Here is a 51,065-nt window from a genome sequence, read left to right as displayed (position 1 = left end):
AGGGTCTTTACCAGATGGGCAATGCTTTGAAATGAAGCATGAGGTAGACACAGAATTTCTACCTCCCTCGTCAGCTGAGAAGCTGAGCCCCATCTGTCAGCACGGGCTCAGCTCTGAAGCCCCGCATTGTTTGAAAACCACATTATCAGTTTAGCATGGGGAAGATGATCGCTGCCTCAGTGGGGTGTGGAGTGCCTGCCTTATGCACGTCCCAAATGCGACTGTCGCACTCTATCACAGCACTGCTGCAAACACTTTACTGGCTTTCTGTCAGACAACAAATTTATTTTAAACTGTGTGGGCCTTATACTGCCTGGAATGGCTTTACTTGTACTTTAAATACTGCAGAGACCACATTTAGAGATGTATTTCTCACTTCCCTCTGTTCTCCGCATTTTTATTTTTTTTTTGCTTCTGACTGTCCAATTGGTTGCAGTAATTCACTGCAAAGGAAGACGTTTCTTAGATTTCCAAGAACGCCAATTCCTTTATGAAACTAGGGAGAATGAATCACTTGTGACATTTACATCTTTCTAGAACACAAGTATTAGATGCTGCCAGCACAGGGTGGTGCTTTGCCTCAGTTTAACTTAGTTGTAAATGTTTGTAAATTTGCAAGTAATGTCTCAGCACAATGGAGACTACATGCACACACATGGATTTATTGAGAGGGACACTAAACATATTACAGCGGGAGGGATGGAAGATGAGGTACTTATCTGTTTTATTGTCCTATACAGTATATATTGGCATCTCATATTTTGTGAACATAAATGCCAGGTTGACTCAAGAGATCTATGGATCAAGTGTTGTTTGTAACCTGAGCTGAACGCTTCAAATTGTGTTAAAGTTTCATCTTGGCAGCAAGGCCTTTGCCATCTTTGGCGCACCAGGCGCTCCTTCTTTGGAGCACAGGATGATTACACAATGGCTAAGTAAGAGGGAGTAGGATGTGAAGGTTGCATCTGGCAACTGTTCTTTTTTAAGGGTAAAATTAGTGTTTTAGCTTATTAGTGAGTTTATCCTTGTTTTGGCAGTGTGAGGGAACAGGTCCTGTCCTTATCCCAGCTCCATCTGCTGCAACCCAAGAAAAGGAGCAACGGTGCCCTGTCCAGCTGTGTCTCTTGCTGTCATCCCTCTCCTGCATCCAGATGTTTTTGATGCTTTCACACATGATGGGAAAAGGCACTGTGGAATGTGTCCAGCCCCCACCTTGCTGGGCGTGGGGACAAGCTGCCCTTGGGGCAGGACAGGGCCTAGGGCACCTCTCTCTGCCTGCTTCCTCCGCTAAGATAAGCAAGGAGGATGCTCGCCTGCTGCCTGGGAGCATCCAACACCTACATGTCTCTTAACAAGGTGCAGTTTGCATTTGGTTTTGTTTTACTTCCGTGCTCGCCTCCGTGGCTGTTGTTTCTTTCCTCAGAGCTGCTTCCCTTCATGGGAGAAGGCCTGCTGATCCCCACCACTGGGTACAACAGGCCGTTAGCAAAGGGGACACTGCTTAGTGATATTAACACAGCAGGGGGTTTCCTGAGCGCTAGAAAACAACAGGCTATTACAGAGATATGACTGTACTTTTCACAGCTGGATCCGAGAGCACAGATGCTGCTACTGCGCTGTCGATGACAACAAACAGCCCTCCTCTCCACGCCGATGAAAATGAGATGTGCGTGGATGGGGATGTCTATATCCATGCCTCTTCCTCCAGGCTCTGGAGGGAGATTCTGCAAGGAAATTCTTGTCCTCTGATTCTGCAAGCACAGTGTCACCTGCAAAGGACAGGCTGTTGGTTGATCCTTCACACAGCTCCACAGTTTATCATAGATAAGCACTGGAGTGATGAAGAATGCAGAGAATGCCAAGATGGCATTTGCTGAGGTCAAGCAGGTTAAGAGATATGACAGCATTGACTTAACAAAGGCTGAATATGCCACCATCCAAGTTACATGATAGTGTTTTACCCTGTGACATGATGGCTTGCCCCAGGTGACAGTAGCAAATTTTCCTACATCAACAGAGCACAATTCCCCATCCTGTGCAGTGCTGACCTCCTTGCACCTCTGGCTAATACTAGTAGCAAAGTATTTAACTTTCCATAAAGAAAAGAAAAAATCCCCATTTAAACCATGTCCAGTGTTGAGGGCTATCTGGGGAAACAACTGTCAAAGCAGAAGAGTGTGAAACCTGAAAACTGAAGAATCTCCTTGGAAGACATGGATAACTTGTTAATAAATGTTTTCAGCCCCTATTTAACACCATCTAAGTAGAAGTCCTTCTCTCTAGATGAGGTAAGAGCTGTGGAAAATGTCCCTGTTGTCACCAGTGGTCGAATTAATCCCTCTTGTTCAGGATGCCATGGCAGCATCTTGCTGCTTTCACTTTGCCTGGTGAGCAGGGACAAGATGAAACCACCCACCAACAGGAAGCAAACGGATGGATAGGCGGGATGAGAAAACATTTCAGACGGGAGGCTGGGACTTGCTCTGATGGCTGCTTTCTGCTACTGCTGCCAACCAAACTGCAGCTCCACACTGCCACGTCCTTTTATGATGAAGTTCCCTCAAAGAATAACTCGCTCGCTTTAATCATGTTTACTCTGAGATTTATGGCTTGATGCTTATTCACTTCTTGACATGAAATGTCAGTAAGCCTGTTATAAATCGCTCCTGGCATTCGTGCTCTATCTTTTATTTGGCTAGGAGTACTTCTACCTGAAAGTGATAAATCCCTGCTATAACTGCTTTATGTACTTCAGTAATTACACTGTGCAGGGATGGCAGGGCTGTGTCTGTGGAGTTACCACCTCAGAAACAGCAACCTGTAAAGAGTTGGAGATTGTGCTGAACCCTGAGGTGCTAATTGGCTGAGGGAAGAAACACTCTCAAAACTCAAAGGAATGGTGATGGGTGAAGAACCTCTGTCAGGCTGAAGGTGGTAAATGGGTGAAAGGAAGAAAATTAGGTGTTTAAAGTTAGGGTGGACCAGCACTGGTGTGGGGCAGGCAGCCCGGCTGAGGACAGAAGACCCTCAGCACCGTAACACTGGGCCCACCTGCCCTTTCTGGGACACATTTGGGCCGGAGATGTTTGTGCTGCATCTGTTCGTTATAGATAACAGGTATTGGAAGGATGTATATAGATGCAACGGGCTGGGGTGCTTGCTTGGTGTGGACGCTATTGAATACTTCAAGCTGGCTGGCACCCAACCGGCCATTTACCTCAGCCCGCCATTTACCTCGGCCCTCCCTTCGCCAGTGACCCCGCCCCGCTCCCGAAGCGCGGTCAAGCGCGGCTTCTCGGGACGAGCATGCGTGTTGGCGGGCATGCGGCCGTCCGCGCTTGCGCAGTGGTGGCAGGCGGGGAATTCGGAGCTGTGGCGGCGGCTGCAGGAGATGCGGGAAGCGTTGCGTGGCCGTTCGGGCAACCGGCCGTTTCTGGGTGCCGCCGTTTCCCCCATGGCGCTGCCTGGCCCCGCCTGGGCCTGCACCCGCGCCGCACTGGGGCGGCTGGAGAGAGCGCTGAGCTGCTCTCGCTGGTAATGGTTGCCCTCCTTCTCCTTTCTCCCGCAGCCGGCGAGCTTTGCCGCCGCTGGCGCAGTGCCCTGGAGGCCGCGTGTGTTAAAAGTGCCGTGTTTCTCCTTCCTCTGCCTACAGCGCCGGCGTCCTGCGGGAGCCCGTGTCCCTGGGGCAGTGCGAGCACGTTTTCTGCCTGTAAGTAGAGCGGTGCGCCGGGCTCGGCCGCCCGCCTCCCTCCCTCTCCGGCCGCCGGCGCTTCGAAGGGTTTTTCAGGTGCTGGTTTGGGCTTCAGGATGTTGGTCAGGTTGAAGGGAACCCTCACTGTGATAGAGGTGTGTGGGGAGCTTGTCCAGTCCTGGTGGGGTAGGAGGCAAAATTTCCATTTCTTGTAATCTCCCAACTTCCTCTTGCTCCCTTCAAAACGAACAAAAAAGAACAGTCTGTAAAAGGGGGTTTTGGTGTGCTTGAGAGGATTGGTTGTTGCTTGTCATTGCATTGGCATTCTGCTATGTTAATGGATTCACTCATTCATGTCTGCCACTGTAACTGTTCTTGTATTCATGTCCGTCCGAACATGAGAGCAGTTAAAAATTGCTAAATTAGAAACATCCTGCTAGTGGGGCAGTTCTGAGGAGGCAGTAGTCACTTGGCCTCTCTTAAAACAGCTCACTGCAACATTGGTACAGTCAGAATCTGAAACGTTCATGCTCCAGCACCTCATATGGGGAAGCCACTGGATGGAACCTTCTGGCTGTCGTGTATGCCACTGCTGTTCATGGCATGCAAATGCAAACATGGGGAATTAAAAGTTCAGTCATGTATCTTGAACAGTTTCTTTGGACAGTACAGATGGGATGGAGAGGATAGGCCCTTTCAAACTTCTGCTTGTAAGCCAGTCTAGATACTCACCTTTTTCTCTTGTTACTACTGTAGTCACTGTGTCAGTAAAAGCAGAATGAAGTCCTGCCTTCCTCCCAGCATTGTATTCACTCCCTGTCTTTGGCTGCATCTTACTTAGAGGAGCTTTAAGTGTTGAAGGTTGAAGTGTTGAAGGCCCGAAGAGTAAAATACTTGCTTTTTATGGAGTAACTGATAGTGGGACAGATGCCCTCAGCATCCCTTTCTCTGGTATAGATATATTAAAAGATGGACAAATTTATTTTAATACAGACATGTGAGTTCTTTCCCAGCCTTGGCCATCAATTGCTGTAGAAGATTGTGCCACCTGAAGCAAATTTTGTTATTTGTACTTGGTGAAATAGCCCCCAGAAGCTTGTACAAGTTATTTATAAGTATATTCTTATCTACGTTATAAAATACCTTATAATTATTCCCCCCCCCCCCCCCCCCCGGTATAGTGTGGATTGAGGGAGGGTAATGCAAGAGTGACTTAATAAACACGACTGTTTAGTTGTTGGGCATCTAAGGCCTTGTGGTTTTATTTTCAATATACACACCTCCAGTGTGTTCTAAGTGATAGACTTAAAACACCTACTGTTTGTTGAAGGATTTTTAGTTATGCTTTTGTGAGTTTGGGGTTTTTTATTTTTATTTTCTAAGAAAAAAAATTGATGCAGTTTGCAGTGATGAGACTGGAAAGAGTAGCTAATATGAATGTTAAGCACTCATTAACAGCTATTTCTTACTCCTGGAAGAGAGTTTATTTGCTCTTACCAAGTTGCTGTTATGCCTTCTCTCTTCTCATTTGCATTCCTGAGCTTTTAGTCATTAACATAATGTGTCCTTTGATGATTGAGTCTTGGATAGGGGCTATTTTTTTAAATAAACCTAAGGAAATTTAGATTAATTTGTTTACAAGCAAGTTCGGTACAACCTGGATTAAATCTGCAGTATTCTGACCTGCACTGATTTGATTTCAGTGCTGAAGACAGGCATTTATTAATATGCCCAGGAAGGAGTGGGGTGAGTGGCTGAAGCTGGCTTCTGATATATGCAATAAAATATGTGAAGCTAATGAACTTCAATAATCAGGTCACACATAATGTAACTGGTTCTCCCTCAGCATGGGTTGTATTATGGACAGGGATATTTATTAAGATCAGTTTCTGCAGTTTTGTCTGAGTAACTCTACTAAGTTAGTTACGGTCATTATCCATTAACTATAAAAACCCAGCAGCTAGATGTAATTAGGAAATGTCATGGTATAAAAGTCGTTCTGCATTTCCTTTGCACTACCTTTTACAGATGGAAATCTGAGGCCAGCTTTCCTAGAGAATGAGCCCTGGTTGGTTCTTTGCTCCAAGTGATTTATCAATGTCATGTAGAGTATATCAAAGCCAAGAATGGTACTTCAGTCTCCTGATCATAGCAGTGTCTCAACCCCAAGGTCCTTTGCTGGTTAAGAGCAGGCTGGTAAAAGCACAAAACACACCTAGCAGCAGTTTTTACATAGCAAATTTCCTGTCTTGAATTTAACTGAAGACATCATGCTTTTGTGGTGCTTGAGGGAGAGATGCCAGCGTAGAGAACAGATCTGAAAAAAACGCTTCACTTAAGAAAAGTGATGGTAGTTATAACTCTGGTATTGTTCACTCATACAGTACTAGTTTTGGGGTGAAAGACTGTCAGCTTTCAAGCTGACTATGTGTTAAGAGTCTAGGTGTACAGACTTTGATCTTCCTCTCCAAATAGCGGTGCCTTGATATTACTTGCATTCTGTTCCTCTGAATGTTTAATATGTTCTGCTTGCATTTAACTTTATGCCTTTGGCTAGAATTGTGTGTGCTACATGATAGTAAGGTAACAGATTTTTGAAATTAATTCAGTCTTGGGTATTTGAAATCATAAGCTGTGTTTAATAGGATAGATTGGAGTTGAGAAGTAACAATGTCCCTTGAATGTTGCCGTTTGGGTGACAAATCATATGGTATTCTCACTAGACTAATCAAACAAATAAAAGATTTTAGGCTCACATGGGAAGACAAGTGTTACTAAGAAGCAACAAGTGTTAAATGACCTTTACTGAGTAAATGCTTGCCCACCCACCTCACCTTGATCATTTCCTGATACAAATGCTCTGAAAAAGTGATGGAATATTCTGCTCACCTGCAGATCCTGTGGGACTACTTGCAGAAAAGATTTCAGAAACGTGAAACTTCACAGTATCAAGAAAATTTTAAGTAAAAAAAATGCAAATGATAGTTTACTGTGGGTTGTCTTTCTGTTACTTGCTTAAAAATGAGGCTGCAAAATAGCCCTACCGTTAGCTGAGGTTAGAATGATGCACAGTTTTGATACTTCAAGCCTAATTGTAATCTGGAGACAAAACAGCAATGGAGCTTTAGCATACCTTGAAAATTTGGATCAATTAGTTAGTGGGAGTTACAAGATATGTCTTCACGCATTCAAAATAACTTTCATTCAGTGTCCTGATGAGGCTCTGGGCTTAGCTTGCTTGATTACGAATTTTCACTTGCTGTAATAAATATGTCCTCTCCTCTATTTGTGATTAACTCATGTGGGCTTTACAGTAGTGATTTGTCAATGCGTAAATAAGAGATTCTTGTTGAGCATTTGGGTATGAAAAGGTTGATAGTGAGTACAGTAGATAACTTATGCTGAATAATGGATTGTCACATTTGACTTTCAGATCTTGTGTGGGTGACTGTGTTGGCATAGAATGCCCAGTGTGCCACATGCCAGCGTGGGTGCAAGATGCACAGATAAACCGTCAACTTGATAACGTGATTCAGCTTTGCAGCAGGCTGCGGCATCTCCTGGGTGTGGACACCTCAGGTAAGAGCAAATCTGGGTCTCTGACTGCTAGTGGATCCAGACCACTCTGTTTCATTTCACAGGCTTGCTAGAGAATGAGTAGTGCAGCCCTGTTTAACATTCTGAAAGGATGTTCTGAATCATGTTTGGAAAACTTGATTTGAAAAGAACTGTCTGTATGGATTGCTTGTTCTTTGAATCTATTTTACTAAAAACTCCGCCTGAGTGACTCTAGTCCATAATTCATTAGAATCTGTCTTCCAAAATTAGACAAAAGTGGGATAGATTCACAAGTCACGTAGCAGTTAGTTGCACAAACCAGGGGCACAAGTTGTCATGTCTTGTGCTTCAGGGGAGCACAAATGTGTAATGTTCTGCAGTGTAAATATCTCGGGGGTTGGGGCATGTATTTTCTCGCCTTTCCTCCTTTTGTGTATTTGTGCACTGAGTCGTGTGTCCTGTCCCAGTAGTTTTCAGTTTAGGGTTTTTGCACATGGAACAATTATCTGTGTGTCTTGCCTAAAGGAGAAGAAAGCAAGTCTTAACTCATTTATTTGCTCGTCCCTACCAATCAGCTAGTGTGCTACAACAGAATTTTGTCATTGCTGACTGTGCTAGAAGATTGCGGAGATTGTACTCTGGGAATTCGTCTCTCTATGAAATTTTAAGCTGATTGTCAAAGTAGGAAAAAGCTAAGTGAAATAAGCATAGGTGAAAGTATGTCTCTTCTGCAAGCTCAGAGAGCATTTTATATGATACTAACTTTTAGAAAACATTAATTTAGCTATCAGATACAGAAAGTTATTTTTCCTTCATTGTTGCTTCCTAATATATTTGTCTAAATTAAAGATTCTTTTTCTAAATCTAACCCCATCAGCACCTTCATGTTCATTTATGGGGTAGCTTTTTATTGACATGAAGATGTATTTAAGTGAAGAGGCTGGAAGCCTATCTCCAACTCTAAAGGAATACATTCTCTATAGATAGAAAATCCTATGGTGATTAAATCTTCTGGAGGATAGAAATACAGATGATGGCTTAAACAGGATTTCAGGGAAGCATTTTAAGTGGTGAAGGCTTTTAAAAACATATTTGGAAGAGAATCTCGGAGAGGAGCTTGTTGTGATGCTATAGAAGTATTTGAAATGTAACATGGTCATATTATTGATACTAATTAGATGCTTTGGAAGACTTATAGGTGGACTATCTCTTAAAAATTGGTCTGATGTTTTACTGCACTAGAAGTTGAATAATACACTTAATCCCATGGTTCCTCTAAAATAAAGTTTGCATGATGTGGCTAAACCACAGAACAAATGAGGCGATTCTTCTCATTCCTTCTTCTGACTTAAAAGGAGCTTAAGTTATGAAACAATGTGGAAATTACTTTCCATAACTTATAGTCTTTACAGTGTCTTAAGGATTAATGGCCTTTTGGGTATTTCAGACTGTGGTTGAAGGAAAAACCTCCTGAGTTGATGATTGGTCACTGTAAGGAATGATTTGGATACCCAAGGATATGGGCATGCCCCTTAGAACAGCCAGTTATGTGCTGTACTATGGCAAATCACAGAATGCTGTAGCTTTAGAGATTTTGAGAGCAAATCTGTTTGATATTTTGTCGCTCGTCTCTGGCAAATCTGTCACCTCCCATAGATGTATGTCTTGAACTTAATGTATACAAAGTGAAATATGTTTGAGTTGGGAGAATCGGGGCCTCTCTTTCTAAGGAATTGCTTTCATATTCTATAAGCACTGTATTTTTGCCACAATCCTGTCAACAGTAATTTCTTTTTTGTTAGAAGGTCAGAAATTGTATTTTCTATTCCAGTAAAGAGACTGAAAAATCAATGTCTGTGGAAGAAAGGAAGAGAAGCAGTTGAAAAAGGAATATTTCCATATATTGTTTTATATCCCTTTTGCATATTTATATGTCTTGTTTTGAGACAATTGTGGCTTGTCTCAAGGGTTCTGTTTGAGATCCTTGTTGACACTGAGGTTTCTAATACAAATGCATTGTACTGTCTACAATAGCCCTAGTGAACACAGCAAGTGTGTGTGTTGTCTTTAAAAACCCACAGAACTGCAGTGACTGAAGAGGATAGGGTTAAAGTCACCTGTTGAATATTTCAAGTATAAAAATCCCTGTACCCTGAAATCCCACAGTAGATCTGAGAGGGATCTTGCTTTGTACTCCATTGGGATAAGCATAGCTTTTTATAGGCTGTGTGTGCGCTCTAAAAAGCAGCAGCAAGTAACTCGGAAAAGACTGCATAAACCAGCTAATACTTTCCCTTTAAATTAAAGGGAAGTGCAGCAAATGACAGTACAGAATAGCACTGGGGTGACTGATAGGGAATTGGCAAGTAATTTCCTACCTGAAACTGGCTAGAAAATGCAAGCTATTGGTAGCAAATGCTGAGTCTCAAAATTAATTCACTTGTTTATACCCTTAGTCTGTGGGAAGGGCTGCCTGACCTTTTCATTGCCTAGCTAGTACCTTTGTGAGGGTAATAGCAAGCTAACTGCCTAGCAGGCTTCATAGATGGGATGTCTGCACCTCAAAACCCTTAGCTCTAATTTTGTAGAATCCAAGCCATCTTGAGAATTGAAGTTGTTGGGATGATAGGCTTAATAGGTGGGTAATTGGTTGAATCATTGACATAGCATATAAGTATAGTTGAGGTGAAGAAGGTTGATTTACAGTTGTGATTTTGCAAGTGAATTTCTGAATACTTCAGTAGATTTTTCTATGCGATGTTCTTTAAAAAAAAGACATTGTTTTAAATATTCACAACAACCATTTATAGATTATTTTTACCTTATTAATAACATAATCTGCTTCAGTCAAGTGTTTCCTCTCCTCATACAGAGGAATACATACATCTTGCAGGTGTTGGTCAAAGCTTCCTAAGGTCATGCTGATGCAGGTGGACAGTGGGAGAGGTTAACTTTTGAATAGCCTTTATAATATCATAACTTAGTTTCACATTTACTGATGTGGAAGGAAAGATGTTGAACTCTTGTTGTAACAGATTACATTGTATTTCCATCTATGTTATGACATTTTTCATAATAGCTCAAGATGAGGTTTTGAATGGCTGGAATTTCTCTCCTTTTTCCCTGTGTTGAATACTTAACGTGCAAAATAATAATTCTTTAGTGAAGGCACTAATGTTGCACAGATGGTACCAAAGCACTTCCTTTGATTTTTAATAAGGGACTAGTTTGTCAAAGAGATTTCTCAACTTCTGTTCTGAAACCCATAATAGAGCATAATTTGGAAGGCACACAATATGCATCATTATATTCTTTTGATGCAGATTAATGATAGCTAAACCACATTTTCTAATTGCTCCTTTTTTCCCCCTGCTCTAGCCTGTTACTGCACTACAGCAGAACTTAAGAGATGTAACTCTCTAGTTGCAGGGCACTGTGTTATCTCCTAGTATTTTTGTCTACTCTCAAGCCTTTTAACACTTCAGAAGTTCAACTCTGTTAAACGTCAGCATTAAAAAACTTGCGCTTATTGTGTGCAAATCAGTAATTTATAAAGAATTTGGTTATTAGTTTATGTATATGAATGTTATATTTAGTAGCTAATGGAGAGTAAATTTACTGCATGTATTATAGGCTGATTCCAATACTGTTGTTGTGAATACTCTTTACACTATTGCAAATGGTTAAAATCTAGAATTAGCAAGGCATGTTTTACTGATTTAACTTGTCTTAATGCATCTCTAAAAATTTTGAGAGGATGCTTCTTAGGTATTAAAAAGAACAAATCTTAATCATATATAGTCATTTTTTTTCATTCCAGTTGAGACAATCTCTGGCTTCCAACTTGGAGACAACAAAGAATTCCTTTGGATTGATTTTTTCAAAGAGCAGTTTTTCCTGGAGGTAGTTTAACTGAATGCACTTAGCTACCAGATAATACCCTCTTCATATAAATTAGCATTTACATGATAAGCCATAAGAACTTCCTTTCAGCTTCTTAGCCCTGTGTCTCCTCTCTCTTTTTCACAGCGCTGGGTGCATCGAAGGATTAAATTTTCAGGTAGTGTAGATTGGCCATTTGTCCTTATTACTTCTACACCTTACCTTGTGCATTTTGGAAATGGAGGAAAAGAGCAGCAGAGGCTTAAGAATAATGTTTTTCTGTGGTGCTAGGCAGAACTGTTCAGGTGAAGTTTATGTTAGCTACAGAGTATTCCAACAGATGGAGTCATTGAAGAATAGCTGAGACATTTTCTGCCACTCCCTGGCAGAAACTGCAGTTTGTCCCCCAGTTGGTCATGAAGATGCTCTGCGTGGCCTCTTGATATGACATCTCTTCTGCAGTGTGCGTGGCCTTTTAATCACATTCATGGCCTCCCTGTGCTAAGACATCCAACATATTCTTACACCTGAAGTAGTTGCATGTGAGGAAGAATAATCCTGGGGAAGTATTTATTTCAGCAGGTTTTTAATAACCTGACTAGTAAGTCCTTGCTGAGCGACCAGTAATGAACAATCAGTTTAAGAACCCTTGTGGTTAAATTCTCACAAGCTTCCTTGCTACCAGAAGTGGCATATACATAGCTTCCAGTGTAAATACTTCATTGTGTTATGCTGCTTTAAATCACACTTCTGAAAGATAGTGTTTTTAATTGAATTTGTCACTTGGACTTTAAAGTCTTACTGTGCTATGCACATCGAAAAGAATTCCAGCCATTGCAAAATTGTTGCTCAAATTACTTTTGTAAGCTGATTTTATTCTACTCTTTACTTGGATATGACTGATGGTTCTAGCAAGGTAAATATTTTAGAAGGAAATCTGTTAGTTCTGTAAACAGTGAAGGCAAGACAAGTAAATAGTAACTGTGGTTTATGTTTTGCATCTGTTTGCAATCAAGCTCTTCCTTTTTTTAGATGTGATTGTCAGAATGAAATTGGATAGGATGTCTTTCTGAAGGCTAGCTAGTTATGAGATTTCGGTCTCAATTTCAGTGCTTTTTTTATCTCTGCACCAAGCCCAGCTCTACAGAAAAAACAAATACCTGCAGTTCTGTACTACTTTATCTTTAGATACCTGATTAGCTAGCCTCAAGCTATATTCTTATAGATACTTTTGGTCTGATGCCTTACTTACAGTCTTCTAGTTATATCTCCTAATATGCGGGGTATTTTAATTCAAGCGGGAAGTAGGGTAATTTAAATCAAGACTGAGGAAACATTTAACCTTGAAATACTGCTTTAAAAGAAAATCACATTTATTTTGGTGTTATTAGCTACACAGTTCTAAGTGAGATTTCAAGCATTTTTTTTTTTTTTGTGACTAAGGGATTGGGACTACTCTGTTATCTGTGAGTTTGTCACAGCTTACTGTGAAAACAGGCTATAGTTACTAACACCACAAATGGAAGAGAAGGTGTGGAGAAAACAAATTATCTGTAGAAAGTTAATGTACTGAAGTGAAAGTAATCTATTGTTGCAGTCAGTGTCTGTCACTTTTAATAATGGAGACTTTGTATAGTTTATTTCAAGAATGTTTGAATCGTGGTCTTAGTTCTATTTAAAAAAAAAGAAATCACCCTACTTGCCTCACTAGGCAATATTAATATTGGTTTTGTGTTTGATTACTATAAATTACCAAGACTTTTGTGAATGGTGGTCCCTGATGCTGGAGGCAACAGGAAGAATGAGTTTTGTGTTGACTTTGGAGGACTCGTCCAAGTAACCTAAAATAACTTTTTGAGGAGGAGTCTGTAAAAAATCTGTTAGTTCTTTTGCACTGAAAGAGTTGTCAAATTAAATTAATGTCTAACTTAGATCACTTGATGTTCCTTAATTTATTCTTAAACCATTGAGAACACCATTTATAGCCCTTGGTCTCAACTGTTATTTCATGCACTGGGAGTAGAGGATATTCCTCTCTCATCTTGGTTATTGATTTGTAATTTGCTGGATGATGTGACTTATAAAATTGCTTCACCACATATTTAAAGAAAATGTTTGAGATGATCAAAAGGTTTAGCTTTGTTGGAATTATTTACTACCAAAGGGTAAAGGATCCAATGACAGGACACAATTTCTTAGAGTTTTTTTTCTATATATCATCTGCTGTATCTGTGGAATCAGTCAGAATTTCTCAGGAATGTTCAACATTCTTATAAGGATGTTATATTTGCTTGCTTGCTTGCAGTTATTCTGTCCTGTTCATCTTCAGATCAACTGTTAATATATTTTTTGGAACATTCTTTCCACTTTTTTGTGTGTGCACAGGCCACTTTGATAAACCTATTTCTGAGGAAACCTCAGTAGGAGAACCAGCTTCTCTCCTTTCTCTAACCTGGGCAGAAATCTGTGTGCATGCGGTGTTGTGAACCTGGACTATTGAAGGAATTTCTCTATCAGTGCTCGCTTGCCTAGTGGGTAGCTTTAGCTGCACTGGGATCTCTGAGCTCCAGAGTGGCATGTGACCTTGCCAGCTGTTTTAAAGCCATTGCATGTGTTCTTTTCAGAAGAAATGAAGGCACTCATAGGTTGCAGTTAGTAACACTTCATCAGTTATTACAGTTATTCTGATTTTTTTTAATCTTTGCAATGTTCTACTGAAGAGTACTCTAAATTTTTCCTCTTCCCTGCTGCACTTAGATTCGACAGAAGGTATGTCCACACCAACTAACTCAAATGTTGGACAAAAGAATAAGAAGGAAAAGATAAAAATGTGGTTCAGCCCAAGAAGTAGGAAGATTCGATGCATTGTGAATAAGAGTCACTCTAAGACTAAAAGCGATGACCTTTTTCAAGATGAGTCTTCAGTTTACGATTTCATTTCTTCCCCTCCCCATGAAAAGCCCTCCAACCTGATAAAAAAGCCAACACAGAAACAGAGTCAGAAGATGAAGAAGAAGCGTCTAGCAGACATAAACAAAGTGTGGAGCTTAGAGAAGCCTGAGCAGAAAGGAAGAGTTGAGGAGAAGACTCCTAAGGAGAAATGTGTGACCATCTGCAGTCAGCCAGTAGTCCTGTACACTTCAGAATCAAATAGCCCTGAAGAGACAGTCCATCAGGAGTCTGTAAAGGAAGCTGACTCCAGCAGAAATACAGAAAATGTGGAAATACTGCCACATGTAAAATCCTCAGGAAACAGAGATAACGGTGAGGTTGTGTGCCTTCCACAAGTCAACAAGGAAAAAAAATGTAGTGCAGAGACATCACTGTCAATAGAAAATGAAGCTATGCCTTTAAAACGCGAAAGGGAGCAATCCAGACTTCCAGTTGCTTCTCAGTGTAAAAGACCAAGAAGAACTGAGAGGAGCATTATTGGGAAGTCAGTCAATCAGGCAGATTGCTTAGAGGAGTTGCCTCGGGATAGCCCCATCTCCCCAGTGACTGAACACAAGACACCAGTTCAGGTTTCTTCCCCTGTATCCAAACTCACTGACACCGTCATGAAGACAAGTAGTTCTGCAGTCTCTCAAACAATAATTAGTCCTTCAGAATCTCCCTCTACTCCATCTACTTCTAAGACTTGTAATCAAGTAGGAATACCACACAGTCCTGTGTTGAAGTCGCCTGGTGGTAACGCAATTGCCAGAAGAAATTACAAAGGAGAGACTTTACTCCATGTTGCTTCCATCAAGGTAGGATCATTATCTTCTAGTTCAACTTTAAATAGAGGTTTGAAAAGACAATGTTGTGTTAAAAATATCCTGGAAACTAGTTACTTGAGTACATCCTATTTTTGTGGGCAAGGAGGGGAGGAAATATCATTTTCTGGTCTTCTAGATTTACTGGGGAGTTTTCAAACTGATTCTCTGATTTTTATTTTTTTTTTTTTAATTTTTTTTTTTAAAGAAATGACTATTGGAATGATCGAAGATGGCTATACTTGAGAAACTCTGTGTACTACAGTGCCAATTATCCCTATGAGTTCTAGAAAGAGATAAGCATTCAGATGTTTTGGCCAGAAAGCTGTTTCTGTGAATAGTCATAAGGAGTTTAGCTAAGTATTTCAGATCTTACTGAGTGATCTTGATCAGTTTAACTTGACCTGGTAACTCAGCCAGGACTTGAGCTGAATTATCTACATCAAGATAACTCTATTCAACCTTCTTTGACATTAACCACTATATAATCTTTGAGATCCTCCCCCTGATGCAAGTGTTGGCTCAAGAAGAAGGAAATGCTGTGCCCTGTGGTTCCCATGCTCTGAGCATGCTTTCCTCAGAGATAGCAGAGTTGGGAGATTTGGGACAGAGTTGGGATGTTCTCAGTGGACTTCACTTTTATGTTGGATCAATATTATTCTTGCAATAACAGCTGTCACTCATTTTGCTGTTAAGTTGTTCTCTTGGCCGGTTTCTGCTGTGGTAGAACATCATGGCTTTGCTCTTTGCAAGGGCTGTCCTTCCCTGTTGCTATGTAAAAGCAGGCAGGGCAAGTTGAGTGCTCATAGCTAAACTCATCAGATGCACTAATGCGACAGCTCTCTTCTGAGAGGTCATTTCAAAGAGTTTGTAGTCTGGCAGTTTAATTGTACTTTGGGTTTAATCGTAATACAGAAATACTGTGTGGTTAATAACCTACCTATACTGGAAGAATTGATTCACCTGTAAGCATCCTGACACTTATATAGCACTTCTGTTTGTGGAGACAAAGGCTGTGCTTGATAACTGTGTCCTCTTTCAAACACAGTCTATTAAGCCACTCCTGCTGCACAAGACCTTTTTAAATGGATGTGGCAGCTGAACTAAGCTGAGTTCAAATCTCATACTTTGTCATTAATACAGAATTAGGAAGTGAAAATGAAACATTGTCCACACAGGACTCAAGAGCTTTAAAGGATAGATCTCTTCCTACCTTTCATCATAAGTCTTGCATATTTCACTTTATTAAAGCACTGTTTACAAATTATCCCTCCATGATTTTCTGGGAATTTGTAAGGAATGCTATCATGACTGACTGGTTCCAAAAAAGCAAAAAATATCTACCTTGACAGGTTTTCGCACAGGTATGGTTCCCAGCAGTATGTATAATATTTGTGTTCCAAAAAAGTATTTAACCTAAGAAAATAGAGCATTTCTGCAGTGACACACCAGTAAGGTGTTTTTTCAAAGCAGAGCATTTTGAAGATAAATGAGTAAAAATGAAACTGTTCGTTCTATAGAGAAAAAGGATAAAGAAGTTTTCACTATCCAAGTGGAGTGGTGTAGCTGGCACTGCTTGTTGGCAGTGGTACAGCCCTCTGAGGAAGGGATAGGGCCATTCCAGTGGGTTGAAACGCTGACCTCCAGCTGCAGAGTAGGCAGTGGGGTGGGCATACACACGAATGCTTCTTTTCAGTCCTGTCTGTGCATTAATTTTGGTGTTGTCAATTAATGTTTATAATTACTGAGCTAAAATGTGAAGTCAGTTCTGTTCCTTGTTAATTCTGCAGCAGTTTTCTATTTGCATTGAGGTGCTCATTAGTGAAAGCTTTTAACTAGGTAGGGTTTCAGGGTAATGCCAAAGTTAACGCTCTCTTTTAAATGCAAGTAAAATAAAGCAAAGAGAGTGATTCTTTGGTTATAGCTGTAGTTTTTGTTTCCAGCTACTAAACTTCCATTGCATCTCTGCAATGGAAAGTTGTTTTTATGTCTCTGAACCTCAGTTCCTCATATGTAGAAGGTTATACAGATCCTTTCATTTGTGGTGTTCTTAGTTCTGGTTATGTAGCTTAATCATGGGTATTCCTAAGAAGTTGGTCCATCCCCTGATAGCTAGTAGATGTAGGCACAGTTACTAATTCATGTTGAAGTGGATTAAGTTGCTCAAGCCAGCATGATGTGAGGACTTCACCTTGAGGTTGTGACGTTTGGTAACCCTTTACTTTGTGAATTGATGAGCAAGAAATACTAGTGTTTAATTGCCATGAATCTGCTGGGGATATGTGGCAGTTGCAAGAAAACAGGTTTTTTGCATGCGGTTGTCTTTTGTGTAAGCTGTATATTTCTAGATCACTCTTCTAAACCTAGCCCTGCTATGGAACTGACAGATGTGTATTCTCAAAGAAACTGCTCTGGAAAATACTAGGCTTTATACTGTATGTATATTCTAATTGTGGTTGGGGGGGGGTTGGATTTTTTTCCAATATAGCCCTGTCATTTTTTTTTTTTCTGTTTCTGGAAGAATTATTTCTCATCCAGTTTGGTTTTATGGGTGATATTTTTATCTTGTTTTTTCCACAGCCAGTAATGTTTTTCCATGTGTGTAATGGGAAACAGACTTGTAGCTGCTGCCCTCCCCCCAAAGTGAAATAAAGTCTTAATTCTCTGGGTTTTCATTAATTATGCAAATAAATCTGTATTATTTTCATTAGCTGTTAGGATCTAATGCCCTGAATTTAATTAAAGCTAATTGAGTTCTCCTTTTTTTTCCTTGTTTAAAAGAGATAATAAACAACATTATCAGGCATTAAAATTAAGTGTACTGTGCTGTTTCAGATGATTCAGAGGGATTGTTCCTGTTTAGTACTACTAGTTATTAACTTACTGAAATCAAAATGGCTCTCAAGAAAGGTTCTAGTGTACGTGAACTTAAAGCTGAGTTAAATAAATGTGGCTCTTCCCATAGCAAACAGCAGTCATGTTTATTTTCCTCCATAGTCATCAAAGGTAAAACTTGCAATTAGTTAAAATACAAAACATGACCTGTTGGTCTCCTAATATTCTAAATTGGTGGGAAGATGCCCAATCAACAGCCCTTTATATAGGAAATATTTTACAGTAAAATAACAAGTTTTTCACAGGACTGGCTCTTATGTGGCAATTAAAAATGCAGTGCTACTTAACTAGTTAGCAGAGGGTTTTAAATCTACAAAATGCTGTAGCACCAAACTATGATTTCAGGTCTTGATTGTGCCTGCATTTTTTCTGCATTGACAAGGGAGATGATGAGTAGTTCACAGTGTGGAATTGCTGCCACTATGGATTCCAGGAAGAGGAATAGTGAACTGCAGTGCATCAGGATAACAGCCATGGGTAGGTAGCTGCGAGAAGGCTTTGATTTTTATGGTTCAAGTTAGAAGCATTTAGAGAGTTGTGCCTGTTCTGAGGAAACAAAAAGCTTCACCTATGCAGAGCATCTACCGAGTCTGAAGAAAGGGAGAAGGAACCTTGGAACCAGTTTTGATTATCTCCTGTTCCAGGGACCTTTTAGTTTTGACAGATGACCAAGGGGGCCTTCATAAAAGCTTCTCCTGTGTCTAGCCTGCTGTGCTGGATTTCATATTCATAGAATCATAGAATGATTTGGGTTGGAAGGGACCTTAAGATCATCTAGTTCTGACCCCCTGCCACGTTCAGAGACATCTTCCACTAGACCAGGTTGCTCCAAGCCCCGTCCAACCTGGCCTTGAAACCTGGTCTTCATTATACTTAACACTGTAGTAACTATTAGATAATTCCTCCCAAGCCTGTGAGACTGTTCTTCTTATTTATTGCTTTGTTACCAGTTAATAGCGCACTGGAAAGGAGAGTGAAAGAACATTTTGTGGCTTTGTGAGCATGGGAAGGCAACATCAGAAAACTTTATAGATCTTTTCTCAGTTGTCTGACCTGCTCAGCCGTGCATTTCCTCTCTTTTGGCACCAGATGGGTATGTGTTTTGGTCTCTCATTGGATGACACATGTCCATGGGAGGGAAGGTCTCTCCTCCTGCTTTTCCACTTGAGCATTGAGGGGAGTTGTGCTCCTGTGCAGATGGACACCTCCAGCCTCCCCCGAGTGGTAGGCAGTGGATTGATGGACAGCATAATTTGTGCCAACTGCTTCTCAGTGAATGAATACATCCATTGATCCAAGGTCTTATTTATCCAGACCTTGTGATTTTGTGTGGTTGGTGACTTAGCTGTTTCTATGCTATCCTTTTCATTGGAGATGTGAGGTGTGCTGACAGAAACTTGGTCTCTAAAGTTGACTCTCTAATGTTAAAGCCAAGTGCTATAGGATTGATAAGCAGCCCTGTAGTAGTATCCAGCAGTAGCGTATCCAGTAGCATTATGGTAGTATCCCCCCGCTAGCATGACATATGAAGCAGTGTGATGGTTTCAATATGAAATTTGGCTGTAAGTCAAGGCAATCCATCTTCCCAAGTGCTGATTTGGAAGCTTAGAAGCAAATTGCCATTTCTTTTTCAATAATACTTGGTGTTACTTCTGTTTCTGAGGTGGGTTAAACTTCTTGAATCTTTTGTTTTTGTTAAAGGTTAACCATAGCTACTTATATGCTTGTTAGTTAATAAATGGCCTGCTGGCTGGTGAATAAATACAGAGAAATTTGAGGTGAGAAACTTTTGGGTTCCTGGAAGTAGTTGGTTCCAGCATTCACAATTACTGCAAGCACTTTGTAATTCGTATTTGTCCTCTTCGACCATTTAGGAGTTGTAAATAACCTAGTTTTCTTCCCCCCCCCATCCCCCCTGCAGTAACTCAGACAAATGTATTTGGGTTTGAATGGTGGTTTTTGTCAATTGTTTGACCTAAAAATTGAAGTAACTTTGTTACCTTTGCAAATAAAGAGAGAAGTGGTTGAAGTGGTACAGGTTTTTAGCATCATCTTAATATACTGCCCTAATTCTTTGCACCTCTCCCTTTTGAACTGATAGAATACGTTTGCATTAATTTAAATGTGACTTTTGGGTGGAAAATAAGTACAGTTAATGGAAATAGTAAAGGGTAAAATGGGAAAAAAACCCTATAGAATAGGGTTGAAAGGACACTTACAGTTCTTAACTATCTGCATTAAAATCATGACACAATTGACTTGGAAATGAAAAAAGAGCAAATCAAAAAGCCTTGTCTAGGTCAAATGAGCTGTTTTGTTGGGCGCATGCCATCTGTCCCTGCAGGAACTAAGTTCGTCTTGGGAAGGAGGTGTTTGTAAAGCTGTGTACTCTTCTCTGTGTAAGCTGATGCTGTCTTCTAGATCTGCCAACAGATGGCCCCAATGCCTTTCTTGCTTGTATGGTTTTCCTAGAGCTTCCTTAAGCTTTAGCAGAGGAAGAACAAACCCATTGCATTGTTGTGTTGTCACTGTACGTAAGCTTTGTTACAAGCTTAAAATGTCCTTTGCTTTGTTTCTTCCAAACAGATAATTTTACATTCTGCAGTAGTTTCTGCCTCTTCAGAAGCTTGTTGTAATCCTTCATGGATAATAAGACTTAAAAATCAACACTTCTCTGTGAATTGTTAATGTTAGCATTTTTCTGCCTGGTGTTTGTCCAGTTCTTCATTTCTGAACAAGTACTATCTACAGTTACATTTCCACTGTTGTCACAGACTAACACAAGCTATGAAGGCTCCTGCTGGTATCATCTGGTACGGTTATGATTCGGTATTTGGGAGTGATGATTTTATGCTGGCCTTGCTAGATCAAGGAAACTCAAGGGACTAAATGTACAAAGTTGATTTCATTGTTAGTCAAAGTACAGCTTTGTGAAGCATGCGCAAATTAGTAATTCTGTGCTGACAGGTGTAGCCTCTTCTGCTTTCTTACTTGTGGAGGCAAGATAATATGGTACCATAGGTATTTCTGGCTGGCACTTGCCCCTACCAGGTTCTTACTCTTTCTTTCTTAAAGTTGAGCAAAACATTTATAAACTTTTAAATGTGAGTAATTCTATTAACTTCGTTAGAACTGTTAAGTGTGTTAACTGCACTTTTTTTACTCTTGGATCACTGTCAGATGGTAGTGATCCTGCTTGCAGGAGGGACTTGGTAACACACACAGCTGGTAAGGATCTGCTGCTTGAAGTTTAGTCTTCGGCTTTTTTTAACTAAATATTCACTCTGTGGTAACTCACTAGATAGCCTCTGAGAGGACAGCTAGTGTGTTCTCCCTTCATAGAATCCTGTAGAATCAATGATTGGTTTGGGTTGGAAGGGACCTGAAGATCATTCAGTTCCAACCCCCTGTCATGGGCAGGGACATCTTCCATTAGACAAGGTTGCACCAAGCCCTGTCCAACCTGGCCTTGAACACTGCCAGGGATGAGGCAGCCACAGCTTCTCTGGGCACCCTGTGCCAGTGTCTTACCACCCTAATACTGAAAATTTTTTTCCTAATGTCTAATCTAAGCCTACCCTTTTTCCTCTTAAAGCCATTTTTTAATATTTTGTTAACAAATCTCTTGTAATCCTGACAGCACCCGTCCAGTCATTCACTGCACAGTACAACTGGCATGCCAGCTTCTCCTCCCTTACTGTCACTCTCATTACTCGGTGCTGGTTTCACTTACAGCTGAGGTGATGACAATATTTGTCTTCTGTAAACAGCAAAACACCAATTTTCTTATCTTGAGGTAGACCTGGATTTCTGTCTGTGGATGTTGTCGGTGCTCATATTCACACCAGCAACATTTCCTTTGATAAAACTGCAGAGTGGTTTTACAAATCAATGTTCTGGTAACAGTTCTGAAAAGCTGTGATACTACCTAATGCCCACACAAATTATTAGCTATGCTTACTGCTTTAAAAGAGTACTCTTGAAATGTCAAACCCTTGCTGCACATGTTTGCAAACTTAACTTTAAATGATAAGCTCAGATCTTGCTCATTATAGATAATTGTATCTTCTCTCTGTAGAGAACGATCTAATGCTGAGCGCTGTCTTAGCTGCCTCTGAATGACTCTTCAGATTTGATGCATGTCTGTTACCTTGCAACCATAAAGAATACTCTGCTGTTAGAATTCTTTAATTGCTTTGAAAGGCAACATTTTGATGGGACACCTAGGTTGTGAATATAATGAAATGTCTCTCTGATGTGTTAATTTGACTGTTGTAAAGCCAGTGATTGTCAACATTTTTTTTGGGGGGGGTGTGAATTTACAATTGTTGCTTGCAGGATTTATATTATGCTGAGCAGTCTGTCTTAATACTTTCTCCAACTAAAGAAGAAAGCTATTTTGTATTTCCAAAGTGTTCCTCAACAACAGATGGGATTAAGTTTATTTTAGTTGTATTTAAAGCCTAATTTAAAATTCTCTAAGGTATGCTTGTCAGAGTCTGACTGGAGAAGAACCCTAGTGCCGGACCCTGTTTCAGTTTGTGATCCCAAGAGTGAAGACACAAATGAGGTCAAGTACCCTAATCGGACAGTTTGTTCATTACAAATTACAAAGAGACAGTTATTGTAAAGAAAGGTATTGCAATAAAGGGGATAGTGATAGAACAGATTGGAAAAAAAGGCAAAAAATGAAGCAAGAATTCAGGGTGCAGAGAGAGAGAGAGAGTCACCATGGTGGACCCAGCGGTGTCCTGGGGATCCACTGTCATCGTCATTGGTGGTGAGAGTTCTTCAGGGTTTGTAGTCTCGTAGTATCAGAGCAGTGTCCCCCAAGAGTCCGTCAGTGGTGGGTGTCCTCGTGGAGGCATCCTTCTGAAGTCCCTTTGAAGGTACCCCATGGAGTATGTCTTGTGGAGTTGCCCTCATGGCAATCTCATTGATGGAGAGTGTCCTCACGGAGGTGTCCTTCTGGAATTGTCCTTATGGCAATGGCTCCCTGGAGATGTGTCTCTTGGTGATTACCACTTCCCCTTTTGTAAAGAGTTGGGGCTGGGGGTACCTCTGCTCTTCATGTCATGTATTACACAGTCCTGGTGGACCAGTTCCCCTGGTCTTGCAGCCAGGTCTTTGACACACGTCTGCAACAATTCTTGGGATAATAGCTCACACCAATCCTCAAAGTAATGGATGTCTTAGTTCTTTCCTTCTAATCCCTCAGGCAATGGATGGTGGAGTCCCAGTTCAGCTCCTCATACCCTTCTCCCAGGCAATGAATATTGGAGTCTTACCTCAACTCCTCCCACCCATCTCTGAGACAAAAGATAGGTGGATTTCCATCTCAGGTTCTTAGATCGATCTTTGAGACAATGGACAGTGGAGTCTGATCTCAGATCAGTCTCTCACAGTGCTGTAGAGTAACAGCTAGGAATTCCTGACTTGCCACTACTTAAGGGCGTGGAACTTTCTGTATGTCATGGGTTAAACTTCTCTTCCCCCCTCCAGGTCCTAATATTTTATATATATTGCAAGTTTGGCCAAGGGCACAAGAGCTAGATACCAGTTTGTATTTACTCTCTTCACTGGGGATCACAATACCCTGGTCTAGGGAAAGTGCTAGGAGTTGTCTTGAAATGCTTGGTTGGGGTGGATCCTGAAAAAAAATAAAACCAACCAAAAAAACACATCCAAAAGGTACAATGAGAATAACTGGGGCATCGGTGACAAACCATGCAGAAACTACTATACTAGTTTAGCCTTTTAAAAGCTTGCATTATTTAGGTAGGTTTTGGTCATGTGGTGACACTTGGCAATCTCCTTCCTCCCTGTTACTCCATCAGCTGAGAAATGGTGCATGACTGCTCGTAATCTGTAATAGTGCAGGTAAATCATTCCTTTGGCCTATTCCCAGGTTTTAGCAAAAAATTTGGAACAGACTTCATAGCGCCTCTTCCAGTAGGGCAGACCATTGCACTGGCTGCCATGGTGCACTGAGGTTGAAGTATCAACATGCAGCGGTGCAGACTGTTCTGTGAAAGGAGAAGGGCCTCATAGTCTGCTTGATTTTAGTCTCTTTGGGTTACTTTTCCCAGCTGTTTTTAAGAAGATCTGCCCTGTTGAGACTTCTGTGCCTCAGCTTCCACAGGAGGATTCTCCTTGCCTATTTGTAGCTGCATCTATATATGCTTCAATCTGTTACCAACTTTCTCTTTTATACTTGCCTTTTAAGAGTGTCAGAACCTCTGATTCACAGACTCTGCCCTGTTTCTTCCTTTGCCTTGTCTCAGCCTCTTCTCTTCCCACCGTTTTCCACATACATTCTCTTGCTTAGCATTCTTGCAAAAAGCAAATGAAAACTCTTTGGGTAGAACAGCTGTCAGAGAAAGTGTCAGTGAGATTCAACATGAACAGAAATTGCAGTGTTGAATAAAACTCTTCGTTTGGTTCAAGACTTGTCAGGCTTATTAATTTGTTTCACCTAAGCATGTTTTTAATCAGTTATTTAGATTAGCTTGAAAAAAATCTAATCTGAAGAGCAAGTAAATTCTCAATAAATGTTCCTGACTTTAATCCTTGTAGCACAAACTTGTCCATTTATTCTGGGTTAAGTCTGTTATGTGCATTTTTATCTGACAGTATATATTTGTGTAAAGTGTGTAGGTGCTTCTAAATGAACAGTAACAATAAACCATGGCCTCCAAACCAGTCGAGCTTTTGTTGTCTAAATGGGAGACTTGTGTAATTACATTTTTTATTGCAGCTAAATGTATAATTCTGCATCTTTTGTTTTTTTGTAGTCGTTTAGTGTCTCCTCCATTGCTTTTTTAGTAACTGTATGTTTTTCCTGTCTAGGGTGACTTAGCAGCTGTTGAACAACTGCTGAAAAATGGAGCAGATCCCAATGTCAAAGATAATGCAGGCTGGACACCACTGGTGGGTGCTGAAGGCTTCTTTTCTGTCATCTGTCTTCTAATCACATTTCATTCCTCCTTTCCTCTCCCATGTTTTAGTTTCCTTTACATGCATTTTGGTGAAAAAAAAATTAAGCAAAGTGAGTAAGTGGCAATAAACAAGTTTAAAAGAATTTATTCACAGTTACTGAACACTGATGTGCCCAAATCCAGCTCTCCTCTGCTGGGGTAGGGCATGCCAAGAAATTTTATTAGCCTTCAATTTTGCCAATGTAGAAAATATAACTGTGGTAACTAGAAAATAATCAGTTGCAGGCAATGTGTATATTTTATAGACTCTTAATGTCCTCAGTGTTTTTTAACCATTTTGGAAATACATCAAGTAGTTGAATGAAAAACTTCCTTATTTGAATTACAGAAAATAAACAAAAGGTTCTTTTCAACCATGACTTCTTCTACTCTGAAGAATACTCTTGACAGAGCCTCTAATCTGGGAGGCTTTGTTCTCTATAGTCTTAATTTGCATAAGATTGGCCTTTGTTCAGTTCTGTTCTGTGCTTTTTATTAGGGCTAAGGTCCAAGGTTAATTCATGTCAGGAATGTAATGCAGTATCCTAGCATCACCTTCCCCACCATCTACTGAGAGGTATTTGAAAATGAATGTGTTAACTGGTGTGACAAAAATCCTTGCTCTGAATTCTGTTTCATTTGAGTTTCCTCTCCTATGGCTTTACTCAACTAGCACGAGGCATGTAATCATGGGCATAGAGAAGTGGTGGAGCTGTTGCTGCAATACAGGGCACTAGTGAATACTACAGGGTACCAGAACGACTCGCCGCTTCATGATGCTGCCAGGAATGGGCACGTGAGCATTGTTGAGCTGCTGCTTTTGCATGGTGCTTCCCGTGATGCAGTGTAAGTACATGTGGAATGTTATTTTAACTGTGGCACAGCTGCAACTTCCAGGGTGTATGTTAAGTAAACATGAAGTAAAGCTAGTAATAAATGTGATTTATCTGAAGTGAGGGGGTGGGTGTTAAACATATGCTCTGCTATACTTACATCCTTCTTTTCCACGTAGGTGTTTTCTTTCCATTTTGCTTTGTCCTAAGCTTTTCTGAGGATGTCTGAATCATAGATAGCTGGAGTATTGGAGATTATAGTAGGAAAGTAACAAAATAAGCTTACCTGGTTCTTACACTTTCTTGTTGGCATCTTCTTATAGCTCCTGTCAGATCTAAGGTGCTGAGCTAGGTGAGTTTTGAACTCCTACAGCTGTTTCTTTGTCTCTTTACTTTTACTGCACTTACAAAAAGGTGGTTTAGTCCAGTCTCTACCTTTACAAGTGACATGGACACAGGCTGATATGTGGGGAGTGTGTTTCATTTTTTACCATTCTGGATTAAAGCACTAATTCTTGGTACACTGTTTAATTAAAAAAAAATAAATCTTAGAAATATTTTTAGTTGAATCTTCTATACAGTTAAGCCTCTAAAAGATTTTGGCATTTGGATGTAGGAGGTGCGAAAGAATCCATTAGTCTATGAATAACCCTACAAGCTATAAGTTTCTCAGACGCTAAATGTAGGTTTAGGTGTTGTAGTATTGCTGTTGTCCAGGCCTGTGTGTATAAAATCTGAGTTCGATGCATGTTGTCCATAGATGTGTGTGTTTAGTAACACAATAGGATGAAGTCTTGCGTGACACAACTTTCCTTGCCAGCTGCATAAAGAAGCATAAACAATTCAGTTTAATCACTTCAGCCCTCTATATTCGCTCTTGAAGCTTAGAGAACTCAGGTATTCGGTGGAAAAGCATAAGGTTTTCATAATGGGTGCTAATCTTGAATATAAGGGAGTTAAAAAAACCCAACAGAACCCCACAAAACAAACCCACAAAACTTTAGCATGAAAAAGTAAAACAAGGATCAGCTGTTCATCTTCACTTTGTTCTTGAACAGGAAAGACCATGCATTACACCTTGAAAAGCTGACAAATTCAGAAACTGATTTCAAGCCACTTGAATATTGCAGACTAATTTTGTGGCACTTCTCACGGTATTTGAAAGTCTAGCACAGTGGATGGCTTTGATGCAAGGTTTTAAGCACTGGTAGATTTGCACAGCTGAGACTCCAAATGCCAACAGTGGACTCTGCAGGTCTCTCATTAGCCTTAGCCTGTAACTTGTGTCCATGCAAACTGAGATTAAACTGAACCTCTTTCAGCTCATTCTACATAAGCAAACATGACTTTCTATTAAAACAGAAGCTTTTTGATCATGGAAGGAGAGCTTTCTAGAAACCTTATATGCTGTCTTAGCTTTTCACTGAATACAGGTTATGTTCAGCTGTATATTAAAACAGTGTGACATAGGATATGTTGCAACTCTGCAACTAGCTCCTTAATATCAAAAATGGGTTCTAGTGCACTTCTAAGTGTTCACTGTTCTTGACTTGATCTCTGGGGTACTTGAAATAGCTAGTGTTGCGGTGTTAATAAATAGATGTAGACACTTTTTTTAAACCTAAAATCTTTTGCTGGAACAAATTTAGCCACCTGTTATCTTTGTTTCATTTGTCTGGCAATAGGAACAACAGGTGCTTTGGCAAAAATCCAGCCCTGTATGTCCCATTTGGAAAAAGATTTCCAAATCTTCTGTAGCTGGAATGCTACTGTGCATGTTACTATTGCATTGATGATGGAAAGGGCGTGTTTCTCCACACACACCTATTTTTAAAGAAAGCATTAGAGACACAGAGAAAGGGATGTGCAAGCCAAGTGTTCAGGCTTGAGTAGCAAGATTCTACTGACCTCTTCAAAACACTACCGAGAAACAATAGAACCAAGAACAGTATGGCTGAGACTTCTGAGAATGTCTTGTGCCTCCCTTCCTTCCTGTGCCCTGCTAGTTTCCAGCAATGAATTGCACCGTGATCTTTCCCTGCATCACGACTTTGCAAATCTTACAGTATTATTTTTTCTGTCTCTGGTAGTTGCAGTCCCAATTAAACAGTGGCTGAATTTCTTTAGATATGTGGATTTGAGCTGCCTTTAATGTAGACGGTTGAAAATTTTTTTTTCCAGGTACCCTTATAATGAAGTCACATCTGACAAGAAGGTTGCTTTCTTTGGCGACTTCTTTGTTTGAGATCCCCAAGATCTGCAGACCACAGTTTTAAGAGGCAAGGGCAGGGTGATCACTTAAGAAGGTACAATTAAAGTTCTTTTCAGTGTGGCTAGTTCTAATTGGCCTCTTTGTACTTAATGCAGGCTCTGCTCAATATCACATTATCACTTTAGGATCTCTAAAGTAGAAATTGAGCAGTGATGAGTAAAACTTGAATCTCTTCTGAAAGGTTTATTTTCTTTAGGAATATACTTGAGGAGTGCCTTAACTTTAGAGGCACACTGTGTGTGAGCTAAGACAATGCCACACTGATTTAACCAAACTGGTAATTTGTCTAATTTTGGTGGATTTAGTTTGTTTGGGATTTATTTGCTGTATGAAACTTTCTTGGTTCTTCTGAGGGCTCTTCAGGATCTCAGTGAGCTAACTTTCAACCCAGGAGAGGGCCTTCTTTATCCTAGCGTATTAAAGTGATTCTTCATAACCTTAATGGGGGTTGGGGGAGAAGTTTAAATAGTTCACTGTGGTTACTTAAAGTCTTTTCTTTTAGCTAAGCTAAGTAAAATGTGAACATGATAAATTTATTCAAATGTGGCTTGGGACACTATTAAATATATAGCGTGAAACCTCACAAAAGTGACCGATGTCTTGCTGCTGTTTTAACAGTAGAATTAACTCGGTTTTGTGTCTTAATGTCCCTTGTGTGTTGAAGAGTTAATCTACTGGAATAAAAACAGAGCTTGTGTCGAATAGCATGCTTAGAGCAGTAGTTTTGAAATTTAGTATGATACTCAGTTGTGCAAGATGAAACGTTTTTTTAAAGATGTGCAATATTTATTGACTGCAGGCTCCAAGGCAGGTAAAATCCACTGGTCTGTAGAGGGATGCAAGATATACTTAGGAGCAAACACAGCCGCTTTCTGGGGGACCCCAGTTCATGAGGCACACAGATACTAGCATAACCCTTGCTGTTAGAGAGCCGAGGCTAATTCAGTTTTAGATCATCAGGTTCACAGACCCATCAAGTACATTTCATTCCACGTGTCTTTTCAGGCTAGTTCTCTCTCCTTGCTTGTTAATACCTAGTGCATTGAATGTATGTAATATGAAGCAGCTGTGTATCTTTTGGACCAAGTAAACACAGATGAAAACTACCTTTTTTGCCAGAAGGCAAATACTGAAATCCTGGGATTTTGTTATCCCTTGGCAAAAAAATTCTTTGGAAATCTGTAAGATTTAATAGCTGTGGCACTTCATTTGCCATTTGAAGTTTTCACTGACTGGGGAAGATAAGAACTACAAATGAAAAATATTGTATAGACCAGTGGACCTATTAATTGTCCTGGTGGTCTAGTTAATTTTTTTAAGTTAATCTCCTACACATAGCTAGTTTTTCTTTTTATGGCTTTTTTTTCATGTGCTCACTCCCTTGAATTCTTTTTTCCTTGCTTCACAGCAAGCCAAGTGATTTGAAAAATTAGATCTGTGTGTTTGCAATTTCACAGTACTTCCTAAATGCTTTCACTCAAATGGGCTCTCTTTCCAGTTCTTCATGCACAGTAAGTTTAGCATTAGTAAAAATTGTTGTGTTGCCCTATTTTTTATTTCTTCTTTTAGGTGATAGCTGTCTTTTGAGTAGTTATGAAGCTGATTCTGACCAAACCTGTGGGAATGCTTTGGGGTAGGTAGTGGTCCTCAATTATGAATGGCATAAGGTCAGAAACTTATGTAACCTGCAGTTAATTTTAGGAGGCACAAGACCCATGACACTGACATAGTTTTGTCTGCTTTTTCTGAGTCAAGCCAGCGCAACTTAGCGTACTGTCTTGCACCAAGACAGCTTACCTTCCTGCTGACAGCAGGTTAATTGAAACCCTGGCCCTCTGTGGATATCTAAGACGGTCTTTCTGGTTACACAGATAAATTTTCTTCTTTTTGTCAGGTTCTCTGCTTACCACAACATTACCGTACTCTCAAAATATAGGTGCTCACTGGAGATCCCCAAACTGGTCAGCTTTCCACATGGGAATAAGTGGTTACAGATCTGCCCTGGGACATGGTTGTGGGGCTTCCGTTAAATACTGAACTCTTGTGGGGCTGGGATAAACTTTGGTTTGTGCCCAGCTGTAGAACAGCAAATAACATCTGAAATTAAAGTGGAGCAGCTTAAAACTCCTGATTACGCAGTATTATATAGTTATTGTTTGCTTGTACTAGAAGCTGTGCAAGTTTGGGACTTCTAAAGAATTGACAGGGGTGTCTCCTGATTTATCTTGTCTGTGGTCACTTGTTTCTTGAAAGTTTAATGAAACATTTAGAAGGTAGCTGTTAAATTTCTTTCTGACTATAGCAGTAACCTCTGTTGTCTTCATACCATAGACTTCAGCAGTGTTGCACTATAAACTGAATTTCATTTCTAAAGCTTTTGCTAAGAAGTTCTTTTATCTGTCACTCCTTAAGATACCATCTATCATCTCATGTAAAGTTATACTTGCAGATTACATTGAGTTGCTCTTCACTGGGCTCATCTTTGTTCTCAGCACAGTCATTCTGTTCTTTGATTGGAATTTGTTCTAGCTGTAGTAGCCCTCTACTGCCTATTCAGTACGTTAATGACTTACTAATAGGAGACTGCTTGTATCAAAGGATACATCTGACTCTTGAATGTTTAAAACAACTTACAAAAAGCCCTTTTTCGTTCTGATAAAAAGAAGTATGCCTCAGAGACCTTGTATTCTAGCTTAAGCACTAGAGACACCTTTTATCTCTTGTAGAAACAAGTGTGTCTTCCTTCTGAGTGTGGAACTTACGCTGCTAAGCAAACATGTACACTGGACTTGTTCTCAGCAAACCCAGACCTATAGTAGGAACACACAAACATAGTTACTGATATTTCTAAGAATGCTCTATCTGTGTGTGAGGGTGGACCTAAGATGCATGTCTCACTTAACTTTGTTTTGCAAACTGAGTCAAAATTCATTTTTTACTCTGAAAAAAAGGGAATGATTTCTCTTGTTTAGTTTGGCTGAATAAAGACAGAGTTGAGCACATGCTTTTGCCAAAAGCTGTTTCCCATTCCTGTGCCTTACCAGTGTTCTTGTGGCTGCATAGATGTAGTCCTTGATCCTAAAATACATTCCTGAAATGTTAAAAATGGTTCCTCAAGCAACTACACTCATATGTGTACCAGCCCAACAGAGAGTGGGCAAGGTCTTGTTCTGATCATGATTACTTCTTGGATGCTTAGTAGGTGCCTGACTAAAAAGAACAAACCATTTTCCATCTCTTTTCTCTTTAAAAAGGACATGTAAATCATAATGCCATACTTGAAATCTGTTGTTAGGACATGTTCTTTGCCTTAGTTTTTATTTTGCAAACTCTTTTCTCCTGTTACAGCTACTTTTCACACTTTCCTTAAGCTCAGCAAGCTGCTTTGTTACAAACATGCAGAACTCTTACATCCATCCCTTAGGCTGAAGTTCCTTTTTTCAGACCTCAGCTCCCAAGTTTGTCACTTTTTACTTTAACTATGCTATCTTAACATCCTGTGAATAGCCATTAATTCTTTAATGATGCATAATGATGGGATAGCAATACATGGTAAGAAGCAACTGATACCATCATAAAAAAGGAGGAAAAAAAGAAGAGAATATAGAGGGAGTAGCTGGAACTCTTGTTTGTACAGTTTCATTAGTAAAAAATGTGCTAGATCTAACTGTGGAGGTGTATATATTTATCTGTGGTAAACATTCATGAATTGTTTTCAACAGTCAAGGATCTTACTGTGACATAGGATGTGGGGGAGAAGACACTCTCAAATCTCTGCTACTGCATGGAATGATTCCCCCCCCTCCTGCATAGTTCACAGTAAAAGATCAGCCATCTAGTCTAAAGGTGATTTTAACATATGTGCTAATATACATCCACCCCTTCTCCTTATGCATTGTTCAAAGGAACTCTGTCCTGCAGCAGTGTGAATTGAATATGACTTTTATTTAAAGAAAGGGCAAGAGCTACCCTGATGATGTACGACAAAGCAGGAGCAGCATGACAATATTTAATGGGCTGCAACTCCCAGGACTGGGCTGAGATTTAACCAATTATGTTTTAGGCTGCAGAATTTGTATTATGTTAGCTCTCTGCTCATTAGTACACAAACAAGTTTGGGGTTGGTAATATTGTAAAACTAGCTATCCTAAAATACCATCCCAGAATCTTCTGTATGGGATTTTTGTGGGTTATTTTCCCAAGAGGCCTATCAGTGAGCGGTGCTCAGTCAGGAGCGTAGAAAGGTGCTAAGATCTGATGCATCTTTCAGCACTGCATTGGCTAAAGCCCCTTGGTTAAGTCAGTGAAAACTTAATGATTTGAGCTTATATTTGGACTGTATTGGGTTATAGAATTCCCTATAAAGTTTCCTAGATTCCTTCTCTGCACAAGGGCGTGTGGCTGGCTGGGAGACAGCACTTCAAAAGATGCAGTGTTTTTTTGACCTCTTCAAATGTTTCATTGTTTGATGACTAAACTTACCGGATTTTGGATACTGAGTCAGGGCTTTGTTCTTGGTGACAAGCTTCCCCTTCATAACGAGCTTTTATTATGGTTTTTGAGAGCCAGAGCTACATGAGGTGGGGAGAAGAGGATCAGTTGGAATAGCCATTATTCTTGCAAAGGGCAGAGCAAGCAGAATATTCCCAAGAGTCCTGGCGGAGGATCAGCCAGTGACAAGTGGCGTCCCTCAGGGGTCTCTACTGGGACCAGTACTATTTAGTGTCTCCAACAGCTACGTAGGCAGTGAGATTAAGTGTTCCATCAGCAAGTTTGCAGATGATGCAAAGCTGAGTAGTGCAGCTGATGTGCCCAAGGGACGGGAGGGACAGGCTCAAGGAGTGAGCCCAAGCAAACCTCATGAGGTTCAACAAGGCCATGTGCAAGGTCCTGTACCTGGGTCAGGAAAACCCCCACTATCAATACAAGCTGGGGAATTGAGTGTACCCCTGAGGAGAAGGACTTGGGGGGGACTGGTGGATGGAAGGCTATACATGACCATGGCAGGGGGATTGGAACTAAGTGATCTTTAAGGTCCCTTCCAACCCAAACTACTCTGTGATTCTATGAGCTGGCAATGTGCGCTTGCAGCCCAGAAGGCCAATGCTATCTTGGGCCGCATCCAAAGGAGCGTATACAGAAGGACAAGGAAGGTGGTTCTGCCCTTCTGCTCTGCCATGGTGAGATCCCGCCTGCAGTCCTACCTCCAGCTCTGGAGTCCTCAGGACAGGAAAGACATGGACCTGATGGAGGCACTCCAGAGAAGGGCCACAGAAATGTTCAGAGGGCTGGAGCACCTCTGCTATGGAGACAGGCTTAAGAGTTGGGGTTGGTCAGCCTGGAGAAGACTCCAGGAAGGCCTTGTTGCAGTCTTTCAGTTCTTAAAAGGGGCCTGTAAGAGAGACTTTTTATCAAGGCCTATTGTGACAGGATGAGGGCTGATGGTTTTAAGCTAAAGGAGGGGAGATTCAGGCTGGGTGTGAGGAAAAAGTTCTTTATGATGAGGCTGGTAAAACACTGGCACAGATTGCTCAGAGAGGTGGTGGATGCCCCATCCCTGGAGGCATTCAAGGCCAAGCTAGCTGTGGTTCTGAGCAACCTGATCTAGTTGAAGATGTCCCTGCTCATTACAGGGGGCTGTATCTAGATGAGCTTTGGAAGACCTTTCCAAACCAACCCATTCTATGATTTTATGTTTGTTTAACAGTGATCAGACCTGTTTTTTGTCTTCAGGCTTTTGCTCACTACTGCCCTGCAGCTGCAAAGTTGTGTGAAGAAGAGAAAGAAGCCATGGCTGTGCTTGATGTTGTGTTTATAGCAACTCATATCTGTCTGAGTAATGCTAAAAGAACGGGGGAGGAAATGGGTCTTGAAGCATATCTAATAACTATGAGGTGCCACATAGGATGAATAGTGTTCAACAGAATTGGCAAAGCAACTAAAATCTGAATGAATTTGCTATAATGTGTTCTGTGGAACAGCATGCTGAGCAAAAATGAGATGCATGCTCAAATTTTGGAAGTGTGAGGGAGTCACAGTTCCCTAGTAGGAGGCAGATAGTTTTTCCCATAAAAGCATAACTACATCGAGCTCTAGTGTTTAACACAGTATGTAGGATCTTCTGACATGTCTTTTATGGCAAATGGGTAAGCCAAAAATACATTTCTTGATTATGTGACGGCAATGAAATATTAAAGCTGAAGTTTCTACGTCTTGTGAACGATATCAAAATGCATGTTGAAACAGTTTAACAAGGACTGGGGTTTATTTAACCAAACATACTGCTCTGAACATCCCTTACTCCTCAACTGAATGCAGCAGCTTGTAATTCAGTATCCATCTGTCTTGGATGCAGTTGATGCAGTTCTTACTTGAAGCTTTGTGGGTTTTAGATGAAATTACATATTAATAAGAATGTGGGAGGGAAAGTTTCCCAGGTAATGTTCCCAGTTAGTTAAGAATCAAGTCACATTTTATTTACTTAAACCCATCTGTGCTTGTTTTGCCAGTAATATATTTGGTCTGCGGCCTGTGGACTATGCAGAAAGTGAAAAGATGAAGTCTGTGCTAATGTTACCAGTGAAGAATGAATCATTTCCACTTAACCAACCCTCTGAGGTAAACATGTGTGATTGTTTGGTTTTGTTTTGGTTTTGAAAAAAATGTAAGTCATCCTGTAAGTATTGAAGGCTTGGACTAAATTACAGCGCATCACCTGCCTTTACAGGGACATTTAAAATGGGCTGGGAAACTAACTCAGCCAATATTTCTAGAATGTATGTGGGACACTTACAAGCTCTGGTATTCTGTGTTACAGCTTTATCTGGGAAAACAAAGGACGTTTCTTGTAACGTGGCTTTAGCATAGAAGAATGACCCTTGTGTTATTCTTGAAGTATTGCTGATTTAACTTTGCTGTTGTTTTTCTGCATATTTGAATGCATTCTACGTACCAAACTGGCTGAAAGCAGTAGCAGTCTTTGCTTTTTGTGTGCTCTTAAAATGCTGTTCCAGTATAATTCTTTGTCCAAAAATGAAGATACCAGCTCAGCAGTTAAAAACAGGTTTTGGAAGATTGTTTTGGTGGTTTCCTGCCAAAGACTTCTCAGGACTTGTGGTCAAAATCAGGTTATCCTAGTGATACCAGCAGTCCTAGTCTACTCCAGGGTATAGAGCCTGTTATGTTCCCTCCTTATTGAGGTAATAAGATAACCATTGGCCAGAAGTAAACTGTTGCAGCTAAATCTGCAAGGATCTGACTGTTACTCCCACCTGAAGCAAATGAAAGATCCAGCTTTTCTGTTGCAAAGATAACCCTCAGTATTTGCATTTGCTTTGGGATGAGTGTGCACCAATGGGTGCTTACTAGCTTGTGTGGATGATTTGATCCGAAGCCTGAGACTTTACGGTAACTGGGTCTCAAAGGTGTATCTGTATATGGGATCTGGGAGTACTTATAAAGACCTCAGAGCTGAAGCATCACATCCTTGTCAGCATAAAACTTGAGCAAGTAGATCCTTTTACTTTGCATTAGCAGTATCCGCATAAAACAAACTTAAGCATTCATTACTTACAGGGCAATGTATTGGGGACTTTTTAGTAAAAGGAAGCACACATGTTAATTATACAGGCTACTCAACATATTGGTAGTGTAGCTGTGGGTAATACTTCATTAAGAAAAGGAGGCTTTACTATATTGGGAATTATTTTTTCTCTTTCAACACTGCAGTCAGACAGGCTGTTTCACAATGTTCAACCAGCTACATGTGTGCATACCAGTGTCCTTATGGAAAAAAAAGGCAAGTAAGAAAAAACTGATGCACAAGCTGTTTTAGTACCTTGCATAAGCTAAATGAAGTACCTCAAATGTCAAGCTTTTTTCCTCTAGAACTGGTTTGTTATATAGAGATTTATTTAAGGACCCTGTCCACTAAGCTTGTCATGAATTGTTTTTCAAAATGCTTATTATTATAGAATGGTTTGTTTATAGGTTAATTATAAAACGGTAGAATAATAATGCTTATTATTATAGAATGGTTTGGTTTGGAATGGACCTCAAAGCTCATCCAGTTCCAACCCCCTGCCAAGGGCAGGGATACCTTCCACTAGAGCTGGTTGCTCCAAGTCCTGTCCAACCTGGCCTTGAACGCTGCCAGGGATGGGGCTGCCACAGCTTCTCTGGGCACCCTGTTCCAGTGTCTTATTCTTATTAAAACTGTTGAGTTAGTTGCTTTATTTATGTTCCTAAACATTCAGTTTGTTTCCTGTTCATGCAGGTACTGAGCTTCAGCCAGCCAAGAGATGGACCTTTTGGTATACTGGGGAGCAGTCTTAGTGTGGAACAACAGAAACTGCTGAACAAACTAACAACAGTTCTGAAGGCTCGAAAGTGTACTGATTTTAACAGCAGAGGTATGCAGTCTTGATAAAATGTCTCTGTCCAAATATAAGTACTACAGTTCTGCACTTCATCCTTTAAGATGCTAGCTGCAACAGCATTTTTATCGTTCCTGATTAGTGTAGTTTCTGAAATCCCTGAATTATAGCTGTAGTAGAATAATGGTGTGTTGTTGCATGTAAATACATATAAAACCTGGTTACTACAATAGGAATCTTCCAGGGGAGCCACAGTTTGGCAGTACATTTAAAATCACTCTGTCCTCCTCGAAGTCTCTTTACACTTCTTTTACCAACTTAAAGGTCTCTGCTCATACGAGACACGATAAGATTCTTATCTTTCAGAAATGAGTCTTAGGCAGATGGTGGTGCCTTTAGAAAGAGCATGTCATCGAGTAGAAGTTGGCAATTTTTTTCTCACATGCTATCTTGCTTTAAATTTGGTTCTTCATTAAGATGATACAGCCAAATTATGGGCTTTGGGTGTTTTTTTTTTCTTTTTCACCTTTGAGGAGAATTTTGTCTTAATCCCTCCTATTAGTTGTTGTTTGGAGTGCTGCCTTTCCTGCTTGTGAAAGAAATGCTAAGGTTATTTTCCCCTACCATCTTTCACATCTTGATTATTACTCCAGGACTGTGAGTTAAGTTCTGTTAGCTCTGAGTTAAAGCTGTGAGATCCCATAGGAAGATTCCTGTCTAAGTTATATTTAACTTTAAAAGGCCTGGGAAAAAAGGTACTATCCTATAAACCAGAGCCTCCTCTTCTAAAGACTTCAGTGTTAGCTTAGAACTATAGAAGTATGACTTCTCTTTTTCACAGCAAGTATATGTTGAAACCCACAAATTTTCTAATAGCTCTCCTACTTAATCTTATCTTAGTGTCAAAAAATTCACATACTTGTGCTGGAAAGAGTGGCTGATAAATTATTATAGTTTGTTTGTTCTTTAAATGGTGATTGATTGCTTTTCATCCAGGCATGGTTCTGATTTTTGTGTGCTTTTAGTTCTACTGATGTCATCTTTTTCCTAGTAACTCATCTCGTTATCCCTGATGTTCCAATGCCAAAAACTGTCAAATGTATGATGGCTATTCTGACTGGATGTTGGGTCCTCAAATTTGAATGTAAGTATTAAATATATGGGATTCCTTGGGTTTTTTGACCACAAATTGTAAATGGGATTCCAGAGAAAATTTTCTTTTCTAAACCAGCCCTAATATCAATACTAGCTTAACATAAAGTATGAGGGGTTTGGTTTTTCAACTCCTGAATGGAATGACAAGAGAATTAACTTAGATACAACTGCTCCTTCCTTGGCAAATGTGTGCATTTCATTGTTAGATGTAATGGGTTGGTCTTATCCTAAGTGTCAGTAGGGAATGAATTTGTTTATTGCTACATTACGAGTGATTTGAAAGATTATGGAAGATATCCTGGGAAAGGAGGAAGGAATTTATTAAACCCTTGGATTTCTTATAAATAGCTTCCCTTGAAATTGATAGCAAAGTTTTGCTTGGTCAAGGCCTGTAGGAAGGTAAGGTGTTGCCTGTTTGCACATAAGGTGAGATCTGTTGAAAGTTAAGATTTCTAACCAAAGTTGGTCTGTCATCATAAGCACCTTTTGTACTTTCTGCTGAAGTTCTTAATAACTTCAGTTATAAAGAACTTCAGTTTCAGTTGAGAAAATTGTCGGGCTTTATGCAGGCTCAGGCAGATCAATTGTGTATGTAACTTTCAGTACCCATTTCTGTGCGCGTGAGCCCAGCAGACCGGAGTACTTGTCAACTAAAATAGTAGCCTCTAAAGGATGATTTGCACAGTGTCCCTTCAGCGTGTGAATAGTTTTGATGTAATTTGTAATTAGTTTTCATACAGTGCGTGCTTCTTTGAGCAGCTGTTCAGTGGACTTGCACCCCAAATCTGCTTTTTATTCTTTCTAATATATTTCTTAGTATCAGCTCTCACAATAGTTGTAAAAGCCATTTTCTTTCCCTTGACCTTTATGGCTAAGGCCTTTTAGCTAATAAGTACCCTACAAATGAGTTAATTATCCATGGAAAACTCAGACAGATATTCTGGTTTTCTACTGTGTGACTAAACATCAGAATATAAGGATTCTTTAATAGTCTAAATTTTCCAGTCACTGAGGTTTGTGAAGGTACTGCTTAAAGCTTCAGAAGTTGCATACTAGTTTTTCCAACAAAGCACAACTCAGACTCTTGAAGACTGGGTTCTTTTATTCAGAGTGTTCCTGTGGCTTCCAGGTAGTCAGTATTTGTTCCATGCTTTTTTAAAGGGTCTCTTGAATTACTGTCCCTTCAGAAATGTTTTCTGCAACACTGGCTTTGTTTGTAGCCTTATGAGAGCTTGCAAAAGGAAAACATTGTACTGGTTTTGTGCTGTGATTCCTACAAAGAGTAGCAGTTGAATGTAACATGGAGAAATACTGTTTCAAGCAAGCAGGTGGATTTAATAGAATCCAGGTGCTTTGTTGAGAAGCAGAAGGGAGGCAGTTTTCTGTTTGGAGGTAGGGATGCAGGAGGAAACTCAGAAGACTTAGAAGTGATGTTTGGATTGTATGATGGGAAAGGGTGTGTTCAGGTGCTCTGGAACAACATGCTGTTTAGCTGACTGAATAACCTGTTTCTGTGGGGAATCACTTGGCAGGTTCTTGGCTTCGCGCAGGTCAAGAGGTCTGCATACCTTCTGTCATTCTGCTAGGATGGGTTTCCTGTTTTTAATTGTATCTTTTTGCTGGTCACATGCTTAGAAAAATTCACCTGAATGGTAGGGAGATTAAATTAGTGAGACCTGAGTTTAAATCTTTGTGGAAGAACTTTTATAAGCTATTGGAAAAGAAAAAAACATAGTCTGAGAGTTATTTGGGGACTATTTTCATATTTTTTGTTTGCACCTGACTTTTATTTTATGTTGTTAGTACTGATTAGTACAATCCTAGCTGCTAATGCTCCCAGCTTAGTAAGCAACATACCACTTAAAAGCGAGTGATTCTCCTCCCTAGTGGGAATTGTTTGTAATAACTCATGGGGTCTGATGCAGCTAAGTGCCTATAATTAACAGCACCACTCCATCTGTTCCCACCAGTCTGTTATTAGTCTTCTTCAGAGTCATTACAAGTTAAAGATTGTTATAACAAATAATGGGACTCCTGCTGATGGAACATGTGTCTAGGAAAAAGAGGTCTCTGCTTTTCCATAATTTCTGTCAATTTTGCCTTCTGTTTGTTTCCTTAAATGTGATGCAAATAAACTTCCAAAAGTGTGCACATATCGTGGCTTACTTCTGTCAAAGCCACTGTAAATAGATTGAAGGAGTTGCTTATAGCTCAGTGATCTAGACTGTTCAAAACCTTCACTGAACTGTTTGAGAAAGTAAAGCTCAGTGTAGCACTTACTGAACTGCTGACTGTGCATAAGTGGGCATTTGAATTTTTTTACTACGAGGCAAGCTGCATTTGTCTGTTATTTCTAAAGTTACGTTTATAGCCCCTACATAATTATACCACTTCTTTAAAAAACATCACATGCTTGCAAAACCCAGTATTTCATTTAGGAGTGTATTTCTTATGTTAACTTTTCTGTTCTAAGAGGCTTTCAAGCTGTGTTTCTTTAGTAAAGAGCAATTTGCTTTTCTTGTTTAATTCTACGGTGCTTCTGTTTACATGTGTCTATACACACAGATAAAGCATCCATTAGTATCATTGGAGAGGAAATGGGGAATTTTCTGAGCTAAATGTAAGGTCTCTAAGTATTAGAGAGCAAGGTTTAAATACATATCTTCATTTTTTGGGTTCCCTTTTTTCTTCAGGTAGATTGGGATGAAAGGATGCCACCACTGAGCAGTATTAGATCTTCACAGAAGAAAAATTTCACCTTATCAGTTGCAGTTCCATATTTTCCATGTGTATAATACACTGTCAGCAATATATCCACTTTCAAAGCAGCATAGGATTCAGTTGAGACACTGTTGTCACAGTGCTCCTTGCCCTTGGCCATATCTTTCATTGGTTTCATTATTTTATTGCCTTCATTATTTCTGAGATGGTAATAGGGCACAAAGTAGCGTATCATTATCCTTCTGCAAGTAGGCTGAAACAAAGATTCAAAGTATCACTGTATTTCCTCTGTGCTTTTTATAGAGCATAGAATAATGTAATTAAAACCAGCAGAAGTCTTTAATAGCTTTTCAGCTTGTTTTTTCTTAAACTGATTGTCATCTGTTAAAGCAGGGGATGAAAAATGATCTTGGTAATGATACACATTGGAACAAGCTTGTGTCAGTCTTTGCAGTGAAGCATTTGGCAGAATTCTAAGCATCTGATTGCTTACGCCTTCATCTGTTTTACTTACCTGAAGCAACAGCAATGATTCAGCTCTGATCATATAAAAGAATGCAGAACCTCCATGGTTTCCCTGTAAGGCCACAGAACAACTGGAGGTTGACTGGAAAAGCTAGGGAATTGCATGACTGATGTTTTAAGGTGAAAACATTTTTATGAGTTTCTTGGAGTAATATGCCCATCCTTGTTTATGCTGTTAGACAGGAAAAGTGCAAAGTTGTGTGAGCTGACTGCTTCTCAGGCTCCAGTGTCTCTCTTCCATGCATGAACTTCCTTCAGGTAACAGGCTGATACTCAGCAAAGCCCTCTCTCCTGAAAGCAGCTCAAAACTTTTCATCACTGGAGTTTCATGCTTCTTTTGCAGTTGGAGGCTTACTTCAACTGCCTCCTCCTACAAAAAGACTCAGCTCTGTGGGATGTGGTTGAAATCTGTGTATGCATATTGTGTATTGGGTGTAAAGCTGCGAGGAATGCTTCACATCAGCAAAGTCTGAACGCCTGCACTCCTGTAGTGACTGCAGCTTCTGGAAAAGAGGCAGCAAACAGTTTTGTTTCAAATTCAGCACAAAGTTAGACTGTGAAACTTTTGGGGTTTACAGAGGAGAAAATGGGGTGAGAATATCTTAAATGTGGTGTTTGCCCTTTGTCTGCAGAGCTAGGAAGTGGGCTGTTTTGAAATAAAGTCTACAGGAAAAGGAAACCAGGTTTCCATTATTCCCTCTGTTCTAGGTCATCCAGATACTCAGTTTTTCATATTTAGAGTCCTTGTGCTCTAACTCTTAGTTTGAAGAAAATATTGCATTAAGGAAGCCCATTGTAAGGAAAAGGATGGAAAATACTAATTTAACAGTATGTGGTGGGATCCAGAGGGTAAGCATACTTGGTGGAATTTAACATGACCTCTCCTCCTCACCTCCAGTCACCTTGGTCGGTCTAGAGGACACCTGTGGCAAACATTGATTCCTTAAAGAAGTTAGGATGCTTGGGGGTTTAAATGATGTAGTGATTTTCATATTATATGCTCCTAGCATCTGGGAATTGATCTTTAAGGACTTCCTAAGCATCTGCTCCATCATGTTTAATAAATATCAGCTGGATAACTTGTTAACAACCTTTCTTAAGCCGATTCATTTTAGTCTGTGCAGCATCTTGTGTCATTTCTGTGTGTTAGAAAAATGGACTGCTCTTGTTTAACCAAATGGGATCTCTGCCTCTGTGAAAATCTCAGATTCTGAAGTTACTTTGTAAGAATATGAGACAGTTTAAAAACTCTTCTCTGTGCTATAGCAGAGACCGGTAATGCTGTTGATGAGAGCAAATTGAAGCTAGCCGTGCCAGATTTCCCTAAGGCTTTCTCTCAGTCTAGATTTCTTCCTTTTCTAGGAAAATAATCTTATCAGGCTTTACTCAATCTGCGTGTAAATCTTAAAACCCAGTGCAGGCTGAGCTGAGGAAGTTTCAGTTGCAATCTACTAGATCTTGGATGTGCAGCATTTTATCTTCTTTGTTGCTATTGTGTATTTCTGAATTGCCTTTGGTGTTCTAAGAGATTTTTTGGACTAACCCCTGCTCTTTCCTTTATTAATGCAAATCCAACAAAACTCCACTAAGGCTAATTGAGTTGCTGAGAGTTACCCCTGGGTATCTGTGGGTGATTACAACTTGTTCTTGGCAACCAGTTCTTTCTATACTCCATCCTGTTTAAGTTGTTTTTGCTGATGCAGTTAGTTTCATTATAAATCAGTAAGACTTTCATAAATAAGGATCATAGGCCTCTGATCTTAAATTTTGCAAAAACGCTGTTACGTATACCAGCGCTAGTAGCTCCTGTTGTATCAAAGGTCAAATAATGATACTGGGTGGTCACCCTTTTAACCTGCTTGTTCCATTATATACCCGAAGGTGAGAAGATAGGGGCAACCGTTCAGTGAGGTAATAAGGATCAGCGTAAGGATTGATGCTTTACTATCTTGCTAATAATGGGGGGAAAAGATCAGTATATTCTCCTTGCCAAATGTAGTAGCATCAAGCTAAAATGTGGTTGTATTAGGCTAAAACCCTTTTTCTGCAGTATTTTCTAGGGACTTGAAAGTAGGCTTGTTTTTCTGCCGGCATTTGGTGCAAATGATTTTGTTTACATCTACAAATTGCAAGTGTGAAATCAGCTATTTAAGAGGCTTTTAAAAATTCTAATGTTCTGTATTTCTAGGGAAGAACCTTGCATGACCACTTTGCACATGTGATCTTGCCCCAGTGTGTTCTTCTCTCGGGCAAGCTTTATTAACAAGTGCTAGCAAATGAGAACTGGACACTGCAAAACAGCTCTGGTCCACATGAAGTGCCTTGCTACATATCTTGCCTTTTAGAATCATAGAATAGTTAGGGTTGGAAAGGACCTTAAGATCATCTAGTTCCAACCCCCCTGCCATGGGCAGGGACACCTCACACTAAACCGTGTCACCCAAGGCTCTGTCCAACCTGACCTTGAACACCACCAGGGATGGAGCATTCACAGCTTCCCTGGGCAACCCATTCCAGTGCCTCACCACCCTTACAGTAAAGAGTTTCTTGCTTATATCCAATCTAAACTTCCCCTGTTTAAGTCTTAACCTGTTACCCCTTGTCCTATCACTACAGTCCCTAATGAAGAGTCCCTCCCCAGCATCCCTTATAAGCCCCTCTTCAGATACTGGAAGGCTGCTATGAGGTCTCCACACAGACTTCTCTTCTCCAGGCTGAACAGCCCCAACTTCTCAGCCTGTCTTCATACGGGAGGTGCTCCAGTCCCCTGATCATCCTCGTGGCCTCCTCTGGACTTGTTCCAACAGTTCCATGTCCTTTTTATGTTGAGGACACAGAACTGCACACAATACTCCAGGTGAGGTCTCACGAGAACAGAGTAGAGGAGCAGGATCACCTCCTTCGACCTGCTGGTCACGCTCCTTTTGATGCAGCCCAGGATACGGTTGGCTTTCTGGGCTGCGAGCACACACTGAAGCCGGCTCATGTTCATTTTCTCATCAACCAACACCCCCAAGTCCTTCTCCTCAGGGCTGCCCTGAATCTCTTCTCTGCCCAACCTGTAGCTGTGCCTGGGATTGCTCCCACCCAGGTGTAGGACCTTGCCCTTGGCATGGTTAAACTTCATGAGGTTGGCATCAGCCCACCTCACAAGCATGTCAAGGTCCCTCTGGATGGTATTCCTTCCCTCCAGCGTATCAACCAAACCACACAGCTTGGTGTCATCGGCAAACTTGCTGAGGGCGCACTCAATCCCACTGTCCATGTCAGCGACAAAGATGTTGAACAGGACCGGTCCCAACACCGATCCCTGAGGGACACCACTCGTTACTGGTCTCCAGCCGGACATTGAGCCATTGACCACAACTCTTTGCGTGTGGTAATTGATCCAACTACTGTGAATAAACTAGAGGGCCATTAAAGTGTAGTTGCAGTAATCACTCTCTTTAGGGAAAAGAGCATGTTAGGTGAATAAACTTGGATCAACCTCAAACCTAGGTCTACAGGTCTTACTGGCAATAACATCAAGGAATAAATCAAGATGGGCTGAGATCCTGAATAAGTTGAATGGTCTTACTTTATTTTAGAGCAGAACAGACTAGATTTTTAGTCAGGCGTGCCAGTGAAGAATGTACAGTGAATGGGGGAAGGAAAACAACGTAACCCTTATCTCTACCCCCACCTAAAATTACAGGTGTCTTCTCAAAAGTAAGTTTACTTTACCCTCCATTTTCAGAGAGTTTCTTTAAGGATGTTCTTGTTCTTCCAAGGTTCAGCCTTGTTCTGAATTGCTTTTCTTGCATAAGTACTTAAGTTGTCCATCCCAATTTCAGAAGGGAGGTGGCATAGTATTGATGGTGTCCTGATCACTTTCTAATTAGTGTAATAGCAATTCTTTGTTTCAGTCCATTCATTTCAGCAGTGTCTTGGCACCAGGTTCTAACTGGTGACTTTTCAATACAGTGATGGACAAATGAGAGTCTGTAATCTCAGGAGTTCTGGGAAGCAATTTAACATAGCTCCTGTTTGAAGTCAAAGGGTGCTATACTTCTGACTTAAATAGGAGTGCTGTAAGGTCAAGAGAGCTTCTGGGAATGTCCCTGTAAAAGAAGTGGAGTGATGTACCTTTGAGTGCATTATGGAATTTTATTTCCTTTTATATGTCCTCTTAATCAGCATGACACTCAGTTGGATGGAGAGACTTAAAAAGGAACTGTCATGTTATTCAGCCACTTACAGATGTTAGCAGCTTTAGAATTAATAATACCTACTCAAGAAAAAGACCTGGGCTTTATTGAATGGATTCAGCACTCAGTTTTCACAGAAAATAAAATCCCTATCTGTAAAACAAAAACAAAAACAAAAACAACAAAAAAAAAAACCAACCCAGAAGCTGAGGTTTGCTCTAATCTTCTGTTTGTATTCTGTTTATACTTCTAATCAAGTATGCTCTAATCTTCTGTTTGTATCCCTATTCATAAGTGTGAAATTGAGGGCTTTTTTTTTAGCACCAGGTCATTTGGTGGTGGTTGTGCCATCTTGTAGAAGGATGATAAAGCTCATACATTCCTGGTGCTTCCAAGTGACGCTGAAGCTAATTATGCTGTCTTTGAGAAGCTCAGTTTGGCTGTTGGAGCCATTGTATCTGCAAATGATAATGCAAAATCAATAAACTAGAAGCAAGTGACTTAACACTAAGTTTTGGGGGGGGGGGGGAGAATGGGTAAATAAAATTTGTTTATAGATGCATAACGAATTAGGTAGAAACACACCTTGAGTCCTCTGTCATTTTATGTCAAATATGAGAACAGAGAGATAATTTTTATTTTTTTGATTTTCTGATTTCTTTTTTATTGTGGCATGTGAATTCTTTAATTCTTTAGTACAGAATCTCTTTCTAAGTATGCAGGAGTCACTGAAGAGAAATGAGTGACTCAAAGCAATCGGTCTGAACAAAGTCTGCAGTTAACGGACATACTGGTCTCTATCACTTAAATAAATTACTTTAGCTCCGTTCTTCTAATTAGGAGGTCTTCCATTCCTTGACTGTTCACCTTACGTTTGTAAGCACCTTCCTCAAACACTGGTTGCTAACTGCATCGGTTTTCTGAATATATAGCTAGACCATGATTCTGATGATACGTGTCTTCAGTCATTCCTTGTTCCTTAGGGTCTTTTGCTGTTACCTTGTCTGTACTGTCTTGTCTCTTTCCAAGTGATACTACAGATTGGCTGTGCTGTTGGTGGCAGGATTGCCATGAATTATTTTGAAGACTGAAACACCATCTCCTCAGAGCTTGAGGATTGCAAAGACTGTCTTTCCTCTTTTGCAACCTGCACATAGTGTTAGATGAGACTGCTTAAAATGTCCCTGAGCACAGTAGTTCCAAAAGCATTTGTAGTTATCTCTCAAATATGACAAGACCCATGAGTCAGAGCAAGTTCTGCTTCTACATCTTGCATGAAAAATATGTTTGGGAATTGAAAATGTCCTAGTTTTCTACCACCAAATACCACAGAATCTGTTGCTCCACAAAAGGGCTGGGTGTGTGGTAGGTCTAACGATGTTGTCCCTTAACATGCTTATGTTAAAGGAAACACCTGGGCACTGAGAACTTACGTTCATGGCTTTTTATGATAAAATACCTTCTGTGCCACAGATCTGTTAAGACACAGATTTGTTGTGATTCTAGCTGGTTAAGAAAAGCCAAAATGAATCATCGAATCATAGAATAGTTAGGGTTGGAAAGGACCGTAAGATCATCTAGTTCCAACCCCCCTGACATAGGGGTTTAATAATCGGAGCACTCATCACACATACACTAGCTAGAGCTAGACAGATGGTCTGTTTGCATGTTTCCAGTTTTTCAAGGTAACAAATGTTTATCTTGTGGTCCTTCTAGATACGATGAAAACGGGATGTATAGGTGAGCTTCTCTTCTTGCTCTCTCGCTTTGCGGCATACAGATTCCTTGGAGAACTTTGGTGTGTGAAATGGACGGACATATGTATGCATACAGTCATAACCTATTTTTCTAACATAGACATTCCACTAACAGTCAGTTTCATAACTTAATTTTTAGTTTCTCAGGCGAGTAGCGGTACAAAAAGAAATTGTAGGGTTTTTTTATTCATTCAACCTTTTATTACTTTCATATCACATTTGCTTCATTTGCTAATGCTGGCTCTGGATGCTCTATTTGTGATGTACTTATTGTATAAAACCCTCAGCTATAGTGAAGCTTTAGGTAGTGAAAGTCCTTTCATAGAGTTTTTGATTGCAGATTGAAATAAAACATGCTCTTAATGAATGGACAGTTTTGTTCTTTAGATGAGATGGTTTTTCCTTTATTATAAGTGGCATCCATTAACATCTAGATTTTCTTGGAAGGAAAGAATAGCTGTGTAAGTTAGAGAGAAACTGACACAGGAAGTCTTGTTGAGTTGTGATGATAAAAAAATACTGAAATAACTTAGATTTATTTTTGAGTTATGAGTGCTTTGAAAATGTATTCATTGCTGTTACCAGTAATGAATATGTAAGTTGCTATTCCAGAAAATACATGACTAGGTTGGTTTTCCAGTTCATGTTAATTTTTCTAGAAGGAATGAACTACTGTAAATAATCAGTCTTATACCTGTACATGGAGGGATATTTGCCATAGTATTCAGCCAGTTCTGGTTTTCTGTATAGGTTTATCTTTATTGATTTAACTACATTGGAGGACTTCGAGTAATTAAAATATGAATTCCCATTGCATTCTGTGAGTTACGTGAACTCATAGTAAATTACTAACAGTTGGCTATCAAGATCTCTCTACATTAGATAATTTCTATCTATTGGCTACTTACTGCCATGGTATCCAGTACTTTTGTCAGCGATACTTCTCTTTATATTCTTGTGCGTTCTTCCTTTTTAGGATCAACCCCTCACATTTTACTTCTGATTTTGTTCAGTTTGTATTTTTTAGGTACTGTGGGTTTCATGTTTGTACAGTGGAAATAAGTTGCCTGAGTAAGAAATGCTGTGCAAAGCATGAAGTGCTATTTTAACAGTTACCAGCTCTGACAGCACTGTAAATCCTCATGGAGCAGTCTACAAAATTAGCTTTGTAAACCTTTTCTTGGGTAATTTTTATTAATGAGTGCAGTGTATGTGTAGGCAAAATGTTCCATCCTTGAATGGGTGACCACAGCAATCTCTCTTTCCAAAGTGAGGTCAGGTAGTACATTTAAGTGATGTTAGCAACACATTAGCACATTCTGTATTGGAAAAAAAAAAACTAGGCTTAAAACAAGGTAAAACCATGTTGACTCTAAAAGACAATCTCATTATGCAGCAGTGGTAACAAAAATGAATGCCACTGTTAAACCCTAGCATAAATCTCCAGTTTGTGCTGATCTTGGAGATTTTGAAATCCCATCTGATTTGTTATTTGAGGGCATAGCTGTTCAGAAGCCAGCTTTGTGCTTGCTTTGTAATTGCTCTTTATCAGGCAATTGCTTCCATTTCATAACTGCAGAGTTGGTTCTACATGCTGGATTTAAGCTTCCAAATGATCAGCATTCTGACATTTGACATTAAGCGGTTGACCCTTAGTGGGTAAGAGGAAAAGCTAAAAACTCCCAGTGTTCATAGCACTGATTTTAGTGTGATATTACTTCTCCCCGTCTAACTTGCATCTTCAACCGTGGTTGGAAATGTTCTCAGGTTTAAAGGCAAATTTCTAAAGCACATAGGCTTTGATGCTATGTGGATGCAGTATTTTGCACTGTGGGTAATCCTTTTATCTTAGTGCATCTCCTGAGTCCCTAAAATGTCATGCAGCCTCTGTTAAAATATGGGGTCTCTAATCTTTGCCTTCCTCATTGCGGTTTTTGTAGGGGTACGAGCCTGTCTACGGACCACAGCTCGAGAACAAGAAGAGAAGTATGAAATTCAAGGTGGCCCACAAAGAGGCCGGCTCAACAGAGAACACCTGGTGGGTTTTATCGCTTGAGACAGATTATTTTAATGACCTTTGGTTCATGCATTTTTTTTTTGCCCTTTGCCACATGTAAAAGTGCAGTAGATGTAAAAGTTTAATGTGGTCTTGTACAGAAATTTGATTACGTGCAAGGTGATGGAAAGAACTGCGAAAACCCATAAAGCTGTCATTTTGCTCTATTAATAGATATGTTGCTATAACCTTGTCAGAGGCTGCGCTACACTCATGGAAAAAGCTGTATGGGACAGGAAGTGATGCTGCATCAGCCTTCTCTCTTCAGCTTTAGAAGCCTGTTGAAATTATCTGATGAAAGAAAAAGGGGTTTATTACTTCTTGTTTCCCTATAAGGCCACTTTTATATTTAACTGGGTTAGTTTCTGGTTACTTACTGGATTACACTGGAAATGTTCATTAAATGTATTGTAACAGTAGTTGTACAGAGTTATAGCTCACCATTCAAATCCTTTTATGCTGGAAAATATTTGAACATAAGCAAGAATTTGCCATGTAAGCAAGCTTTTCTTGATTGCATACTTACACTGAGGATGGTACATAGAATCATAGAATGTTCAAGGTTGGAAAGGATCTTAAGATCATTGGTTCCAACCCCTGTGGCATGGGTTGGGACTCTTCTAGCTTCCTGTATTGATTATTTTAAATGATGTCTTTTTGTAGGCACTGATTATTCCTTTCCACTGTTTTCCAGTGTGCTCAGTTGTGATGACCTGTATTTATACTTCCTTTTTTTTTTTTTTTCCTTTCCTTCCACATAGCTGCCTAAGTTGTTTGATGGATGTTATTTCTATTTCTTGGGATCTTTCAAACATCACCAGAAGAGTGACCTTGTGGAGCTGGTCAAAGCAGCAGGAGGACAAATTTTGGTTAGACAGCCAAAACCAGACAGCGATGTGACGCAGACAATAAACACGGTGGCATACCATGCAGAATCTACTTCTGACCAGAGATTTTGCACTCAATATGTGATCTATGATGTATCTTCTAAATTCAAGCCGGAGAAAATTCGTCAAGGCAAAGTCTGGATGGCCCCCTCCAGCTGGCTTATAGACTGTATGATGTCATTTCAGCTCCTGCCTGTAAAATGAGTATCCGTCTCATGAGCAAGGTTTTGAAATGTGGTGGGTCTGGAGCAGTTGGAACACTTTGGTAAACATTGGTCTGCAGCTATGATCTGTGTTTTGCTCTTAGGAATACAGGAGAGATCTGACCATTTCAATGAGTTGCTAAAATCACTGAAGTGCTGGAATAAGAGTGATAAATATACTGCATTGACAAATGTGCCTTGGGTTCTTTAATATGCTTTGGTTTTGCATTTAACTGTAATAATCACTGGCATTTTGCAACTAAGATTGTGCATAATGAAACCTTTTTCATTCTTGATTAGAACCATCCCTTTGTAAGTAATAGAACATGACCCCATTTATTTTGTGTTTAATATCCATTGACAGGGGTCTGCTGTATGCGTTCTCATCTGTCAGATGGCATGTGATGTTTCTTAAAACGTCCTGCCGCTGGATTTTGAAGGAAACTCTTGGCATGGGACAAGCCTTATAGAAATTGGAGTTGAGCTAATGGCCTGAATTTGTTTGAGGCAGATGATTTTGAAAACAGGGTCTTTAAAATTTAATCTTGGTCTACAATTCCTTATTAGAGGAATGCCTTATTCACATCTGTCCTCTTTCACACTTGTAAATGTGTAACTTAAACTCTATTCTATTTTCTGAAGATTTTTAAGCGTCAGGATCCATATTTAATTATAATGAAAAATATTTCTGTAAGTATCGATGGTTACTATCATGGTTGCTTAAAAAATTAATGCTCAAAAGAATTGTGCCTCACTGTGCACAACTATACTTAAACTTAGCTGTCTACATTGGAGCAATATTTGATTCTTTCATATTTGTTAGAATATTTCTCATAATTGATCATAAGTTATTGTCAGACTTCTTCACTCTGTGCTCTTATGTAATGTCATGCATCTTTTGTATTGTCTGAATTCATAACTGAAAAATGGTGTCTTGTAATAATATATAATGACAATGGTGGTTGTGGGATAAAACAAATTTTCTTGTGTTTTGCTCTTGTATTGCTTGTAATAATTAAAGCTTTTGGTGCAAGTAAGCTTGGAGTATCCTATTACATGAGCTTAGCTGCAGAGTAAGTGCACAGTGCATATATAGCTCAACAGGTAAATGGAAATGTAAGTACTTTTCTGTGAACTTGATACAGCTGTGAAGACAGCATATCCACTTGCAAGAGCAGCTCTTCAGTGTGAGAGTTGTTTTCTGTAACCATTGCCTTTTTAGATCCTATGCTGATTTTCATATGCTGTGTAGAACTCTTAGAACTGTACACTTCAGGTGTAAAAGGTTTAGTCTTCAATAGGATCTACTAGACTTCAGTAGCTGGAGTATCTTGTG

General features: G+C 40.0%; 1 protein-coding gene across 2 annotated transcripts; it reads left to right on the top strand.

Annotated features, from left to right (window-relative positions):
• The first annotated feature begins 3,349 nt into the window (after positions 1 to 3,349).
• Positions 3,350 to 50,766, top strand: BARD1 (BRCA1 associated RING domain 1). 2 transcript variants are annotated; one of them, XM_062603411.1, is made up of 11 exons: positions 3,350 to 3,534; positions 3,653 to 3,709; positions 7,125 to 7,270; positions 13,889 to 14,367; positions 24,631 to 24,711; positions 25,432 to 25,604; positions 34,373 to 34,481; positions 36,139 to 36,274; positions 37,290 to 37,382; positions 48,524 to 48,621; positions 49,401 to 50,766. In XM_062603411.1, the coding sequence occupies exons 1-11, from the start codon at positions 3,392 to 3,394 to the stop codon at positions 49,728 to 49,730; spliced, it is 1,845 nt and encodes a 614-aa protein (XP_062459395.1). In that variant the 5' UTR covers positions 3,350 to 3,391; the 3' UTR covers positions 49,731 to 50,766. The 2 variants fall into 2 exon arrangements, with proteins under 2 accessions (XP_062459395.1, XP_062459387.1); XM_062603403.1 differs by having other exon boundaries at positions 13,889 to 14,880.
• Positions 50,767 to 51,065: the final 299 nt, after the last annotated feature.

Source organism: Pezoporus occidentalis, unplaced genomic scaffold (assembly GCF_034315485.1).
Source record: "Pezoporus occidentalis ecotype Australia unplaced genomic scaffold, CSIRO_AGI_Poc_V1 ctg118, whole genome shotgun sequence".
NCBI lineage: Eukaryota > Metazoa > Chordata > Aves > Psittaciformes > Psittacidae > Pezoporus > Pezoporus occidentalis.
Note: the sequence above shows the minus strand (reverse complement) of the source record. Positions and strands in the feature narration are given on the sequence as shown.

Bases quoted from the DNA above. Each gene is read 5' to 3' on its own strand.
- BARD1 (XM_062603403.1), top strand. From the start codon at position 3,392: ATGCGGGAAGCGTTGCGTGGCCGTTCGGGCAACCGGCCGTTTCTGGGT. The intron at 3,710-7,124 runs GTAAGTAGAGCG...TTTGACTTTCAG, and splicing joins TGCGAGCACGTTTTCTGCCT to ATCTTGTGTGGGTGACTGTG. The intron at 24,712-25,431 runs GTGGGTGCTGAA...TTACTCAACTAG, and splicing joins ATGCAGGCTGGACACCACTG to CACGAGGCATGTAATCATGG.